The 72,089-nt window shown below is 39.6% G+C and overlaps 2 protein-coding genes across 2 annotated transcripts; both read left to right on the forward strand.

Moving 5' to 3' along the window:
• The first annotated feature begins 1,256 nt into the window (after positions 1-1,256).
• Positions 1,257-17,349, forward strand: LOC108676726 (leucine-rich repeat-containing protein 15). The gene is made up of 2 exons (XM_018164856.2): positions 1,257-1,440; positions 12,409-17,349. Exon 2 carries the CDS (start codon positions 15,070-15,072, stop codon positions 17,347-17,349), a length of 2,280 nt encoding a protein of 759 aa, XP_018020345.1. The 5' UTR covers positions 1,257-1,440; positions 12,409-15,069.
• A 30,341-nt stretch (positions 17,350-47,690) lies between these two features.
• Positions 47,691-55,458, forward strand: LOC108676732 (protein dj-1beta). The gene is made up of 6 exons (XM_018164863.2): positions 47,691-47,783; positions 48,244-48,371; positions 51,488-51,652; positions 52,612-52,681; positions 53,121-53,246; positions 54,095-55,458. Exons 1-6 carry the CDS (start codon positions 47,747-47,749, stop codon positions 54,208-54,210), a joined length of 642 nt encoding a protein of 213 aa, XP_018020352.1. The 5' UTR covers positions 47,691-47,746; the 3' UTR covers positions 54,211-55,458.
• The last annotated feature ends 16,631 nt before the right edge of the window (positions 55,459-72,089 follow it).

Below are 72,089 nucleotides of genomic sequence, written 5' to 3' on the forward strand. Positions count from 1 at the left end.
TCATGTCTAACTTCATGTCCAACATCATGTCCAACATCATGTCTACTTCATGTCCAACATAATGTCCAAAATAATGTTCAATATCATGTCCAACATCATTTCCAACATAATGTCCAACATCATGTCCAGTATCATGTCAACATCACATCACCACATCATATTTTCGACACCTCCCCCCTTCACCCCTCATATCATCACCCCACTCATCACGTCAGGATTTCTCTGCGGCTCAAGTGATTGATGAATAATCGATACCGGCGGCCTCAGTGTCATCCTGTTACTGGCGTTACTGCTGCAGTGCAGTGTTACAGTGTCATCCTGTTACTGGCGTTACTGCTGCAGTGCAGTGTTACAGTGTCATCCTGTTACTGGCGTTACTGCTGGTCTGCAGTGTTACAGCGCTGCATAACCTGCATGAAATTACATATTATGAAGCTTTGACTCGAACGAGTTGGAAAAACTATTTTCTTGGACGCCTTAGGCCTGCAATGCCTTTGGGTTGCAATGCCTGGTGCCCATTGCCCTGCTCTGCGTATATGTCGGCAAAACATGAGGCTAAGTTGGTGTAATGGAAATAAGTGCGTAAATTGAATGTTCGGGTGAACAACCGTGGACTTTAAACAGAAACTGTCAACTGTTCTCATAGTGCAAGAAATTTCAATCCAACCGAGGATTTATCACTATTATTATTAAGAAGATTCGAAGATATCTCCATGAGGTTATTTAATCCTGTTTCTTCGTGCATCGTCCAAAATCCTGGTATAACCAACATCCCTGCCGCCTTGAATTGGACTCATGAAGCTCGTCTTTTTGGACGGCGAAAGAGGCAATTTTGGAGGCGTGTTATTTGCACGGCTGTATTTCTATTCTTGACTTACGTCCTGGATCTGACGTTGCCAACGACGCGCCATTCCTATTCCCTCTGGAACGCCAACCGGCAGTAAATACAGGCCATGCCGCACGCTTCTTCCAGTGCTGCTGCGGCTGCCATGGGAGGAGGTTGAGTGTGGCACTGCTCTCTGCCTGCGCCTGATAGGCCTGCTCTCCTAACAAAGGCCTAAAATCAACAGATGAAACGAGATCGCGACGTCCCGTCTTGACTTCTGATTATCTTGGTGCAGTTCAGTGGCGGTGCTTTCAACAAAGAATTCTTGTGATATTCCTTAAAATTGTTTTGATGCAGAATTAATTGTAAAATAGGATCGATTGTGTACACCCATTTTATTTATGTCTTCTCTCCTTTTTTTGCAGAGCTTGCATAAAACCAAAGACATATTCATAAATAAAAAAAAACTTTTTTCCATATCAGGAAATGCAGCAAACGTTTCAGTTTATTTGATTGGTGAACAAATTACTTGTGTGCTACCACAACGTAACGCATTACTGATCGTTCAAGCGAACAATGTATATCAGCTTAATAAAATAGGCCCAGCATTAGAGGTGAGTAATTCGCGCAATTAATTGAATATAAATATAAATAAAAAATAAAACTTTTATACCTAACCGAGGCGAAAATTTCAAAGGTTTAAGATTCATCATTCACATGATGGTAATTTTCACTATAATGGCGAAGAGTTCAAAAATTTAAATACTTCTTAGGATAACCATTATTATCCCATTCTATTGCACAACCTTTCTTTATTTGCACCTTATTGTCATTGCTCATATCCCCATACAATAAGTAAATCTGTTCTCTAAATCATGCATTGCATACGAAAGCGAATTTTTGCAAACACACCAACAAAAATTAGCACCAGCTTCGTAGAATTATGACTTACTTTTCATCTCTATAACCCACATCTTCATAGAACGTATATTCAGACACACAGTACGTGTATATTCTAGACATATCACAAGCTATATGAATCATCCGTCTCCCCCGGTTGCAGCCTCGACTCCTACGCTGTTCTGAGGCCGTAGTTTCAAAAATAATTACGTTATTTCAAAAATAGTTACGTTAAATGCGCCGTATATAGTTACCCGATAATACAATCACTGAGGAATTCAATAATACAATCACTGAGGATAATACAATCACATCAATTCTTGACGAGGAATTGTTCACTACGTGTACTTAGGCCGCTACGTGTCTCAAGCCGCTACGTGTACATATGCCACTACGTGTACTTAGGCCGCTACGTGTCTCAAGCCGCTACGTGTACATATGCCACTACGTGTACATATGCCACTACGTGTACTTATGCCGCTACGTGTCCTTAGGCCGCTACGTGTATTTATGCCGCTACGTGTACTTAGGCCGCTACGTGTACTTAGGCCGCTACGTGTACTTACATAGGCCGCTACGTCTACTTAGGCCGCTACTTGTACTTAGGCCGCTACGTGTAATTAGGCCGCTACGTGTACTTAGGCCGCTACGTGTACTTATATAGGCCGCTACGTGTACTTATGCCGCTACGTGTCCTTATGCCGCTACGTGTCCTTAGGCCGCTACGTGTACTTATGCCGCTACGTGTACTTATGCCGCTACTTGTACTTAGGCCACTACGTGTACTTAGGCCGCTACGTGCACTTAGGCCGCTACGTGCACTTAGGCCGCTACGTGTACTACGTGTGCCTCTATTTTTCATGGTACTTCTCCCGGCCTGTTGGTAGCTATGCGGCCGGCAGACGAACATGACGTTGATTAGAACATTTCCTATACAAAATATTTTATTATTTAGTATGCCCTTATATGGATAGTGATACTATCACGAAAAATGATTTAAATCAAAGAACGGAAGTGTTGTTAACAATGAATAACAGTTCAATATAGTGTTACGTATAATAACAGGCCAGATAAAAATAGTTGAGTTTTAAAATGAAATTTATGGATGTTTTTTTCTTAGCTTCGATAGTCACATTGGGGAAGTTTTTACCGCGAACTTTCTTCAGGCGACTCCTGCCTCCCTGCACTTGACAGGCGACGTGAGGGTGAGAATACTTCCTATACAGGTGCAGCTGATGAGATCAGGTGCAGCTGATGAGATCAGGTGCAGCTTATGAGTTCAGGTGCAACTGATGAGTTCAAGCGCAGCTGATGAATTCACGTGCAGCTGATGAGTTCAGGTGCAGCTGATGAGATCAGCTGCAGCTGATGAGATCAGGTGCAGCTGATGAGTTCAGGTGCAGCTGATGAGTTCAGGTGCAGCTGATGCGCTCAGGTGCAGCTGATGAGTTCAGGTGCAGCTGATGAGATCAGGTGCAGCTGATGAGTTCAGGTGCAGCTGATGAGTTCAGGTGCAGCTAATGCGCTCAGGTGCAGCTGATGCGCTCGGGTGCACCTGATGCGCTCGGGTGCAGCTGATGCGCTCAGGTGCAGCTGATGAGTTCAGGGGCAGCTGATGAGATCAGGTGCAGCTGATGAGATCAGGTGCAGCTAATGCGCTCAGGTGCACCTGATGCGCTCGGGTGCAGCTGATGCGCTCAGGTGCAGCTGATGAGTTCAGGGGCAGCTGATGAGTTCAGGTGCAGCTGACGTGCTCAGGTGCAGCTGACGTGCTCAGTTGCAGCTGACGCGTTCTAGTACAACTGATAGACTCGGGTGCATTTGGAGGATTCAGGTGAATCTGATGGATTCATATGCATCAGATTCATTCAGACGCATCTAACGGATTCTAGCACATCTATTGCATTCAGGTGCATTAAATTCGGCAGACACATCTAATTAATTTAGACACAAATTATATGACCGGTTCTTGCATACTCTCGACACAAGGACGACGGGTAATTTTAAATTTCTTTTGCATCTACACTTGTCTTATTTTATTTCGTTTTCGTACTTAGTCTCTTTATCAGGCAATCCAACTTTGATCTCAGATAAACTCAGACTAGACCAATTGCTAAAAAAATTAAATAAGGTCCACTCATTCGGGTTCAGGTTGTAAAGTTTCAGCAACAAGCACCGCTTGAATTATCGAATATCTCTCACTTGAATATATCATCGAACATCTCCCTCAATTCACTAATAAAAGCAGAAATTAACATCCTTCATAGATTTTACTAAAGGTCCATGTCCACAAGTGTTTAGTGTCTCACTGGGACACCTTTAGTGTCTCACTGAGACACCTTTAGTGTCTCACTGAGGCACCTTTAGTGTCTCACTGAGACACCTTTAGTGTCTCACTGAGACACCTTTAGTGTCTCACTGAGGCACCTTTAGTGTCTCACTGAGACGCCTTTAGTGTCTCACTGAGGCACCTTTAGTGTCTCACTGAGACACCTTTAGTGTCTCACTGAGACACCTTTAGTACCTTTAGTGTCTCACTGAGGCACCTTTAGTGTCTCACTGAGACACCTTTAGTGTCTCAGTGAGCTCGCTCTGACACGTGCTACTCGTGCGGTTCCAGGGTCACATCTCAGGAAACTGAATGGGCTATATTGTCTAAATAATTACGCAATTCCGGCCCCTAGCACTATTAATACGCCATTTTTTCGGGCAAAACTGGGTCGGAAGGACCCACACCAGGACAAAATATGCATCACTATTTGGAAAAATGTCTTCATTTCTCTGGGTGCTGTCTCAAAAATCTTATACTTTCCCAGGTTTCGAAGTCAGGTCCGTGGGCGGCTATCGCATCAGGTGGAATAATGTTTCAAAAACACTGGCTACTAAATTTATATACGATGATTAATGGCGCTGCTTTAAGATGCTTCTTCACATGCGGGAACAGCCACCGAACAGCTCGGTTCTCTCGTAGCGTCCATAAACAAACGTACAAACGTCAGAACAAGACGAGTTCCCAGGCGTAGACTCTTTATGTGACACGTGAGCCGGCGCCGTGAAGATCATGCCGTGCTGTGAGCAGTGCAGTGAGCAGTGCAGTGAGCAGCGCAGTGAGCAGTGCAGTGAGCAGTGCAGTGAGCAGTGCAGTGAGCAGTGCAGTGAGCAGTGCAGTGAGCAGTGCAGTGAGCAGTGCAGTGAGCAGTGCAGTGAACAGTGCAGTGAGCAGTGCAGTGAGCAGTGCAGTCTTGTCACGTCTCAGGGCAACAATAGAATTGGTTAGATTTTATTTACTGAGGCCAGACTGGCGCGCATCTTTTTGTTGTCGCAGCGGCGTTCATTTCTTCGGCCGCGGTCTTCATTGCAGCGCTACAGACAACGCGCTGAAGACTGCCGGCTCGTTATGCAGGAGTAGTCTTCAGCTTGAACTGCAGACAAGTTTGTGCAGTTCAAACACTGGTCTGCACTGATCTGGGTTGAAGATCAGTTGACAGACTCTAGGAGGGTCTGCAGGCAATGCAATAAAGTAGATTTATATGTTAGTAGGCGTAAAAATTTATAGAATAATCTAATGCAGACAACACTGCCGACTCTTCGCGGGTCTGTATTTTTTGTTTCGGGTTTTTCTATTATTGTCTGCACCAACAGGCGCAACATTGGTCTGGGAAGTAAATACCCTGCATTTATTAGAAAAGAATCTGAAGATGAAGCGGACAATGCACGTCTTAAAAAATAAAGGCTAAATTAGTTGATGAAGACTAGGAAGACGAAGAGGGAAGATTGAATTTTTAATGAGGATTCAAAAAAAGAAAGAGAAAGACAGCATGTATCAAAAAAGTCTCGAAAAGAAGGTGGAAAAACTGCATTTTTTTGCAATGACTCGACAATGAAGGGAAACGACAGCATTTATTATTCAAGAAGCAGTAACTGTACTCGTCCACTAATCATACCGAATTGTTTTGCCTTATAATCAACACAGAATAAACAACCAATTAGCGATCTACCCTCCCCCCACCCCGATCTTTACCCCCACCCCTCCTCCCCTCTCAAGCCTCATTACTATAATCATGAAAAGACGAAAACTAAATGCAGCCACAGAAGCAGAAGCCATCTGACAAGAAGCAATATAATATCGGTAAACGAGATCTCTCTTCGTTCAAAGATTTGGAATCCTGGAATGCTAGCCGCGCAAATGACACATAAAAATTCCAGCCGTACCATTCCGGCTGCCGTGAACCATTCCAAGTTGGTAGGAATTGTGAGCGCTGATAGAACACCATCGAAACTGTCGAATTGTGTTAAGAGAAAAATTGTGTTCCCATTCCATCGGGAATAGTTGCCGACGCGTAACATTCCTTATCGGGAATGGTCTAGGAATCTGATTCCTATCAGTCGACTCAGGCTCTGGAGTTTGTTTCAACTCAAAAACTTGCGGGAAACCGAGTAGCTTTACGAGTCCAAAACTGTATACCGTCTCCATATGGCTCCATCTGGATACCGTCTCCACATGGCTCCATCTGGATAGCGTCTCCACGTGGCTCCATCTGGATACCGTCTCCACATGGCTCCATCTGGATACCGTCTCCATATGGCTCCATCTGGATACCGTCTCCATAATACTCCCTCTTGATACCGTCTCCATATGGCTCCATCTGGATCCCGTCTCCATATGGCTCCATCTGGATACTGTCTCCATATGGCTCCATTTGGAGACCGTCTCCATATGGCTCCATCTGTATGCCGTCTCCATATTACTCCCTCTTGATACCGTCTCCATTTGGCTCCATCTGGAGACCGTCTGCTGGTGTCGTTCTTGCTGTTCACATGTCTCCTCTATTCAAGTTCATAAATATTACTATCATTTATTTAATAATCCTCATCGCTGCATGAGCAACGCAATTCAGGAGGATATCAAAGTCAACATTAATAATGTGTTCCTTTGTTAACATTTCTCCGTAGGCAGAATGTCTTTTATATCCATCAATGTATTCACAGAATACACTGATGGAGAATTCTCACGAGTCGCAATCTTCATATATACTGTGACAATAAACATCATCATTGTAAGAATGATAGGCTATGAATGTTAGTTCTGCAAATAAAATTAATTAAGTAAATGCTTTGATGTCGAAGACATTCTAAGCCTGAGGTGGCAAACATGTTGAAATAAAAAATTCACGACTGAATATGAGGTGCTTCTGATATATACAGCGTAGACCTGCAGCGTAGACCTGCAGCGTAGACCTGCAGCGCAGACCTGCAGCGTAGACCTGCAGCGTAGACCTGCAGCGTAGACCTGCAGCGTAGACCTGCAGCGTAGACCTGCAGCGTAGACCTGCAGCGTAGACACTCAGAAAAATAAACGAGACTTTGTACAAGTAGCGATGCATTTCGTCCATGTATAGGTCATCTTGACTTGATTTAGCCCGCTATCAATAGGGTTGAATAGAGCGATAGATAATCTTGCTGACGATTATTCAAACAGATAATTATTATGATCATCATTATTATTATGATATTAACGATTATCATAATAATGATTGTTCATAATAATATTGTCCCTCGGCTTGAGATCTTATTTGCTAGAAAGACCCAAGTAGATGATGAGTTAATTGGCTGTATTTTTTTGAAACCTAAATTACGATGTACACGAAAGATTCGAGCATTTTTATTTTGACTATGCGGTTGAACCATTTGCCCTCCCTCAACTACAGGGCAACTTGCCCTCCCTCAACTTTCGTCCTGCCTCCAAGCATTTCCACTTGCATTTCTCCACGAAATTCTATTCCGTAATATTATTACACTGTTCCACGTACAGTGCCCAACAGACTTCTTCTTCTTCTCTGTACTACTTCCTACTTCAATTAATTAAGGCATCCTGTACTGTACATGCCTCTTGTCGTTTGTATTTCGTTCACAACGTTTCTCCCTCAGCTCTTCTCCCTTGCCTTTCGCTTTCTCTTACCTTCCCTCGTACATCTCTAGTCTACCTTCTTCATCTCTCCCTCACTTCCAATAGGTTCCTCAAGATCCCATCTCCCCTCTCCTCCAGTTCTCAGCTACCCCTCACTTCCTCTCCGCCCTCCCCACCCTATCACCGGCCATCAGTTGACAGATGACGCGCGCGTGGCGCACGAGTTTCAATTTGTGCCGCAGTGTTGCCGACGCCGCACAAACATGGCCGCATTTTTTCCCCCGACGGCGACACTTGCCGAGGTTTTTGAAGCGTCGTAAATCATGACGGCGGTCACCGCCAGCCGATAAATCCCACCATAATAAAGAATTTCTTAGAATTCCCACTCGCCGAGGCCTCAGCTTCATCAAAAGCTTCTGGAACTCTAGATGCCAGGGAACCGCGAGAAATTTACGTGGAATCGCAATCATTCAAGAGATTACCACTCGGATGTGCACTTAGAAATTCTTGGAAATGCAAATGGTGCTTCTTGTTTGAATATTTCACGAGGAATGTGTTGCACTTAGCCCTGAGTCGTGACATACAAATCAAACAACTGTTTATTTAGTCCTTAATTATATTTGTCTAACAAACACCGAAAGTCATTATATCGGAGGCGAATAGACAATTTTCATGGGTTTATTTTTTGCGAACTTTTGGCAGCATTTCTCCGAATAGATTCATTTTTCACGAATTTACTTTGCTTCCATCACATCATGGTTGCTCTATTTCTTCGTAACCTCGATCCTCCATCATCATATTCACGGTATTCCCTCTGCCGTTCCACTCTGACCATAAATTTATCTTTCCTTCCCTCACCACAATCACTTCATTCGCAACCCTTTCCCCTCACCTCTTTTCTCGCAGGTTTTCTGTGTCACGAAGACAAGTTTTGTGGCGTCTGCGAGTGCAGCTAATCCAATGAACTCACCAAGACTTTTCACTCCGACAATAATTGCCAACGCCGCTCGGAGTGGCACCACCACCTCCTGCGCCGCTCGGAGTGGCACCACCACCTCCTGCGTCGCTCGGAGTGGCACCACCACCTCCTGCGCCGCTCGGAGTGGTTCCACCTCCTCTTTCACCACTCGGAGTGGCTTGCTGGATGTCTCGTTGGCATCTCCCCGCAGGAGCGCATATCTTTTCGTCTGCATGCGCGACGTGGTAACAACTAATGGCCAACGTGGTAGCAACTAACGGCCGACGTGGTAACAGCTAACGGCCGCCGTGGTAACAACTAACGGCCGACGTAACAACTAATGGCCAACGTGGTAACAACTAACGGCCGCCTTGGTAACAACTAACGGCCGAGGTGGTAACAACTAACGGCCGGCGTGGTAACAACAAACGGCCGACGTGGTAACAACCAACGACCGACGTAGCTGAATGCTCCTGTAAGAAGTGTCAGCAAGAACACGAGGTCTTCACAATACAAATGATAACCCACTGTTCACGCTGCAGGTTCGAGACCCGCCTCCAGTCCTTGGTATATTTCGATAAGCCCAAGAAAATTCAGATGGACTGAATTGAAATTCACATTCTTTATTTATAAAATTTACTTCGGCATACTGGAATTCAACAAGAATTTAAAATTTCAAATAAATTCATCGTATCTTGAATGAAAATGTTTCAGAGACCAACCTCCATCATCAGGTCATAAAGTTCATACAATCAGTAGTGGAAATCAATAAATAAACGAAAGGAACAAGTACCTGGAATTAAAGAGCTGCACATTTCGTACAACTGGAACCCGATGCTAAAATTAATCCGTGAAAACAAACATCAGGGAAAACAGTGTTCGGATCCTCGTAGCGGTGTCCAGCAAATCACTCGCGGCCGACCGAAGCCAAAGTCAACAATCTGAACAAGCCTGGGCTGACTCAGCGGTACCATTCACGAGAGAGAAATGCATGACCCCTTCCCCCCGGGGGGTGGGAAGGCCACGTCTGTTTACCAAGTGGCATCATTATTACTATTATTGAAGACAAACGCAAATAATATCTGGTACGATATTGGATGGACCGGTCTATCACTGTCGTCATGAGCGCTGCTATAATACCGCGTTATTAGGTCCAAGAACTTTACATGTTAACTGCACACGATTACTATGGACCTTCCTTAAATTAACTTTCTACATTTTCTGCCTTCTACAAACATGTTAAGCCAAAGCATACTACATTTAGTTTGTATGTAGTATCTAGGGTAACCTTGATCTTCTAGATCTAGTGCTATCTAGTCGTGTTCCTACCGAACCTTCATCCTCCTTTCTTGCCTTGCTTCATTCCGTCCTCCAATATCCTGTTCACTCCACCAAACACGGACTATTCCAGCTTATCCTTCATCAGCCGATGCCTAAAACCAGCCACAATTTCTTGCTCCCTCGCAAATGCTGCCCCGAAAACCCAGACTTGTTTTTATCTACCTGAAATAAAGCGGGCAACAGCAGCTCTGTTTCTCCCGACCCACGGACGTCCATGGGCCGGCAAAATAAGGTTGCAAGACGAGCGTCAAGGCAGCTCTGGTTTTCATCAGAGCCGCTGAGGGAGATAATAAATGCCGTGATAAACGACGGTGTCTGACATTGTGCTCTTAGTGCCGCCATGATTGAAAAGATATGCTAATGCCTGCCTCCGTACAATGGCGGTGAGGGGAGCGCTGGGTGGGGGTGTGGGGAATAGGTAATCAGGAGATATTGATGCATGACATTATTTACACAAAGAGGATATGGGGTAAAAATTATTGGAAAGCAAGAGATAACTCGCAGAGAGATAGAGATTGTTTGGTGAATGTGATTGCAAGTGAATGTTTCAATAGGTAATAATTACTTCGCTGTACGAAAGACAAACGACTGATGAGTCATTAGTGCTTAGAAGAATGTCTGAAACGTACCGTAAAATAAATCCGAAGTACGAAAGGGAAGGATATTGTGGATAAAAATGTCAGGTGGACGACATTTTAAGTGCATAAAGCATTATTACCATTCACACATGACAAATCTTCATTAATACCCGAGTGCAAAGACAATAGCTTAAGGCTTAGAATTATTATCAATTCTAAACCTCGACAAATTCGTCGCATGCACTTGATCAATTGCATCTTCAAACGAAACTTTCACCGGCCCTGACGTTACCGACACGTGTCCGTTACACACGCCATGCACACGTCACTTGCACTGAAATAAAACGTATCAAGTTCCTAAACTGATAACTTGTAGGCCTAGGACCCGATTCCATTTCTGGAAGGGTTGGGAGACCGGTTGCTGGAATGAAAGTAAACACAGATCTTGGTTCTCGCGAGGGGAGAGCCGGACGACTCACACGCGCGTTTTCTATTGAAGTTCCCCTCTCTCTTTCCCTCAAAAACGATTCAGTGAACCACGGTATTATTTGAGGTCCTTTGAGTTTCCCCTCTTCCCCTCCCCCTGTACCGTGGGAATAAGGGGGAGGCCCTGGGGCTAATCTTGTAGACTTAATGGCCTTGCCAGCGCCGCGATATCCAGCGTACGGCGAGCGTGGCCTGGGGCTGCGGTTAACTCGAGTAGCGATCGGAGATCACATACGAGTGACCGTTGGGTCAAACACGAGTGGCGATTGGGTCAAACATGAGTGGAAGTTGGGTCAAACACGAGTGGACGTTATGCTCCATCAACATCGGTCATATGATCAATCACGAGTCTTAATTGTTTAAAACATGAGTGGCTGATGCTATAGACCCGTGTGATCCACGTTCTCGGTCAAAATTCTCTCTTTTTTTCTCTTTCTCTCTCTTTTTCTCGCTCTCTTTTTTTCTTGCCCTTTCTCTCTTTTTTTTCTCTCACTTTCTTCCCTTTTGGTTGAGAAAGTCTGGCTCGCTATCTCATGGCCTATCTCCAGACTTCGACATTTGTCGAAAGTTGAGAAAGCTTGTGAAGAAAGTTTGTTTCACATTAAACGTCTTGCCTAACTTAGAACACTTGCTAACTTCGCTTCTCAGCCTTTAACTCATGGATTAAAACCTGCCTTAAACTTTGCCTTGACAGCGAGGCAATGTAGAGATATACGCCTTACGCTGGACCCTTCTGGAAACTATAGCCGTGAATGTACCGGCGCACCTTGAGACGCTATAGATCGCCCTATACTTATGTGGCCGGGATGAATGATCATGCACATGCCTTTACATATCAATGTTTTTGAAATACTATATAGTAACTCATCGGTGGTTTGTCATCGGCAACCCTGTAAACGTCGGTCGGCCGTCGGCGGTTCGGCCAAGATTTTCACCAGAGAGACACTTGCAATTGACTTCATTTACTAGCCAGTTTCGGCTAGTCTTTGATTATAAAGAAGTTTATCTTCAAAGAACTTATTATCTTATTATTGATGTCCAAATTGATATTTCATAAATTTTACTCTAATGTTCAGCATGCATTTTTTTACTGTTTATCATGTTTATTTCGACTTTTCATTATGTTAATTTTATCTGTTCGTTTTATTCATCTAACTTATTCATGGCGTTCATTTCTATTGCAAATAAACTTTACGATGATTGGTAATCACGATTGTTGTGTTGCTCGCTCTTGAAGAAAAGCTTAGTTGAAACTATCGATGTTTTCTAAGCAGATCTTACCTCTAGGTTGTGCTGCTCACTACTGCAGTAGAGCTGAATCGTAACTATCGATAGTTCTAAGTAGATCTATCCTCAATATTTCACTGCTCGAACCTCACATGTCTCATCAACCTTGTCTCTCTCCCTACAGGACGGCGGCACGCCACAAGCATACAAGGCTCCGTCCAGAATGATCGGCTGTTGTTGCAGCTGAGCAGCAATAAATATGCAACTGCTGAGTATCGCAACAGCTGTAACGAGAACCAAACTACGACTATAACTGTGGGAAATCGGTACAACTGTAATTAGAGCTTCGCTAAAGCTGTAACTACAGAGCATCATAACTGCTGTAGCAACAGATAGCCACAGCTGCAACATCTTCAGAGACCCTCAACATCTGTAAAATTTAGAGCAACATAACAGCCGTAACTGGGAGCGGGAGGAGCTACCAAGGAAACAATAACAGCCAATGACTTCCTGAACGCCAAACAAATTCGATTTACAGACAGGATTACACAATAAGCCGTGATTTAGGCGAATAATAATTGATTCAGGCCTTTGAAAATATAGTGAAAAATTTCCAAATTAGATAGGCGCTCGAGTGTTCTGACAAGCTTGAACACTGAAGAACACTTGTGGGCAAGGTTGGAATAAGGGAAGGGTGAGGCAAGAGGCAGAGGGAATTTTTTCTTTGCTGAATCTGGAATAGAGCCAAGATTTTCGTTTTTATCCCGTGTTTGAAACGGTACGTGCCGCTAAAATATTGGGGATCGCTCACAAAAACAGTTCGGACAGTCGACGAAAATTGGACAAAGTGGTCAATAAAATCAGCTGCTTGGGCTGACCGAAAAAAACGGCCCAGAGTCTATTGTTTCTTGCGACTGGCGAGGGCAGTGATATTTATTTGTATTTGTTCATTGCTCGAGTGCAGAATAATAAAAACGTGATCCAAAATCAATTAAAAATTTGTGTAATACTGTACAATAGCTGAGAAAAAAAGATGATCCAAATTATATGAAACAAAGAAAATTGTCTTCGAATTCATGGAGTACAGAAGCCATAACAAGAGTGTCCATAAAAGCAAGAAATACAGTCAACAAAACTGAGGAAGTCCTTTCATAAAAGCCTTTAATGGCGACCGGAGAGCGAAGACGCCCACAATAAAACACTGTGCCGCCTAGCAGATGTGTCCTAAAGAGGAATTTCTGAGGCAGTACATCACGCCTGCAGTAAAAACCTTCATTTCAGCTACAAACTTCGCTTCTTAAAACGAAGTCATAGCAAGAACAAGTGTCCGAGGTCATGTTGAGTTTGACGACGATTTTTTATGAGGATGTTAATCGTAATTATTTTCCTTAAAAAAATTTCTTTCTCTAATTTTACTTGAATATTAACTGATGGAAGACTTGCAAAACAAATCGTACCAGAATAAATAATCTATAAACAACAAGAACACATAATTGCTAAAGTAATATCTTCAGCGTTTTATTAGATAAATTAAATTCGAATAGCCCAGCTGTGAGTGGAGTCTCAATAGTTCGTGATGCAGTGAAAGTGTTAGCGAAGAAAATAGCAGGGTAAGCTGGAGAAAAGCTCTTAATGCTAACCACACTTCACGGAAAATGCAGAGGAAATCTAGAGATAAAATGGGTCTATGGATAAAAATTCCCTAAATTGGAAATATCTACAAATACAAACAATTCAGGAATAACTGCATGAGTTTTTCGTGATACTAGAAAGAAAATTGTGCTAGTTCAAAAGCAAAAAAAAAAAAATAGAAAAGATAAAAGAAGCCTCCGAATTACCGTGTCACAGTTTATCTACAACGCCAGTGATTGCTCATCATTGCGTGATGCGTTAAAATCGAATTCAAACTCTCCAGAATTCGTACTTATGTGTAAACTTTTGCCATCTACAGGTCATTAAGATTCCTGACCCAGCCAACGTCTGCCCCATGATTCCTGACTTGAATTCTAACCCAAATGTGCAATGGGCCTTGCCGCCCAGCATCACGCAGTATCTTCCTCTAATCCCCACTTTAGATACACGGAGTTACTCAAGATTACATCGCAAGTATATATTTGGGCGGCAGTTGCACTCATATTAATATTCATACATGACGCTCGGTGCATGCAAATGCCGTCATAACGCTTGCCTTGAGCTCTACAGCCGAGCGCCAGCCATCCTGCCTGCACTTGTAGCAACTGCCTCTACGCTTACACTTCTAGATCGTAATACGTAACAGACTAACTGTGTTGCCTGATTTCATCGTACATTGTGAGCTATTTTTTAAGGAAAGTATAACAAGTTATGTGTACCTCGTTTGAGATCAGCTTGTGTTAAATATCTTTGTGTGTCAGTGCAATGGTGGGAAATTTTGTGGAAAATTTTTCGGAAATCATATCAAAATCATAAGCGGCCTCATATATGTGAGAAAAAATACTCATAAAATATATTATGGTAAAGATTTTTGATCAAGTTTTAATTATGCATAGGTTATTTGCTGACATTGCAAATGAAACCGACTCTGAAAATTTACTCTTGATGTATGATGGAGTAACATTAACCGGTTGACGTATCATGTTATCGGTTATGTTATTGTCTGCTTAAGGAGACTAACGCATGCAATCTTTTGTTAGCTTTTTTCTCCATCAAGTTTACTCTCAAGATCCCATCAACGCGTCCCGATCAAGAAGGTCTCGACTTACGCGTGACAATTTGTATTTATCCGGCATTTGGACGGACCAGATCCGGAAGGAATCCGTTGCCGAAGCCATTTAGAAGTTGTCGAAGAAATCTGTCATTTAGGAACATGGCTTTCCGACCTTTCTCAGTTCCAGGGACTCGAGAACGACTACAGAAGTCAGATTGTAACGAATCAAGAAGGTTTGAAGACGAGAATTTCTTAGAATTTAGTGAGTTTGAGGAGAATTTTGGAAAACCTCGACCGTGCTCTAACGTTGTCCGGAAGATAGATCAGGATATTTGGTCGCGCTCCCCTCAAGTTAAAACTCGACGAGTAAATAGAGTGCTTAAGAGGCTAGGACCTCTGGGTGAAGGGAACCTTTCATTTGGAGACCTGAGGAGGAATGGCGACATCGAGAGTAGTCCCCAATCTGCCAAAGCGGCCATGATCACGAAATACGCGTCCGGGTACCCTCGAGAAACTCCTTCTTTACGAGACAAAAGAATCCCGGTCCTCTTTCTTGCATCCGGAATCGTTACTACAGACGAGCAAGAGCCTCAGATGCGGACACTGAATCGATCTGGACAGAACTGCTCGATACCGTGTAGCCCGTTTAACCTCAGCGATAATTGCCAAAAAGAGATGTGTGAGCAAACTGGAAATAAGATGTGCTTGACTCGCCCCTCTGGGTTCTTATCTTCTGCTCTTTCCGTTTCGGGGAAGCAGAAAACAGGAAAGAGAGAGCGACAACTTGGGGAGAACTTTGAAGAAATGAGTGACAACGAATGTGCAGTTGAAAGAACAGAGAGTGTTTGCAATTCATCTAAGATCTCAAACAAACTTGAACTCGATCATAAACTCAATTCTTCTTGGTACCATTTAGTTAAATTAAGATCGTGCATTATATGGTATTTCGTATTATTTATGTTATGCTGTAAACCAAGTTTAGGATTTTGTCCGAGTGGTTGTATGTGTGACAACGTTCAACTCGCAGTACAATGTCTCAGTGGGCGCATGGACGTCGTGCCCATCTTGCTCAATCCAGGAACAATTCACCTGGACCTCTCACACAACAAAATCAAAACAATTCAGCCCGGGTTTGCGTTCTATCACGAACTGCAAGTGCTCAACGTTTCTTATAATGAGATCGTGGCGTTAGGTGAGAGCAGCTTTACGTCCCAGGCTGCACTGGCTGTCTTAGTAATTAAGAACAATAAAATCTCAAAATTAGATAGTAAAACATTTGTAGGTTTATCTTCACTCGAGGAGTTAGATGCTAGCAATAATTATATCGAATTAATTCATAACCATACGTTTAGAACTCTTAAAAACCTCAGTAAGATAAATCTCTCAGGTAACAAGATAAGAGATTTGAGCAACGATGTTTTTACTAACTTGACGAATTTGAGGACACTCGATTTATGCAGGAATTTTTTGAGAGAAATTCCATCAAATTTGTTCGATCCTTTGATCAATTTAAAGGAGCTCTACTTGTGCTCCAACGAGATCACAGTGTTGCGAGACTACAGCTTTGGGATGTCACGCCGACTGAAACTTTTATCTCTCCAAGGCAATAAGATCGAGAGTATAAGCGAGGCGGCGTTTGAAGGATTGGACAATTTGGTGGAGTTGACTTTGTACGGTAATATGCTCTCATATATTCCCGGCACTCAGATGAGCCTCATTCCAAGTTTAGAGAACCTAGATCTTAGTCTAAACCTAATCTCGTACATCCCGGCCAATTCCTTCACGTCTCTCGCCAGATTGAAAAGCTTATCCATTTCTCAATGCTCAACTCTGAGTCGCATTGATTTAAAAGCCTTCGATACTTTGTCAAGTTTGACGTCGCTGGAATTGAACTTCAGCCCGATGCTGGTGGATTTCCAAATTGAGATCCTTAGGCCGCTGTCGGATCTCAGAAGATTAATTTTGAGGGGCAACGGAATCAGAACTTTGTCAAAGGCTTTGCTTGACATCGGCAACTTGCACTACATTGACGTGCGTGACAATGAATTTGATTGCGAGTGTTCAATGAAATGGTTTCCAGATGCCAGGCGTAACACGAGCCTGAACATCGAAATAGAAGACGTAATTTGTGCCACGCCGGAGTCATTGAAGGGTAAGAGCATCTCCACCTTAACGGACTACGAACTTCGATGTTACGGTCACCTTATCACCATAGCCATAAGCGCCGCCATTACCCTCACTGTAATGTTGCTCCTTGTCATCGCTTTCGTAATTTACTACAAGAACTGCAGGAAGATGAAGACGTTGGTGCACGATAACTGGCCTGATAAGATCGTGACCACTTGGCGTGACACAGACTATCAGAAGCAAGTCGAGGACGACGAGTATACATTTCATTCCCTGCGTGGGGTGCACCACATCCCCGTGACGGTTATATGACAGGAGCTTGGTGGGGGAGGCCAGGCCCAGGGATGTTCTTCCCCGCCTCCCCCACCACCACTTCGCCCTGAGGAGTTCCCTGAGCAGTCCCTATACCACGACCCCCACCAGGAGCTGCTCGTTAGGCGCACAAATCACATCCAGAGAAGCGTGTCCATGATCACCCCCGACACAGCGAGTCAAGCAGTGGCAGCACAAAACAGAACAAGATCTCGGGTCGGCAATGGTTTAGGAGATCCCCTTAATGCCGAGGATTTCGAAGGGGGGCCGTACGCAAGTATTGCAGTCCCCAATGGGAATGCGTTAGGCCAATACGAGTCTCCCCGTATCCTCCGTCGTTTGTACTCGAAGTCCAACTCGATTTACTCGGACCGCAAGACCACTAAAACTTTCCAGTCGAGACCACAAAAGATGACTGGAACGTCACTCAAGATTCCGAAGGATTCCGGTTACTATTCCTGCGAGTTTCTTGACCACAGCAACAACTCAAGCCCCCAAAGCGACGGCAAAGGGTCCAGCGGGAGCAGCAAAGAAGCCAGGCCTGTAAACCATTACAGGGATCCTGAATTGCACAACTCGACCAGGAAAACTTTTAGATGCGCGCAACTGCCGCCCAGCGACTCCGGAGTCTTCACGCTGAGTCGATCCTATTCCAAGTCAGCCAAACTCGCTCACAAGGATGACGATGGAATATATGATAATGTGCTATGATTCCCGAATAGAAATTAGCAACTTTTCTCTTCTAATCCTCGAAGCTAAGTAAAATATTTTGCTCGTCCAGTAACTAAGAAAATATATTAATATTCTTCGTACAAGAGCCCAAAATATTGATTTTTTTTCTTCTTATTATCAAGCATTAGTCAAGAAATTAGCTAATTTTTTATGTTCAATGAAAACAAGCGAATTAACTTCTTTTTTTTCGTTGAAAATTTGATTATAAAATATCGTAACGGTAATTTTTGTGTGAGGTCAAATTCCCTCCAAAAATTAACCCCGCATTGAACTACAAATGAGAAAAATATGATAAAAAAATAACTTAGAAGCTCATTTCTAAAGAAGAGTCGATGAAAATCAAAACATATTATAAAAAAATCAATACATACTATAATAAAATCGGTAGTTATTATAATTAAATCACTGAAGATTTTGAGAAGAATGCAGTGAGACAAAGAGGCGCCAAACCATCTAAGTAATTACATTATCATCACGGCTTCTGCACGATGTCAATTTGAAGAGAAAAATTCTCAAGGTTCTGGTGGTGTCCTCGTTTGAATTTAAATCGAAATACAGTTCAATTCAGCTAATTATAAACTCCAATATAGAGACGACAATCACGTGCGAAAAATAATCAGTAGTCAAACATTCTCGTCTATTTAGAGATTATCTAACAGGTTCACCGTACTTTGCGTAGTTCACGACCCTCGGTTGCATGGTCCCTTGTGTTCGTCTTAAATAGTAGTTTCCGAATAGTAGTACGCTTCATGGTTGCGAATGATTTTCAGTTGGCTATTCATTGTTTTCCAATAACGTTTGCTGAAAAATTCAAGATAATCTGACAACGATTAGCAACTGTCGCCACATGCCTCCAACCTGGTTCCAACCGTTAAAATGGAACACCTATTTAATGTGGCAATTATTGACAGATTAAGTTTGTAGTCGTAAAGATTTTGACATCATAGCAACTGAAATGTAAAATCAGTTGTTGCGGTGGTACACTATGGTATGGTACTTGATGGTACGCGGTGGCTGTATTCCTGTTTCTCATGGGACTTTCAAGTGGTACTCGATCACTGGAAGTTTGGGGACCTCTGGTCCAAGCTATCAATATGCAATAAGGTGCTCGTGACTCGTCCCAAAGCGATCGATCGATGTGCGTTTAAAGTTCGCGGTGCGCTTTTCAATTTACTGCCTTTTACTGTAGAGTTTCTCTCGTAGAATTAAGCAAGTGCTGCAGTGAATGTAAATGCCGTATACTGGACGAGCGAATGATAGATTAAAGTGAAAATGAGGGGTTTTGGCGTTCAATTGAATTCATATTTCGTGGTACGATCATTTTCTCTCTCTTATGAGCTCTCGATCTTTTCAGCATTTTAATGGAAAAGTCCTTAAACGTACGGATATTTCTGCGGGTCCCATTTCTCCGTTAAACCTAAGTTTAGTCTTGATGACTATTCTGGAATATATTGATTGCCTTTTTTAATATCACCCGTTTAAATTGAACATGGAAAATGAACTAAAATATGTCGGTTAATCAGACTGTCATTACTCGCTATGACTTGTCAATTGTACAATCTTTCCTGGAACTGAAATCATATGAACTCTCATAGGATCTTCATCATCTCATGCCATCCTTAGTTTAATTAATTTTTAATAATTAGAGATGACATGAATTAGGTCATGAATAAATGCCCATATGTATGACGCTCTATATGCTAGTCCAGCTGTATAATCCTAGTCATAATTTCACTCCTAGATAATTTCATATTAATAGCATAGATAATCAACAAATATCACTTTAGGCTATTTTTATCATTGCGCTTATACTGTACATATGGATGATAATTAATAGAGACTGCGTACATATAGAAACTTTCGTTCTTTTGCTATCCTTTTCGTGGACTTTGGCGTGCGTGCTATAATTTGCAGTCCGTTATTATACCAGTCATCGATATATGTATTATAGTCCAATACTTATGTAATATACTTACTAACTCGAATCCTCATAGTTTATATTAATTTTGAAATCATCTATAGATAATAAATGCAATGCGTTTTGGGTGATGTGTTTTGATGGTCATTTCTATCACCAAATATTCAACGTTGCTGAAACGGTGACGTTCTAAGGAGAATATATGAGTACGCAATTGTTCACACTCAATATCATTCGATAAACTAAGATGACGTTACATAAGCTTTATGATTTCCAGTGTCGTAAACGTCATTTTTCTTGCGTGCATAAATTTTCATGAATTACAGGATGAAAAGGGAAAAAATATAGCGCAAAAGCAAAAAAAGCGCTGTTGAAGAGTCAATACTGTTAGTTTTTTAGGGGGGTCTGCTGATCTACAAAATATTTTTTGGAGCCAATCTTGGAAGTTTTTTTTTGGGGGGGGGGGGGGGTTCTGCTGATCTTCAAAATATTTTTTAAGGGGGAGCAGGGGTGGTAGAGAGGGGGGGCTATCTCCCTTGGCACGAGGATGGCCGGCGCTGCGAAGTCGCTTATCTAAATCGAGCGATAATCTGGTGCTCGATATCGGCGGCTGCTGAGGAGCCTGAGCCGCTGCGTAAATCCCGACTGCAGGGCATGATGCACGTGACTGATGGGACTCTAAATCCCGACTGCAGGGCATGATGCACGTGACTGATGGGACTCTAAATCCCGACTGCAGGGCATGATGCACGTGACTGATGGGACTCTAAATCCCGACTGCAGGGCATGATGCACGTGACTGATGGGACTCTAAATCCCGACTGCAGGGCATGATGCACGTGACTGATGGGACTCTAAATCCCGACTGCAGGGCATGATGCACGTGACTGATGGGACTCTAAATCCCGACTGCAGGGCATGATGCACGTGACTGATGGGACTCTAAATCCCGACTGCAGGGCATGATGCCCGTGACTGATGGGACTCTAAATCCCGACTGCAGGGCATGATGCCCGTGACTGATGGGACTCTAAATCCCGACTGCACGGCATATGATGCCCGTGACTGATGGACTCTAAATCCCGACAGCAGGGCATGATGCCCGTGACTGATGGGACTCTAAATCCCGCCTGCGAATCATGATACTCGTGACTGATGGGACTCTAAATCCCGACTGCGAATCATGATACTCGTGACTGATGGGGCTCTAAATCCCGACTGCGAATCATGATACTCGTGACTGATGGGACTCTAAATCCCGACTGCAAATCATGATACTCGTGACTGATGGGACTCTAAATCCCGACTGCAGGGCATGATGCTCGTGACTCAGTAACAGATGACAGAACGTAGAGGCACCAGAGCTTAAACAATATCTGTTAAATAAAATGGAATCCCTGCAAAATACGAAGCGTCACAACTGTTGCTGTTAGCGGTTCATAGGAATATCGTTGTCATGAAATTATTTCTCTAAATCACTGAAGGCTTCTCGTGAAGCATTAATATCTCCGGCCATGAATTATAATGAATAGCAAGCGACATTCAATATATTCATGTTGAAGTTTGACGTGACGCTATTGAAGCATTCATTTCAGTATATTGAAGTCTTCAGTTTCAGTCTTGCTATACTATTACAAGCCATTGTTAGCTATATATACAGCTGTAACTTGCTCAGATATTGCTACGAAACAGCAAGCGCCACTAGCACTAAATGCCTGTGGGATTGCGCTAAGAATCCCGACATGGATAAACTCGAATAGTATAAATGGCCACTGAAAAAATTAGTTCAACTGAAAAGGAGGCAGAAAAACGTCAAAATTTAATTAAACAAATGATATAAGTTTCATATTATTAGTGGGAAATTATTTGATAATTTTAAAGAAAATCTTCTAGCAGATGAGGCTGTAGGCAGCACTGTTTCCGTCTGTCAATCCTGCATGCAATGCTTCTCAAATTTGTAATTAACGAATATAATATTAGGGATTTATTGCATTGCTTCTCAAATTTGTAATTAACGAATATAATATTAGGGATTTATTGCCAAGACCGATTTCTTATAGTGATGCTTTTATATATACATATATATAATCATTATAATATACCATAATTTTCTTTATTATCAATAAAATATAGGAGATATTGCGTGGTAGCGTTTGATTGACCTTTCGGCTGGTAGTGCAAAGGCCCTCATCACTCAAGTATTGCTGAATTAGTCGCGTTGCCAACGCAATTTGGCAGTCACTGTTGAAAATGTATTGTACTATTGAAAATGCATTGTTCGTATTTTGGGAATTTATGGAGAGTTCACTTAGAGATTTCGGCGAAAAGTAATTAAATGTGAAAGCGTGATGCGTGGATATAATTATAATTATATAATCTAATATATTTAACCTCCTAATAATACGGCAGGTATTTAGTTATTCTTAATGATGAAAAAAATGCAAATTGTGAAACCTACAATACATTACGGCTTATGAGAAAATCAAAACATTCCTTGTATACTCCTTCAGTGTCAGACACACTTAATTGAAGTACGGCTCGAAACATATAGAAGAGGTTAGAATTGACACAGTGCTAAGCATTGTCTAAATTCTGATTTTGCATCAACTTACTCTATCAATATTGAGATACTGACATTCAAGAGTCATGAAACGAACTTGAATCTTAAACGAAACTTATATTTGTTTAGCATTAAATAGGGTTAAAGCCAAATCAACTCTAAAATTTGGTCCACGCGATGAGAAATTTTGTCAAAAAATGGGTATAAGTTCGGGAAAAAATTTCACATGCCTACTTATCCTTGTACAGCAATAAGGTGTAACATTTTACATACATTTACTGCAAGTGACTATTTTCTGTGCAATAAAAAAATAAAGAAAAAACATAGTGAGTTTCAGAATTCGATATTATTCGATTTTTGAGGTCATACTAAAGATTAGATTATGTGATCCGGATAAGAAATGAAGCGTAAAATGCCTTCAACCCTGTAGCGCTGAGGCGTTTGTATGGCTTAATTAACACATTAACTGGTCTGGGGAATTCAACGATTGCTTTAAGAGGACAGTAATCTACACGTACAACATAAAAAAGAATGTCTGGGAAACATTCAACTTTTAAACTGTCACTTGCAGAATACTGGCCGAACAGATGTAAAAGTTGGTCTCAGATGCCATCAAAGAAGGGAAACGGGGAGTTTAAGGCAGGTGTATGCGATGGCTGACTTGGCTGGGTTACGGACTTCATTGTGACAGAAACCAATTCTTCTTCGAACATGTAAGAGTTATTTAAAAATTCTAATTATTTTTATTATGTTCAAAACTCTGATGCAATTAAATCGAATACAAGACACTGATCATACAATTGAATTTCTTTCCTTTTTCAACTCCGTAGCTGCTAATTAAAATAATATATTATTAGCCAATCGATTTAGTTATCCCATATTTGCTCTTATTTGTTACTATATACTTTCAAGATTTTTAACGCTGATTGCCCTATATAAGAGCATGGAATTTGTCGGGAACAAAATTCTTGTTTTCGATCTCGTTATATCTTAAATATCATGGTACATAAAAATACTATAATTTCCCCATTATGGCTTACTGCCAGGACTCATTTAAAAAAATCGGAGCGTCAGCAGCATAAGCAGGAAATATTTCCCCTCTGATTACCCTCTTGCGGGGACATACGAGGACACGAGCCTCGCCAACGAGGGTATATCAGCTGCCGCAGTCAGCCCTCGCCGGTCAGCTTCCCTTGAATCTCATTAGGAATCACGCTCGTGTATTACAATAAAGCAGCGTAATGTTTGAGTAAGATGTTCAACACCCGAACTAAACCTTCAAGTAAACTTGAACAGTGTATATATTTACTACGAAGAATGTCTCCTAAATATTTCATTATATGTGGATTATAAAGCCGGATTAATAAATGTCTTATCTAACCAGGCGAGTTAGATAAGTCGCATCGGTCTTTCAAATATAGGAAATTATGTATACAAAACGATGAAAATTAAAAAAATACATACGCGGGCAATTGGTCACATTAGAGACTAAGTCACTGTAAAGAAAATTGTTCCGTCTTCCAGCAATAGTCACAACATGCAAAGTACTTGGGGATTAATTGCTGTATAATGCTTCGTTAAATGGATTCGAACCACTAAACAGTATCAGTGTCGGCAGGTCTCCACGTCAATCAGCATGAGAGAAATGCATGTTCAAAGTGGTAAGTCATGAAATTATTAAGATTATTGTCATTGTTTATAAGTATATTACAGCACAACTGCACAAATTGCCGACATGCGTCAGACAGGCGGCAATAATTAATTTATACATCGGCCTATTAATTAAAGTTTTAATATATTCCGAGATGTTAGCAAAAGAAACAAAAAGTTCATACCGCTTTAAAGCATCAGGGAGTCCAACATCTCAGGTGGTTGGTAACACGTCCGCTCACCACACCTGGCCCCACCCAAACAAAAACGTATACCTGGCAGTGAGTGTAACCCTGAACACTATATGCATTATTACCCTGAACACTACGCATTCTTGGGGCGATTATTGTTGAGAAGCGGCAAAGCCTTATAAGATTTACGGTCAAGTTAACAAGCTAACCAAAATCTTAAAAAATCCGTATTAAAATCTGGCCGACGAACCCGCTGGCTTAAAAGTGCACTGAAACGAGGAAAAGATTTAGATAGTAAACCAGCCGAAGTGTGCACCAAAATATATTTGTATTCCAGACAATGGCGCTAAAAATGCAAACCAAAATTTGTTCAAATTAAGTAAAAATTTTTAGATCAAGCGCCATGTGAGGGAGCTTGCGAGCAGTTATGAGCTGCTACAGGAATATTTGGACGGCTCAAAAACTCGCTTTACAGCCCGTAACTCTGGGCGCTGAGACGGCGCGTCCGCACTTTTTCTGGGTCTCGCTTGCTCTTGGCTTCTTACGTCCATTATTCTGCATGCCGTGAAGTTAGTGGGATAATATCTTATCAACGTACTCGTATGTACATAGTAACTGACATTAATGAATATATTTGATCCTCTTATTTAAAAGTTAACGTTTATGTTATGTACTCGTATGTAATAATTAACGTTTATACAGGTTCGTTGTGTACAGACGTCACGGTATAGATGTTATGTACAGACATTAACATTTATGTGTTGTATGTAGGCATGACCATGCAAAGCGTAATTGTGGCGAACATAAACATTTATATTTATGTAGTTTATGAGCATTATTTCTGTGTTATTAAATGACAATAACTGCTACAACCAATTAGGCGCATTTAATAATGATGGTATCGCAATAAATTTAGAGACAAACATGCGTCTTTTAAACTTAATCGAAATTTTGATCTCAGTAGCTTCCATAGACTTCATGTGAAAGTAAAATATGTTTATAATTACTACGTTAAATTATATCAAGGAATTTTTTAAACTACGGAAGAAACCTGATCATTTTATTGTTTATACTTGAATTTGACACTCAAGTTTGCTTCAAGTAGAAAACAAGAATAACGAAACATGAAGCAAGAAGTTATGGCAATGTGAGGCATGTTACAGAGTGGGAGGCGTGGAATGTGACATACCGCTGAGAGGCTCTTCAAGGTGAAGGTAAAGGTATGAACAAAGGGAATGTCACAGCAAGTATAAAGAGCGATGTGGTATGAAAAGGGTTGAGGGGTAGGCCGGAGGGGGGGTGGAGCGTTGACACGTCGAGATTAAATGAACGAACTTGTGCCGCCGGCGCTGTTCTTCTTCATCACTTTTATGACAAGGCTTGCAAATTTTCTGCCTAACTCGCGCCCTCGCAAAGTTAACAACCCGGCAAAAATGAGCGCGTGTGTCGCGTCATACCAGCCCGCGGTGCGCAGGCCGACACACTTGCTGGTGCGCCACATCACAGGTGTGCATATGAGCGCGTGTGTCGCGTCATACCAGCCCGCGGTGCGCAGGCCGACACACTTGCATGGTGCGCCACATCACAGGTGTGCATATGAGCGCACGTGTGTCACATCATACCAGCCCGCGGTGCGCCGGCCGACACACTTGCTGGTGCGCCACATCACAGGTGTGCATATGAGCGCTCGTCTGTATTAAGCTATCACGGATCGATTAGCTTTGATCGATGCAATCATGAGACCATTTCCCCCATTACGCAAATGTCATCATCAATTACTGGGCTGGGAAGAGGTGAGGGTCGATGCGGGCGGCCGAGCAAAATGATATTTCTTTAAATTTTCTAGGATGGAGATATAAAAAATTCGTCTCATTCCGTTTTCTTAGGGCAGCAATGCGACTATCCTGCAAGTGATTTTATCCTGAGGTTGACATGCTGAATATTGCAGGACATGAATATTGCAGGATATTCGTTCCAGTACCATATTAGCCAAAGAAAAACGAACATCATAAAAAATGTTAGCGTGGCTGTTTTTGTAGGTCTTTGCAGTATTACTCATATAATCAACAAGCAAAAACTGCTGGGACACTAGTGACGGAAAAGCGTCTCACTTGAATAAGACACAAGAAAAGATAAGAGGTTCACTCCAGCCCACAAGAGTGCCGAAAAAATGCATAAATGTGCAAAAAGATAATGCCAATTTAATAATCATGAAAAACAAACGGATTACACAGCTGATTTTAAAGCGGACTGCGAACATTAAGATGATCGATTTGGAAAATATCAAGATAATCAGGCCGAAAAAAAAGATAAAGATATTCGAATTACAATACATCACGAGAATCGGATGATAAAACATAAAAACCATCGGATTACAACATGACACGATGAATGGATTACAAGAAATCCAGATAAGCGGATTAAAAAACATCAAGAAAAATGGATTACAGAGCATCAAGACTAACTACAAAGCATCAAGAAAAGTGGATTTCAAAGCATCAAGAAAATGGATTACAAAGCATCAAGAAAAGCGGACTACAAAACATCAGGAAAAGTGGACTACAAAGCACCAAGATGCGTGGATTACAGAGCATCAAGATTATCAAATTTTAATAGATAAACCATGCAACTCGAAATGAAAATCAATCAAACAACGCAAATAAGAACGGTGAACTCGTACCTGGTATAAGCTCCGCAGCTGCAGCAGCTCAGTGTGCTTCTGAGGGACTCACGAGACGACGTATCCACGATAATACGGATAGTTCGCAGTAAATTGCATGACATCATTGCAATCATTGTGTAACCACATGTTTTATTCGTTCACGTCAAATACTAACTAGAATAGAACAAAAGATTAAACGTTACGATTTCAAGTAATAGCTGGAATTAATACCAGTATTATTTTAAAATATATCTGTCTTTATGAGGCATTTTTTAAGTAAAACGAGTTCTTAAGTGCGGATTTTGTTGCCGATCAAAATTGACGATGCAGGAAACTGAAATCACCGTCCGTTTTATAGCGGCTTTCGAGTCGATAAAATAATTTTGATCGCCCCATGATTGCCCTCTTTGAGTGCTTGCTTAAAAGTCCATCCAAAGTTGCTAAGATTTACGAGTGTGGGTTGGTTTGGCCCCACCTCCCTTCTGGTTCATATCAACTCACGGCCAAGAGGTTAGGCCAAATGGGACATCCTGCTGGCAGGTCCTACTACTGCTACTTGCAATCAGTCTCTCATGACTCATCATCCATTATTCATTACTTATAATCATAATAATGTTTAATATCACATTAAATGTTGAATATGTAGCTACATTATTGAGATGTAATTTGCAATATTTAAGAATTCATTCTAAAACTTCTTCTAAAATCAAACATCTCTTTCATTCCACGTGCTTGGTTTAACCTAATTTAATTCCAGTGATGGCCATAAGTCTCCGGACAAGTACTGTCTCCACGTTATACCCCGTTAGGAAAATGAGAGCTTCCTCGTCCGGAGCCCAGGTGAATGGATGTTACGGTCATGTTACGAGCCTAGCATTGATCATTTAACCGACCATCATTCCATGTCATCAATTGGAAAATCTATTGATCATTGCAATACCATGGTAGATCGGCATCCACTGAGGACAAATAATCGTTGCGGTAATTAGCTTCATGTCAGCCGCATGGTATGCACACAATTCCTAGTGAAATAAAAAATTCAAACATCGCCGCTGTGACTTAACCAAATGAGGTGAACGATATATACCGTCAGACGTCGTAGAAGACTTATTGATCACGGATACTGTACAACTTTTTCGTTAATATTATAACATACTGTTCGTATAGCTTTAACAGGTACCACTCTTTTTGCGCAAAGGAATATTCTTGCTCTCAAAGTTAGAGGCCAGTCCGGTTATTATTTTCCACGTGTACAGAATGACATGACGCTTCCGCCTCCTCAGCAAAAGGTACAGAACCAGGCGCTCCAGCCGCACTCAGTAGTTCAGCTTCGGCTGATTCAAGGCGTTAAGGTTCGCTGACCCACTTCCAATTACCGCACTGCACCCACCGTGTTCGGAGTCCAAAGCTAGCAGCAGTATTCAAAGAGAGGGATCACCAGGGCTATGAAAAGTGCAATCATCGGTCCTGCTTAGATTGTTCCGAACTTCCTCAAGGTCCACACCATTTGTCACCTACCTCTTCCAGTTATTGCTGCTATGTGATCACTGATCACCAAACTTGACCTGGGTTCTCATCAACACTCTGATATCGCGTACGAGTTGCGTTAATTCAATTTAAGTGATGCCAGGTGGCTGGAAGCAGTGCTCTATCCTTACTCTTTCTCTACCTTTTTATCTCACACCCTCTAACTTGGTTTCGTTGAGTTGCATATTGTCCACTTAAGTTGAGTTTAGAGCCTGTCAGCTATTGCACAACCTCGCACTTTGTCCTGTCCGTAATACTAATCAGCACCCTGGTCTCGTCCGCAAATGACGATGTCGAGGCGTGTCACACTTTCAAATCGATGTCGGCCAAATGTGAATGAGGAAGCACTGGGCTAAGCACCGTTCCTTGTGGTACTTCACTTTTCACCCCCGCCTTTTTAGCGCATTTTATCATTTATGGAAAAATTCCCTATTGTGCTCGTCATGTCCGTCTGTCTGGCCGTCCATCTGTCCGTGACTTCACGTTTTCGTCAACGAGAAAATGCGCTCACTGTCACTCACTGCATTGAGTACTGAGTTACATTTTTTCACATTCGCCATATTTCACCCTCGCCTTTTCACCCCTCCAACAACGGCAGCTTGTAGTCTGTCACTTAGCAAGTTGTAGATCCACGCCGGTAATTTTTCTCCGACCGCCAGTAGTTTAAGCTTTCTAAAAGACACCCAGGGTACATGCTGGCGCAGCTTTACCCAAATACATACTTTACTTCATATTCCTTCCCGCGGATAAGCAGATTAGAGGGCATCGCTGGCCAAGAATTCAAGTTCTTGAACCATGGCACCGTTCGTTCAGTGCCACCACCTGCCCATGCTAAATCATGCAAGGTTATCCTGCATCTGGCCCAACCTTCTCCAGCCTTCTGGCCTAACCTACTTACGCTGCCACATTTATCCATCCATAAGAAACCTGATCTGGCCTAACCTAACCTTATTAGCTACAGGAAGTTTGAGAGGCGGTGCAACTGAGCAGGTATGGATACTCATTGTCTGCAATAAAGTCATGAGTTAAGCAGCGTGAAGAGCACACATATAGTTTAAGACAAAAGAGTCTAGGCCGAAGTAGGTGAGACCGGATACAGAACTGCCCGCTTATGAAAGAAACCACCAGTAAGCTTAAGTTGCATCTGAAGACCTACATCGCTGTTAGGTAGCTTTAGCAGCAGTGATTGTGGCCAATGCTGCGCTCCCGAGCACTCCATGGAAAACATTGTCAACACCACCATCAGCAACATCACCACCACCACCATCACCAGCAACATTACCACCACCGCCACCACCACCACCACCACCGCCACCACCACCACCACCGTCGCAATGACTCAGCACTTAAGCGTGTCGTCAAAAGGCCCGGATGTGTCGTCATCAAACAGCAGCAATGGCGGCTCTTAAAAGCTAATAACTTTGATGGCTCGAAGCTCCCGAGCGTTGATGTTCGCCCTAAACCTGCGTAGCCTCCACCGTGCTGTGCACAGCCTCCACCGTGCTGTGTACAGCCTCCACCGTGCTGTGGACAGCCTCCACCGGGCTGTGTACAGCCTCCACCGTGCTGTGTACAGCCTCCACCGTGCGGTGTACAGCCTCCACCGTGCTGTGAACAGCCTCCACCGTGCTGTGTACAGCCTCCACCGTGCTGTGAACAGCCTCACCGACTGGACGACTGGACGAGAGATGACTGGACTTCAAGAGACGACTGGACGTGTTCCTGAGCACAATCCCAGATCGACCTCCCCTGCAACACTACCAGCGGCGAGAAGCAAGCAACAGCATCGTGCATCAGGTGTACCAAATGAGGGCGGATGAGCGATAATCAGAGGCGGCGATCCATCGTGGCCTGGGACTGCTACGTCCCAAACAAATACCAAGGGAACCAATATTACCAAGACGAAGTTTACTGCCAAGCTGAGTCTGTACTCAGAGTATTGAATTGGTCAAACTGTCCCAATAGAGACACTCTCTTGGCCCCGGCACAAGCAGTTAGTGGTCGGGGCACTGACGCACTTATCCCGGACCAAACTGGGTTAGGTTGACCCACGCAAGCACAAAAGGTGCATTGTCATTGAGGAGAGGATCGAGTGGCTGTGATGCAAAATAACTCGGCGATGCGCAAAAAGTGCATCGCGATTAGGACAAAGCGTCACTGATTTGTCTGAGTGGATGGTACACGAGAGGCTGCAACACAACGCGCGATGTTAACGCTGGGCGATAACCGTTAAAGTGGCCGTCTTGTGGCCACTGTTGCGTACATATGTCGTGTGCGTACAGTTTCTAGAGTGTAATTGCGTCCATGACTGTACTTTATTGCTTGCTGCTGTGCTGGAGTACAAGCTGAAGTGCCTGTACTTCGTTGTTGACTGCACTTTGATTACTGATTATATTACTGTTAGGGTACGTAATGTAATAGCGCTTTTTTACAGTTAGATATTTGGATTTTTGGTTTTAAGTCACCTCGGACGTGACCTCGTTCAGATAAGCACCGAAACTTGTTCATTGCTATATGATCCACCACGGAGGTACGAGTTACTTTATCATTTGGTCTGTTTATTTTGTGATAATTTTCTGTTGCAATTCAGTGGTGATGTTTAGATTTGTTCACGATTATGGTTATCAGTCTATAATTTATTTATCTGGCTTAAGTAATATTCTGCTTTTGTTGCTCAAATATTGCTAGTTCTAAATTTTTGCTTATTACTTAATTTCAGAAAGGCTCCGAATCTTGAGACCGAAAGTAAGAACTTGAGCAAAGGGAACACACGGTTATATTGTCTTTATTTGTATTTGTAGTTTGCTTATTATAGTTCTCATTTATCGTTTTTATTCATCCTTTTTTTTACCACTATACCCACGACATTGCAACTGTACTTTAATTACTAATTACACTTAAGGAAATGAGAAGGCTTTACTCTAATAGCAATGCACTCCTGCCTTTGTATGGGTCGTAATTTGGTCAATATAAATCATCCGTTTTTCTGAGAGAACCTTCGTTATTAATCAACCAGTTTCGCATGAGATCACTTCTTTGTTACATTGCTATAGAATAGATCATAGTTCTAAGCGCTACCATTTACCAGACTCTCTTATCATGCTGGAATAATAGGGCATCTTGGTTTTATATTTTCATTTTGAACCTTAAGAACTAGCAGCTAGTGGAAACACGAGACTGACAGTACGCCATGCGTACTGTCAGCACGCGCCATGCGTACTGTCAGCACGCGCCATTCGTACTGTCAGCACGCGCCATGCGTACTGTCAGCACGCGCCATGCGTACTGTCAGCACGCGCCATGCGTACTGTCAGCACGCGCCATGCGTACTGACCATGCGTTGTGTCAGCACGCACCATGCGTTGTGTCAGCACGCACCATGCGTTGTGTCAGCACGCGCCCCCACGGTGCATGAGAGGCCCACGCACAGCAGAAGAATGGGTCCGGAAGCGGCCGGAAACTTACCGGAAGTGCACAGGAAGCGACATCAGTGTTGTAGCAAGACATGCAGACATTTTCGCGAGGCTTCTGCGTAGTGAACCGTGAAAATGTTTGCATAGTCTCAGATTTCTAGAGATTTTTTTTCAATTCGAGACCTCTTTTAGACATGATGCATTCCTCTTGTTATAGACATGACGCGTATATCAAGACAGCCGAAGCATGCCTCTCAAGGCAATTTAATTAAAAGTTTTCAAAACTAGATATTATAAAGCAAGTAAAATAATAAATAAATTCAATAATGTATTTAAGTCTTCCATGCCCTTCTGGGGCTTCCATTTGAATATTAAATTCGATTCATAACTTTGATGCATGGCCGACAAGCCAAAATTCTTCAACATATTTGACCGCCTTTCTTGCTGTTGTGCAATACGTACTCTGAGGCTTTTGCTACGCACGAGAGATTCTCTTAAATTAATCAATTAAAATTTTTTCATTTCAACTTAGGACATTTTATTCAATTATAAATGAGATTAAATTATATAGACTCTAAATGATTAGGGAAACAATATGGCAAGATTCAGTGCAGTTGTAGATTTAGATAATGCATCGCATATGTTGACGAAACTTGTTAGTATCGTACACTGCAGCCTACCAACCGTACACCAAATTAACTACACTGTTTACAGTCGAGGTCAGTTCACACAATGATTATTGTCACCGTGCAGCAAGGTAATCTAGCGATTTTTAGCACCTTTTTGTAGCCGTCTAGACAGCGTGCCAACAAACTCTGTTTACTTACGCCTCATATTTCGCACTCGCATATTTTACATTGATGGCATTTCTGTACACAGCGTTCACTCGTTGCAATGCTACGCAAAACTGCTTTATTGCAATATTTAACAATGCTTAATTTGCGCATTTATCTCAGAATAATTTTTTTTATGGTTATTAAGTTCTGGGATAACAGAGTTAACTTTGAACTGAGTACTGTGTCGTCAATAGATATAATTTTAATGGCTTTTACGCTTCAATAAATGTAATGCATGCTTCATTTATGATATTATGAATGTAATATAAAAGGACCTGGGCAATAACATGCTAACTGAAAAATATTGCCGCTTGACCTTTGGGGACAGAGTTAATAGGATGATTCCAAATCTAATAACCAGCTTTACGTTCATGAAATCGTGCTTAATTGTTTTTATGCTGACACTCATGATTTCCTCTGTCGTGACGCTATTTTTACGAAGCTCTTTTATGAAATTCATGAGTATTAGATAGCGACGCTTAGGGTTGTCACATGCTACCTTTGACACATGAACATTATTAATTATTACTACATTATTATAAAGCCTTTAAGGCTTTATAATAATATCTTTGACAACAATAGACTTATTTGCCTCAAAAACCTAGCTCAAAGAGCGATTAAAGCACAAAATTAGGGACAATGTTAACAGTTAATTTACTTCCCCTGCTCACTAGGTTCATCGACTCTCGTTCATTTCGATGTTTTTTGTTTTGAATGATCATATACCTCATATTATGTCGCAAACCTCTGTCATCCTCTACCACCGTAATTTCAAATCAAATTCTACGTAAACTATTGCTTGTAGCAATCTGAGGACGTTTGTACGCAAAAGAGAACATTTTAAAGTTGTCGTGGGTGGCGGCAACCATCAGTGCAAGTCATTTTGCGCTTGATAGCAACGAATCCTTTTTCAAAAAGTAGGCATGTGACAATATTGCTCCGGTTACTCGTGTCAGGCGGTGGAGGGTTAACAATGATCAGTGAAGTAGAAAATTTAATCCACATTCATTCTAAAATTTAAATTTAAAACCTGAATTTCAGTACTCAACGTGAGATTGTTAAAGGCGTAGCTCTTCCTGGTTATAAGATCAAGTGTTTCTAATTTGTAGCCATAACTAAGAGACATATTGGAATGCAAATTATGCATTCGCCTACGACAACATGGCCTTGTTATTATTATTTTTTTTACTGTCTAAGTGCGGATGTCCATTTTAACTTGAATAATTATTAGTAGTTATGATTTCCAAATTTATCTCTGATGACTATAGAACCTTCCCGCTCAATTTCTATAGACGGTGCACCAGCGCGGCCGTGGACAGCGTCGTAGAGAAGATCACATATGAACACAAGTAGCGTGTGAATTAATAGGTCTTGTGTAGCTGTGTACATTCTTGTATGTGTGTGGTTAGTGACCACCCATACCCACTTATGTGTGGTTAGAGCCCACCCATACCCACTCATGTGTTAGGTGTTTCCATAGCTTGCAAGTCTCCCAGAATTTAGAGCCGGATCAGCGCCGTGCACCGGCCGTAACGCGCCTGTGATCGTAGCCAGCGTGAGGACCACTCGAGGCTGCTGGAAGCTTATCACAACCACTCCCTCGCTACCTTGGCCGCTATCTCCCCTCTCACGCGGCAAGCCACGCATTTCATTGTTTTTCCTCTTCCATGAAGTTTTTTTTATAACAACAAGTTTTGCTTTTACTAACAAGTTTTCCTTCGCATCAGATATTTTCTATCTTGCCTCTGTTTATTGATTGGATTTTTATGTCCACCTAGTGGTTTTTTTCCCTTAGTTTATTTATATTTTGCTTGGCTACAAGCAGGTTCGTCCGAATTATTCGCACGGTTAGTGTAGCTCAAAACAGACTAAATAAAAACCATCGAATTTGGGTTATTGATTTTACCAGAAGGTTGCCTATGCATCATTGACGTTGCAGTTACTTCTAATATCCTGTATACGCAGCCCAAAATATCGCTATGATTAATGTCATATCTACTTAAATCTAAAATTCTGCAGTGCTAACCTGGTTGCGTTCATAGCCCAAGTATGAAATGCACTTGTAGCTATTATTTCAAACCAATCCACCACGCGCAGAGAACACAAAATTAATTGCTGAAGCTAAATCAGAGTAACTTAAACTTAATCAAAATAATTGAGAGAAGACACGAAAAAATATCATAGAAAAATTAAAACCATAGGAAAAACAGAAATTTCGAGCCTTCAAGTACCGCAATCTTGAGTTCTGTAACGAAACCTGAAGCACAGTAACTGAAGCAATCAGCAACGAACTCCAGCTGAAACAAGTAGGTGAACTTCAGGGCGGTATTTTCACCCACTGAAACTGAATTCCGAACACATAAGTTTAAGTTGAGAATGTATACGTATCAGTGAATGTATTTTTGTGTGGATACATATATCGACACATATTTCGTGTGATGTTGAACATGCATTCTCATGATTTCCTATTCAAGTAAGGTTATTCAATTGGTATCATTCATTGGACTGACCTTCGTATCCTCATTCTTCACAATTTGATCATCGGAAGAATAAGCTGTTGATTTGCTCTCATGGTCAAAGATCCCTCAGTCACTGTGAATCCACTAACATTCGCCCAAGCCACGTTAATTAACTTCTGATGCCTCCTTGACCTTGCAAACCCCACCAACCTCCTTATTCTTCTAATTTACCTTCTGTGCATTCTGAGCATCGTTGTTTACCTTGTGAACCTTCTAGCCTTTCCCACTCAATAACCTTCTCAACCTAGTTTTTCCCTAAAGTGTGTATCTTTCGGAGCTCTTTAAAGTTTTAGGAACTTTCTTCAAGTTCGTAACTTTTTGGTGTCACCGGCCGTTCCTAGGATCCGTGTCAAGCCATTTATTTGTTCACGGCACATATATAAATAAACACATGTGTAATTTTCAATTGTAAGCATTATATTGTCGTACAGTTTCAATAAACCTTATAAAAAATGAAATTTTTTAGCAGCTCTCTAAAAATTTGCGCTTAAGCCGCAATTGGCGGAGTTGCCAGACTTCTTTAAAGAACTTGATATGCAAAATAAATTACCGATTTAAGACTTCAATTAAGCCCGTATTTCATATCCTCGTTATATAAATACACCGAATTGCAAGATATAAAAAATATATTCAAATATGATTAATATTTAAATATTATTCACAGATTTTACTGCTTCAGAAGAATCGCAAAAAAAAATCAAACTAAATACTGAGTGCAAGAGAGAAAACAATTAGCATATCAAGACTCGAGACAATTAATCTCTCTTAATTTATCGTTAAGTTAATCAAACTTCCTAATCCCTGCAATGCCGTCCTGCAGCTCTACATCAAGTTTCCACTTTTCCTCCAAAGGGCGTCGAAGAGGTCGCGGTTATCTCCTAAAGCAACATTTTCTCTCACAACAAAACTCGTCTGGAAAAATCCCCACAAGTCCTTCGAAAAGTTGCGTATTTTGACTGCAGAGGCCTTCTTGTTTACCAATGATCTCTTCTTTAAATTGAGTCTCTAACCGAAACTGCGACTTCTAAACTTCATTCCGAACTTCGAAAATCGCTGCGCCATATCTATTGGAACTTCAGTCATCCATTGCGACTTTGTTTGCAATGTATCTTTTGACCCGACTTTATATGTAGTGTGTGTCTAATGGCGCTGGATCTTTTAACGCACGACTCTTGAGACTTGGCACTTAGTTTGCCGTGCCTCCCTGATGCTCGCCTTAAGAGAACTCTCAACTTTCGGGACAAATTTACAGCCATGAGACTTGGTTTCAAGGGAAGAGAATTTTTCTCCGGCGTAGTGGAGACCATCAGAATAATTTTCCTGCTTCATCGAACACAGAAATCACTCAGGATAAAATTGTTTACCAAACATAACAAGAGCTTAAAACATCGTCATGGGTATAAGCGTCGTAATTTTCGATCACCGTCAAATACCTGTAATAAGCCTGAAAGTCTTATATGGATTCAAAATAGGTTGGCTAGAATGTAGCTTTATTCAACTAAATTATCACCTGAAAAGAAAAGACATGCAAACATTAACACCAGCATGCATGTTCCTAACACTAAACACTGAAATTTATAGATAAATTTCACATCGATATCCTATTACAATTTAATAGATAATCGATTTCATGTTTAATAAAATATCACTCGCAGCATCGCTCCCAGTCGCGATATCTAATCATGAATAAATTTTCCATCAGACCTGCCAGCTGGAAGGCAGTAGCTGATTATTATCGGTGGCCGATCGCCGACGATTTATTGACCGGCGATAAGACATCAAATATATTCAATTCAGCAGAAGACTTATTGCCTCGGCAGGGAGTCGGATAACTCGGTATAAAACAAGTCAGGGTCATTCAGCAATGGCCGATACATTGAGTGGCTTTTAAAACTCGCTTAATTTGGCTGTCAGTCTCATACCGGCAAGATATTACCGGGAGCAGACTTCTCATTATTAGCCGCAAATCTTGTTTGTCTGCATGCCTGCCCATGACATCAATATTTTGCCTCCTCATAAGGTGGATTATGAAGAGGTAACTTATGAGTATTGCGGCTCCTCATAAGGTGGATAATGAAGAAGTAACTTATGAGTATTGCGGCTCCTCATAAGGTGGATTATGAAGAGGTAACTTATCAGCTTTGGGGCTTCTCATGAGGTGGATCATGATGGGGTAACTTGTCAATATCTTTGCACACATTTAGGTGGATCATGAATCGGTAATTTAAATGTGGATAATTCAGGAGCAACTTAGCAATTGTATAGAAGTGTTGTTATTCAACGACAGCTCCGTTGGTAATAGCAAGTGTCCGACACACGGTGGTCATTTGCACTCAAACTCAACTCGCGCAATGTTGAAATCGTACACGGCGAAAAAATTGTTATCTCTGTAGCATGATGACTACTGACAAGTGGGTGAATGACAGGAAATAATTTCCTGCCCCTAGTTTTATATTAAAGTAAATACAAGCTTTACACAAATGTGATTCGCAAACGAATGCATGCAAAATGTTAATTCAGCTTCGTAATAAAGTAAAGGCTGTTAGAGCACATTTCTGCAGCGCACGCCTCTCCCCCCGGCACATGAGCATCCCGTGACTTGAGGGCAGACTAAAGGATCAGAGGGTGAAGTTAGGGCGAGGTTAGACAGCTTGTGTCATCAGTAAGTTATAATTAGCAATAGAGGAAGCCATAAGGCTGACGTAAAGCGGCACTGAGAGTCTAAAGCGAGGCAGGAAGATTAACCTGGGTACAGCGGTTCCACAAACATAAATCAATGGTGGTGGTGCAGCCTTCGTATAAAAGTAGATAATTCTAATACACTTTTTAATTTCATTTGAGTGGAACGCGAGACCCTCGTTCGCTTAATATTGTAGAAGCAATAAGCGGTCTACGTGGGCCGCAATTTCAAATCGTTTTTTAAGGAACCGTTGCCTATATGTTTGTTGCATGCATCGTTCAATGCCGAGACACGGAGGATAACGCTTGATTTTTGCAGTGATAGATTTGTACGTTATTGTATTGGAATGATTGATCTTTTGATATTGATCTGTTGACGTTGATATGCTTGTTTTAAACAATTAGCGTTGATTTGTTGGCGTTAATCTCTTAGTGTTTATCTGCTAGTGTTGATTTTTGGACTATGATCTGTTGGTGTTGATCTATATGTGATCTGTAAATGTTGATCTGTAAGTGTTGAATCTCTCATATCGTTATTTTACGTCGCGAATCGCTATGGCATGACTCATTTTAAATCCATCAGCCTAGTCACGTTCCATAATATCAGAAAAACCACTTTTTAAACTGCCGAGGAGAAATTCTTTCTGGAAGAAACTAAATCCTGGAAATTTTTTTCTTCATTTCATATTTTTTCTGTGAGACTTTCCTTGTTTCGTTGTCCAGTTCGTTCTGTGAAAATAATCTCACGATGTTTAGGTTCAATTACAAAGTGGTAAATATAAGGAATAATGAATCAGGAGTAATATTTGAAACGCATCGGTAACTTTACTTGTTCAGTTAGGAAAACAATGGTTATTTAAGATGATTTTATAATTATTTATTATTTAATATATAATATATATTGTTTATTTTAAGTTATTTAAGCTAATATTAATAATTTTATCACTAAAAATGGTTTTCACTGTATGATTGTTTTTCTGTCTGTCGTAATTCAGGTCTCCTACCTTCGTTAAGCATGAATAAGTCACGCGATGACGCCAACTTTTACTACGTGACATGCGATTAAAAAGAGAAGAATGGCTACTCAAGCATCACGTGTTAATAACATAATATTTTGAGATCACGAGCCGAGGCTTTTAATGATATGACTCCATTACCTGGACTCGTGACGTCCACGGGAGTCATTAACGCGGTGCTACCGCGCCGTAATATCAATATGAGGACAATGAGCGGCGGCGCTGAAAGCCGTCAGAAGTTTGGTACACGCAAGATTGCCTTAACATAAATTACGTGGATTAATGAAACGATAAAAGTGTGCATTAATCCATGTAGTCTTGAATAATCAGCAATCACGATATTGATGTTAAATTTTTCGTTTGCTGGTAGGTGATCATGTAGACTAGAGGGTCAGAGCTTAGTAAACGATAAAACGATACCTGATGTGTTTCGTGTGGACCAATGCTGTAGGCATCAGGGTTTGGCGCACCGGAACAAAAGGCGCTGACAACACAAGTTGTGCGCGCAAGTTTCGTCCAGCAGCCCAAACTTCTGATGAGTCGAGTGTTTGTGCATCACTGGGTGCACTGCACCGTCTCATGCATCTACATGTGCACTGCACACGTACATCAAAAAGTGCATCGTAGTGCAACAGCGCTCGTATCCCGGTAAACGCGCCGATTCCGCCGTACCGGTCATTCACCGCCGCTGGTGTTCCGGTAAACGTGCCAGTTCCGCCGTACCGGTCATTCACCGCCGGTGGTCTTCCGGTAAACGTGCCAGTTCCGCCGTACCGGTCATTCACCGCCGCTGGTGTTCCGGTAAACGTGCCGGTTCCGCCGTACCGGTCATTCACCGCCGCTGGTGTCCCGGTAAACGTGCCGGTTCCGCTGTACCGGTCATTCACCGCCGCTGGTGTCCCGGTAAACGTGCCAATTCCGCCGTACCGGTCATTCACCGCCGCTGTTGTCCCGGTAAACGTGCCGAGTCCGCGGTACCGGACACATAAGAAGCGCTTCGATGTCTCCGGCAAGGAAGGATCCACCGGACGAGCTTTGTGCTCGAAGTCAAGTTCCCCGGTCAAGTTTAATACGAACTTCGGGTAGAAGTTCAAGTCGCATCACCTTCCTCCTTTAGCCATTGTTGCAGCTGAAGGCTGTCTCTATTGGAAATATTCCGAGGATTATTGGAGGCCAGGAATAGTCCATGGTTGGCCGTGGATAGTTCAACCTTAATTTTTTAAAGGGGCATAGCGCTCTGTTGTCGTCATCTCATTATTTACGAAAATGAGCTCAAATTATGTTGAGATTTGTAATTAAAACTAAAAAAATGAAATTTCAGTTATTTTTCTTCATTATCGCTTACATCAACTGACAAGGTTCGACAACATGAGACTGCATATAATGATTTTATTTAAGTTTCTTCAACAAACAATCCGGACAGCCTTGGAGAAAGTCTTGCATATAGCACGATTTTTATGTATTCATTATTCAATTTTCACATCACATATCTGAAATTTAACACAAAAATGCTTAATTTTAAAGGTAGAAATATTTTCATCTCATTTTGAAATTTCTCCAAGACTTCCTGTAACAACAAACATCTCCCTACAATCTCCCTGCCCACTTAGTATAAAACCGTGGTCTACCTGCTTTCCTATATTCTCTCATCATGATCAGTTCTTTCATGTTCCTACTCAAGTCAACGCATTATAGAACCATTTTTCAATGTTATCAATACCTCTACTTTTTTATAACCGATACCCACGTTCTTTCCTGGGCCCACTCTTTATAAAACCGTTCCTTTTTGAGTTTCCTTTATTATTGAAAGTTTCACCAAATTCTTCAAAGGTCCACTCTTAATGAAACCGCCCCTATGCATATTCTTTTGTGGGTTCACTCACTATTAAAAGTTTCATAAAGTTGTTCCAAAAGTCCACTCATTATAAAACAGGGTACTGTTCTTCTGTTTGCCCACTCATATAACAAATTTTACTCGTTGTTCCTCTGTAAGCCGAGTCCTGGAAAGAAAGGAATTGCCCTGACCTGCGAGCTAACGAGTATGCCGAGCTCTTCACGCAGGCACAGGAGATTGCCAGCCAACCTAGAGGCCGTCTCTGTTGTTTATAACGCTCGGCCCACGGACGGCCGACCGTCGCCCGTCCTGCCGCCACCGACAACGTTTATCCGCATTTTAGAGACGGTATGAGGGTATTTTATAGACTGTTTTCTTGAAGCTAAACAGACAGGACAGAGAAACTATGTGCTAAGACAGTTAAAAGCCATGGCAAGTAAAGAAGCGAGGACGAAATTGAAAGTTGGAAATATGAGTAACACCTTGTAAAATGAAGATAGCGGATTGAGTAGATGGGAAAAGGCAGAAGAAAAAAGGATACAATAGAAGATGCACAATGCAAATTGATATTAGATCGTGGTATATGAATGTGCCGAATGAAAAAATGTGGATCTGAGTAAAGAAATACCCAAGGTTTGATGACCGCATCGCATTCAGAAGTGCAGCTTCTTGAGTGTGTTTCCAAGTGAATCCCAGTCTACCTTTTTCTGTCCAGAGGGCAGGACAGGATGGCATGATTTTACAAAGAATCAAGGCGGTCGTCTCTTTCTGGTACAGACATCTCACTAACAACAGGTTCGTTTCCTGTGCATCTTTTATATTTGAACAATTTGTAAGCTTATAAATGTCCGACATCTTGTATGCTTTCCTTTCTTCACATTCTACGAGTATTAAGAACAACAAAAATTTCACATTTTGGAACTAACTAAACATATATTGAAACTAACCGATTAGGAACTAAACTTCAAAAAGTTTACATCTTTTGTATTACATCTCTTCAAGACCAAAAATGGCAGGTGCAAATTTTACAATCAAAGGATATTTTTATTTTTCAAGTTGCAATCTCACATACTCGCACACAACCTATGACCAAGCAATCGAGGATAAAAATGCAGGGGTCTATTCAATATCCCAACTAACATATAAAGATCACGATCATCTTAATGTGTTTAACGATCCCAAGCCTTGTCTGCGTTCTTTCTATAACTTTTCTAAGTTTTCTGCTTTATTTCAACGCACATTTAGAGCTTAAATGAGTTCAACATCTGTGAACGGGACGGCATTTGAACTAAATAGGCAGGCCTAAAGGTCTTCGCAAAAATTAGGCGCAAAGCTAGGCTTCTGCAGCTGTATAGGCCTAAGGAATTCATTAGCACGAGGCCTGATGAAGTGATTTGCCTATTGTAAAAATGGTGCGGCAATTTGCCGGCCCATTTCCTGCCTTGACGGCCATGCAAATGCCAGTATAAAGGGCTTCGGTTGGCCGTATTGTCTGGAGGCGCTCCAAGTTCTTGAGAACTCAAGACTATCCTTAGAATAGTCAAGAATATTTATCTGAGAACATGGATCGGTGAAATTATTGGTTAAAAAAGCTTACCGTAGTAGACATTTTTCTTACATGTATTTATTTTTTGAGGCTTGATTATTTCATAAAAACTACTAAATTTATCAATTAAATATCTCTGTTTATCTGCGAAAAAATTTTCTTATAAATTAAAAATTAAACATTCCTGTTTATCTACGAACAAAGAATTTGTTTTCAAATTTCGATGCGAATTGTATGACATTCAAAAAATCATCCAATAAAATCAACCTTGAATTTACGAGTAAATAAAAGCTGTACAATTCAAGCACACAATCATAAAGAGCTTCTACAAAGTCAGTTTGCAAATCCCGATCTGATCGAAGGACTCGTATCAAAGGACCTGCCCAGCTACGGCGCATCAAACAGAAGTGCCGTCAGGAGCAATCCGTATCCTCTGCTTCTCGATTGAAAGTGTTTGCTGAAGGTAAAACTTCACCAGTAAACTAATAGAAATAAATCCTTGCATTGTTAATTTATTGCTCACACGGACATAATAGCACAATATTATGAAGCCAGTTCCGTTTGTTTAACATTAAGAATATAGTTTAATGCAGTGAAATATTAAGGAAATAAATTCATATATTAGCAAATAAAGGAATTTTTTGTATTTAGTATAATATCAAGTAAATAACTGCATTCAGTAGAAAAATAAAAAATAGTTTCGTGCATTACAATAATAAATAAAAGAAATACGTGTAATATGATCTCCAGCCAATAAAATATTTCAAGACAAGTAGTAGAATATCGAAGGAATAATATCATGTCGAATATATGAAATAAATAATTTCGTGTGGAATAGTATTAAGAAAATAATTTTGTGTCTAAAAATAGGAAGGAAACATTTCTTTATAGTAGAATATTAGGGAAATAGCTGCGTGTAGGCAACTACAAAGAACTAGTTTCATACAGCACATGATCAAGGAAAAAATGTCAATTATGTGAAGATTTAAAAAATAATCTCAAATAGTTGGATATTTAAGAAATAGTTTCAAGGAGAATATCAATGAAGCAAATGAAGCTAGTCGTATTTGCTATAAATTAGAACTGGCAATTATATAAAGCCGAACGATAAGAATAAAGGGGAACAATTTACTAAAATATGTGCTAGAGGTAGAGGGTAAACGGAGGTAAATCAAACACTCAAAGAAATGAGCGACACCTCGTCTAAAAAACGATGCAGTGATGCCATCCTGAGCCAGTTCGGCCTGGCATCATAACGTATCAGTGCTACATCAACACTTTGCTCGTTCTGTGGGTATGAAAGTGAGTCACTATCTGGAGAATATCACCAATGCATTTTTCCGTGCAAAGGTCGGATCCGCGGCAGACACACGACGTGCCAAGCAGACGTTATTGGGGCGGCGCCCCCACAGCTCCCCGGATGTCGTTCTCACACTCTTCTATATATCTTTATATCCTCATGCTCATGATTTTTGGTATTTATATCTTTAATCTAACGACCTTTCGTCTCAATCATGACTACTTTCATGACTACTACTTTCAGTTAATATTATTATCTCTGTCTCTTTCTCTCTACAGTTTTATTTATTTGTTACTAGCTGGTCAGCCCGACGTTGCTCAGGCTCGAAAATTCCTGAAATTTTGAAATCCTGTTATTTCACCGACCCCATGAATCCCGGAATTCCCAATCTATTCAAATAATAAGGCTTATATATGTATTCGATTAGATAAAAAGTTCTTCATAATAAATTTCCCATAAAAGATCAGACATCGATCATACCCTCATTTAATAGTACGAAACTAAAAGCATCCCTGGTTTTTCCGATTTGCGAATTTTAGAACCTCCGTATATTTCAAAAATTGTATTGGAATGCCACCTTTAGTTCATATCAACTTCAAATTGTTAATTGATAAGTTTGGCCGATTTTTAACTTACTCTTTTATACTTCAGTTTAGGTTTTAACGTTTCTGAATTTTATTGTGCAAACTGATTGCATGTCTGTTTTACAATTTCCGAACTGACGATGAAGTTTGAAGCCCAAACGTTCTGCAGTTTGATAAGCTGAATTCTTCGCTGTCGAATTTCTACTTGAACTGAAATATACTATAAACGCTGACGTCAAATGTTGGCATCTTAAACACAATTGAATAGAAAGTATCCTGCAACATCTAAAAATTCTTAACTCACTATATTCCTCACTCAGAACACAGAGGTTTTTTTCACTAGAATTTTCCCGTCTATATAAAAGTGTGGTGAGTTTAGCGCAGGGGAGACTGATATGCCTAATATGAAATTGGTATATTAAGAGTCCAAGCACCCTGAATATTTTTTACTACAAAAAAATAAATTCCCATTCCCTTTGACCTGAAATATTATAGTTATATAGGATACAATTCAGATGGGAATATCATCGTAAACGAGAGAAGAATTCCTTTTGATGGCCAAACGTTACTGATCTCTCGAAATTTATTCAATTTATTATGCAACGCAACGTAAAATAATTGAACTTTCATGTCAACTTCCGGAAGTAAATTCTTAACTTTATATTTTGTACATTAGCAGAATTGCCAGACATGTTAGCCTCTCAGTTTCAATTTCACGTCGAATAATAATAATAACTCGGCACGCATGATCGCAACATGTCCAATATGAGCAAAAAACTGATGCCCAGGAGGCACCTGACATCAAACGTTTAAATGTATTTATTTATGCATTCTTTTTATTTATCCGACTACCAGCCGATCAGTCCTCATACGCACATGTAAAGGCAGTTGGATATGCGCTCTGCAGGTAATTAATATCAATATTCAACCGTCAGTTAATTACCGTCATTGATCGTTGGAAATATTACCTCTATATCTCAGTTACAGCAGAAGGAACTTAAACAAAAGACCTTTACGAGAAGTATTTTCCTGCAAGCAACACGCTTACGTTATTGGAGGAAAAGTCGCATGAAAAGCAATGCGGTTCCAAATCAAACGAGAATCTCGTCTATAATTCCAGGGCCCAATTATTGTCGCGAAATTCGAATCTGCGGCTGCGTTCCGGACGAGCGCTCGTGGCTTTCAAGAGGTTAGGAAACAAATGATTCTCCGGTTAGGGAATGAGGAATATTCCAGAGCACTCTGGAGCTGCTGGGAATGATTTAAATGCAGTGAATGAATGATTGTTGGTTTCCTAGCATTATGCAGCACCAGCCATAAATGACTGCATTGAGGCGCCTTATGGTCATAAGAAGCACCAGCTTGGAATAATCTCCCAGCTTGGACGAATCTCCCAGCCATAAATGACGTCATAGAGGCGCCTCATTGCCATAAGAAGCACCAGCTTGGGACCATCTCCCAGCAGCAAATGAATGCACGGAAGCAGTTCCTCTAGGCCGCATCTCTGCATCGGTTTTCGATAGCAGGCCTAGGCGGCACATACAGTATAGGCCTCCCTCCCTCACGCTGGGCTTTGATAACCACCACTCCTGATAAAACCAAACTCAAGGCTCAAGTAATTGTTTTCATTTATCCAATAATTGAGCGTGATTAAAATGCTCCAATTTTGAAGAGGAGTTTGAAGTATTGTCTTTCATTTAGTCCTTTAACTCGGGCGTTCGTGCACTAATTTCAGTAAGACGCTGTCTTGCAATAAATCTTTGTTCGCTTTCACGTTTCTGCGTACTAATTTAAATTGATGAATGTTATACGTAGAGAGCGTATGAAATATTTGCTTTGAGCGGCATAATAGGGAGTAATTGGTTCCATAATAATAATAATTAATAACGCATAATAATAATAATAATTGCAGCCGCAGATTATGTCGAGTCATGTTCAGTACAAATTACTGAAAATTTTCCTTTGTAGAATTAGGCAAGTTCTAGCCATAGAAATTTGTATCACAGTTAGCGGGTTGCGACTGGTGCGACAGCACGGTGCCCTCACTGTTTTGGTAAGGAGCTATTTATTTTTGGATACTTGTTACGTATATTATTACTACTTTCATTCTAGAGTACTTCTGTTGGAATGATGAGTTATTCATGATTATATCAATATTCTATTATAATTTACGCTTGTTCATTTGTGTGTTAATTTGTTTGCAGAAACCGTTTGCGGTATGTTAAATAAAAATGAAGAACCTAGCACAAGTTAATGACATCCTGCAACGAGTTATTTCAGCAGCATGGGAATTTAATACGAAAGACGACGAAGAAAGTGGCTGCTAATGTAGAAGTCGTCTTTAATTATTTTTATTATTATTATTATTTTTGTTATATTATTATAAAAAATTTTTGAATGGAATGCAAATAACTTTAAAATGTATATAATAATGTAGTAATTTCATTTTAATTGTTTGTCTACCATTCTCAGCGACCTGATCACCTTACTGATTTTGACTCTAATTTTCACTAGTTGCGGGTTTCGAACTCCCTACTCGATCTCTGCTCCAATTTATGATCTCAACTACTGGACCACCCGGAGTCTCAAACGTATTGAGCAAAAGTTGGGTTTGACGAGAAACTTGGAATACATTCATACATACATACATTCGCATAATTTAATATTTTTTGCGTTTTAATTTTGAAAATCGGAATTGTATTCTTCACAATGCCTGTGATTTGAAGACGAGAAAATACGAGTAAAGAATAGAATCACATCACTATGATACTAACCTGATATTAGAGGCTTTTATATATTAGTTGCCTTTCAGAGGTATCAGTCTATCCCATCAAAGCTTTCTCTTGCTTGCCTACCTAGCCGATGACCCAACGTTATAATACTACACAAGTCGATTGCATTGAGTGAGTTATTTACGTAACAACACTATGACATCGGTCTCATTATCCATAGGATTGACACAAGAATGCTGCAATTACTGAGTATTATTGTCAGGAGGAACTTTACTGGTATTCGTCCGAGAGCGTTCGGTGGGAGAAGTTAGTTATTGCGACGAGGGTATTTGCAATTCCGATTTTATTTTTTCGTAGAAATATCACGGTTCATCAAGTTTAATATATATTAGAAGCTCGTCGTTTGCAATATTTACAATTCGAATAAAGTAAATTGATTAAGGCTAGTTTGACGATGATATGATAAACATTTCACGTTTAATAGCTAAGCTACCAAAAAAAATTCTGTTCCATCATGATGGAATAAAAAAAGCAGAAAATACTACCACAAATAAGACCACTGTTAGGTTTACTTCACTACACACATCTGCGGAATGACGTAGGTATCATGAGTGCAGCTGGCATGCTCAATGCACAAATGGCCTAGCAAGCAGTTCGGTAAGCAGAACAGTCATCTTCGAACTTTGGCGTGTGCTGGTATGAATTTCCTGCACATACGCTCGTTGATCTTGTGCTGTAAGTGTCATTGGTTATCTGGCAAAATTTATCTAACTTTTAAGACAATAAAGATATGTACATATAAATGATTTCACTCTCCTTTTTAGTTGCTGCCTTAAATTCGTCTACCGTAGTTCAATGAGTACGAATTGGTTTCTTTTCTACAAATTTATTCAGTATTGACATCACTTGCGCGTTATCGGACTCGTTAATTTTGAATGCATTTGTTGTCACCTTCAACTTAAGTAGGACTTACAAGTTTAATACAAAAAGATCATATCAATTAAAGTCTGATTTTGTGTGATACAAGGCCAAACTATTTTTGAAGGAGATCCTGTTATTTGTGTAGCCAAAAGTTTCAGGCCGGTCTATTTCCGGACCCGGAAGATGGCAGATGAGATTTGACTATGGTGGATACTGTGTAGCATTACTCGTCTATCGCAGGATCAAGATCAAACTTTATTAACATTTATTGCAGATTTGCTCGTATTGAGTGTCTCGAGTGGTAATAAAATGGCTGAGGGAAAGACTGCCTTAGTGCTCATTGCTGATGGCTCTGAAGAAATGGAAGCTGTCATCTCAATTGATGTTCTTCGACGAGCTGGGGTATGTTGACTGTTGACATGAATAATCCAATGAAATCTTATAGGTACAGTAGGTACTGCAGCCAGGAAACAGGTTTTACCAAAAAGTTCATTTAATTTTTTTTTCATCATTTTCTAAAAAAATTACAAATTTTAGTTAGGTAGGCTACCTAGCAAGTTATCAGATTGAACTGAAAAACTTGAGATTATTACACTTACCTAATTTAATTGGAAACTGTGAAATGTTGGCGAGTTGCCACTTGCCAGTATTTGATACCAAAACCAATTATTAGTGAACTACCAACTGAGTTCTAACAATCAGTACTCAGATAAATTGAATCTACCTAACTGCAAAGTGCAAAGGCCTTCATTTATATTTTCTTAATATGGCCTTTTTGGCTTTTCCCAATTTGTTCAGCTAAATTGAGAAATACTCCTTATTTCCAGCTGCAATTTGCAAAAGTTGCCTGAGAAATGATCATATTTACAATTTAGTGGTAGTCTTAGGAAAGTTTTGCCCAATATTCCACAGAGGGTCAGGCAGGGACATGCATGCAGGTGCTCAGCTAAGGCATAGTCTCATAGAGTGTGTCCTGACTCCTGAGTGGAAAATTGGGAGAAGTCACCCAAGAATTAGACAAAAATGCCCAAGAACCATATTAAAATACAATACAGCAATCCCTTGATTAGCACGGTTTTGAATACCGCGGAAAAAAAATTTGCGACCTACCCTGGTATTATTGCAGATTAACTACATCCAAAAAAGGGTGTTTTTTTTTTAATTATATGTTTTTTGGGGTGTACATTACGAATCTGAAATCCATTTTTGGCGGTCGGCATCGGAAAACCGATTTTTTTCCGACCCAAAAATCGCGCTAAAAATGCCTAAAATCTGCGAAATTATAAGTTACGTAACCCCCATGTTAGTAAGTCGCGAAAAAAATCGGTTTTCCGATGCCGACCGCCAAAAATGGATTTCAGATTCGTAATCTACACCCCAAAAAACATATAATTCAAAAAAAAAACACCCTTTTTTTTGGATGTAGTTAATCTGCAATAATACCCTACACCCCAAAAAACATATAATTCAAAAAAAAAACACCCTTTTTTTTGGATGTAGTTAATCTGCAATAATACCCCTACCCTTAATCTACGCGGTGCCAGTTTTGATTAGCGCGACTTTTTTTTCACAACGCATCATTTTCCCACCTCTAGCCAGAGGTGTTACGTTCGTAACAAAAGTGTTACTTTTGCTTATTAGATCCTATGTTGTTCATTTTGTTACGACTTTTGGAAAAATTTGCCAAATGTTGTTACTTTATGAATTTTAGCCAATAATTCTTTAAATTAAGGTCCCGTTCCGTAGGCACTCGTACTGACTAGAGTCGGTTTAACCGCGCCTTGTCTTGTTCATAACTTGAATGATCGAGTTCGGCAACGTTCGCCGGTAAGTGCGCCATCATTGCCGCCATGCTGGTGCTCTAGCCCTTTAAGCCCTGGTGTGACGAATTCGTCACACAGAAAATAAAAGCTTCTACCAAGAGTAATTACATTTTTGGAGTCTAGCCGCAAGTGTGACGGTAGCGTCACATGTTGTGAACTCGTTCAAACGACGTTCAATGGAGTAGGTGCGCCGCTAGGTACTGCCAGTACAACACAAAGACTGCGCGTGATCTGAAATGTAATTCAGATTGTTTTTTCACTTTCAAAACATAATTCAGCGCGTAAAGGGCTAGTTACTCATTAGCCTTCAACTGGTCAAGATCACTGCCATATCTACTGCTCACTTTTATCAAACTACATAATTTTCCTCTCCTTTGCTATTTTTGAGGATTCATTATAATTATTCCCATATATTCTTAAGTTTGATTAGCGCGGTTTTGCTTAACACGGTAAAACTCGGGGATTTATTAACCGCGTTAATCAAGGGATTGCTGTATTCTTAAGTTTGATTAGCGCGGTTTTGCTTAACACGGTAAAACTCGGGGATTTATTAACCGCGTTAATCAAGGGATTGCTGTACCTGCCAATTTCCTAATTCCAATGCCTCTTTTGAATTTATTCAGTATAAAATTAGATAGGCTAAAGTCTAAACAGCCTGTTTTCACCTGCAATTTTCAAAAAATAACCTGTGAAATGATAATTTTTAATCCCAAGTTAAGAAAACTTCTGCCTGATATTCCTAATTTGGAATTTACAATGCCAAACTAGCATTGTGCAGCCAGTCAGCCACCCATGGAAGGAATGAGAAAAAAATGTCCATGCTCAATGCCAGATTTACCCAATTTTTATTTATGGCTCTCACAAAATTCATTTGCCAGCCCAGGAGGAGAAATAGCATATTTTGCCTGTATTTTATGAAAATTGCCTGTGAAATAAGTTTCTACCTGATGTTTTATAAATTTTTAATTAATAACACATTCATTAGCATGCTTAGTTTTATCAATTATTAAATAATTAATTAACTTAATTTATTAGAGTAGACCCCTGAGGCATCAACTATGCCAATATAGGGGTAGAAAAGCTTCGCTGTGGTAACTGCCAACTGGTATGAAGGGCAATGGGCATGGGTAGTTACCATAATTACATATTTTGTCTTATCTTCTGGCAATAGTGGAAAAAATCCTATCTATTGAAATTTTGTTGCCCCAAAGTCACAGATTTGAATGCTTGCAGCCTACTTTGGCAGTTGTAGTATGAATTAGATAGTGGGTACCAGTATATGTATAGGTAGTAATCAGTGTGGCAGGAATCAAGAGGCTCACTAAATTGCAGCAATCATATTTGTTCATATTGTTGCACTGTGGAGAGTAAAAATTGTTACTCTATTCTGTTACTTGCAGGTATAGTTACATAATTAATTTGATCTTTTTTTTTACCTGGAATTAATCATTTTTTAACATGATTTACTAAATTCATTCATGTATGTGTATATAACTGATTCTTCATATTCATAAATATATGTAGTGTAGCCAGACATTAAAAAAACTGGTTCATTGTTTATTGATACTTGCTGTAGGTTCTTGCCAGTAGCTTCTGTTGTATTGCATTTTCTATTGTACTGTAGGAAAATGTTTTTAGTTCTAAAATAATAACTTGCTGCCTTGAGAGACTGATCTATGTCTTCCTTGCCATCAGCTGCATGTGACAGTGGGACTGGTGAGTGGCACTGCTGGCATTGCCACCTGTGGCAAGGGAGTCAAGTTGGCCGGTGACGTGTCATTTGCTGAGGCCGAGTCCCTTGGGCCGTATGATGTCGTGGTGGTCCCTGGGGGCATGGGTGGCTCCAACATTATGGCTGCAGTAAGTTTAAAAATATTCTGACTTGTATATGTACTATTTCTTAATAGTAAATATTCATTCCTCTTTTTCATATTTATTTTGTAATTTGTGTAACAAGTACCTAGCTCTGACATTGTTTGATGGTAGAATGTAAAACTAAACAAACTGAATTACAAAAGACATGATGCCATAGTTGGTATATCCATAGTTAATGCTGATACTTTGGTATTTTGTATTGCCAATTTTAGTACCATTCTAAAGATTAGCATTGCATGCAAAATAGACACTAGGTAGTACTATTCCCCATTAGAATCTTTCCATCTGTATAAACTTATGCCTTCATTAAATTTTCTTTAACTGGAAATTCTCAAATGTATTGAAATTATTATTCCTATCTTCATTGATATGAATTTTAAAATTATTGTTTTAATTCTATAATAGTACACTTATTATAATATAATAAATGGCTAAAACATTGGAAAAATAAAAAATTTTAGTTGTTAAATTGAAGACACTTTTTCTTAATCATGTTAATTTCTTATGTACAAGGATAATAATAGATTCTAGATTTTATAATAGACTGGTACCTATATAATAATAATTTTATTACAAATTCTGTTTATGTATGCCGTAAACTGGGGTAACTTAGACCACTTTTTTTCTTATAAATGATGCCATTTTCTTACTAGCTAAATTAAACTTGAATTGAAACATGCAAAATACAGGTCTATACTCTAGCTTCACTCACCATAAATTGCTGGCTCCTGCCTCTCATAGTCTTTATGTAATTTCAAAAAAAGTGACATTGACAAAATTTTTCTATGTCAAATAGTTTTTGAGTTGTGGGGGTTTTTGTAAAAAAAACGAAAAGTGGTCTAAGTTACCCCATTTTACGGTACCTATTTTTGTGTGATTCTTGAGGAATGTGTATAACCTTTGCTCGCACACAAATTTATGTCATGATTTCCTTCTTTTGCCAGGACTCAGGAGTGAAGAAATTGCTGTCAGAGCAATATGCTTCTGGCAGGAAGGTGGCTGCTATCTGTGCTGGTGAGACTAGCTAACTATATTGTCTTCTGTCCATATTTAGTCTGCTCCACGACTACCTACCGTATAGTTTGGTGCAATTTTCTTCTATGAATGATTACTACTGTTGTTAGTCAAAATAAACTGGTGTGTTGGACACCTTGCTACTTACGACCTCAGTGCTATTTTGTTGCTTCAGGATATGAGTTAAATGTATATGCTCTTCTGCTTCAATATACATAAAATTTAACATTATTAATTCAAATATCAGACACATATACCTACTATGTAATCTGTACACATCAACATAATTTTTTTGGAAAATTAATTACTGCCAACATTTGGTATACTATGCATACTAATTGCTTACTACTCTATTTAACCATGTATATGCAACCCTCATGATTTTTCACCTTATACAAAGATGTTACTAATACATTCCATGGACTTTACAAACTTGCAGCCCCCGCCCTGGTGCTGACGGCTGCGGGTGTGGGTGAAGGTAAGCGGGTTACCTGCTACCCGTCCATGGAGTCCCACTTTGGCGACAAGTACACTTATGTGGCCGGCGAGAAAGTTGTTGTCGATGGTAAGCCTTGTTATAGGTTTTGCAATAATATTGAAGTTGTTGCTTTATAATGTGATTCATATAATGCATTGTCACTTTGTGAAGTAGTGCATTTTTAAGGTTATCGAGTCCTTAGTTTCAGTTTCTAGAGATAATTTTAAATATAGTTATTTAACACTACTTGTGTTACATTGGCTGAAATTGAAAGCTATAGCGTGTTCTATTTAGCTAATTTAGGTAGAAACTGGAAATTTTTGTGCAGTCTTGAGTCAATTACATGCAAAGTATAACTATTAATGGCAATATAATGGGATTATATGGTGGATCCTTTCACCATAATCCTCACCTGATCGATGCCGCACTTCCCGTACTCAATTCTCCCATGACGAATAATATGTAATTTAAATTAGGGGGAAAACATCTATGTTCAACGACTTTTCTTTAATTAAACCCGCACAACAAGGACAATTCATACTTTTTGAACTTCTATCCGTAACCCTGTTGCTGCCTAAATTATCGTTAGTTTATTCATAGGTCGGAAAATCGGCCACCGTTCTCGTTTTTTCCTGGAGATTTGGATAGTTTAATTTTTTCTTGTAGAATTGAAAATGTTTGCGATTTACTGCTCCTCAAACACTATAGCCTGCCAATTTCAATCGCAGTATATGTAAATCACAAGTTTTTTACATTTCTTGAGTCGATTCAAAGTATATGGTCGGTTATTTCACTCTATATGACTTTACTTGTAAATCTAGTCCGAACTGGTTGTAAAGCAATTGTTTGTACGTGAAACGAAATCTAATTGTCTATTACTCAGGTAAAATTCGTACATACGTGTCATATGTGTGATAAACTTAAATACATTACAGGTAACTTGATCACGTCGCAAGGCCCCGGCACGGCTTTCGACTTTGCCCTAAAGGTCGCCGAGGAAATTGTCGGTGCCGAAAAGTCCAAGGCTGTGGCAAAGGCCATGCTCTTGTGAGATTTTTCTTTGACTTTTTCTTGCCTAGTGTTAACCCTATTGGAGCCCCGGCAGATAAATCAATTAATGAAGTCTTATTATGAGGCGCGCGAAGACGTGATCTGCTGCAACGTTTCCACGAGAGATTTCCCACTCAACTCTAATCTTGCCAAATATAAACTGAAAAGCTTTTGTTGGTTACTACGATTTTGCGAGCTAATTGTATTCCTATAATTAATAAATTAATGTTCACTCCGTAAATCTGGCGCATCAGCTGTAGTATTGTTTTTGAATTTGTTGTTTTCTCTTGAGCTCTGCATAATTATCGGGCTCGGAAATTGGTTTGGCGCTAATTATGTAACGCTTGATATATTACGGTTTGTGATATCAGGATTAACTTTATTAAGATGTAATTAGTATTACTGGAGCGCGGAAAAAGCGAGCTGACGGTAGAAAAAGAAGTCGAAAGTAACTCGTGTGTTGCCCCATGCTTGATGGGCTTACCTGCATTATCGGTAGAATTTATTTCGTATTTTATTCGTTAACGAATTTATTCATCTTAACTTTCGTGTAGTGATATTCCTTATTGTCGTTATAGTTCAAAATAAATCGGCGCCATTCGTTTCCGAATTTTTCATCATTGAACCCATTTGGGTTTGTGTTGACCATCTTGGTTGTCGGGAATAAGTTGGTAATTGAATATATTTAAATTTAACTTATATTCACAAATTTTCTATGCTAGTCAGTTTCATAAATGGAGATCCAACACCACAGCGTGTTTGTTTATTCGAGGTTGGAGACTTCAAAATGTCAGAACAATCGGAGCCGAAATACTCCCTGAAGTTTTTTTTTCAATTTCGTTGTGAAAAAAAGCAGATTTTTCAATGTCATGTGAAAGAATGAATAGATTGAACTACTTAACTACTGCTTTGGGCCGATTATTTTTTCTACGCTAAGCTCATTTTTTCCGTTCTTTTTATAAATTGATTTATAGCTTATTCGATATTACGGACCAGTTGTCGAAACTTGAATCTGGTGGCCGTACACCTGCTTCAGCGAGCACTCCGTTCAATAGTAACCGGGTTCATGGACGTAAATAATATACCGTAATCCTGATAGCGTATTTAAATTTAAATAGAATAAAATCGTCTTATGTTTCATAATCTTTGTAACCTTTGTTTCTTTGAGAAGAATTGACTCTGTGTGCACCTGTTGGCGCTTAGCGTTTGGCTGCTTAGTTCTTCAAAATAAACTGTTTTCTGAAAGCAATGATTGTTTATTTTCTACCTTACCTCATTGTATGCTTACAGCCTCTCGCGTAGGGTGCGACATGACCGCGCTGTGTTGCAGGCAGAGCTGGGCAGCGCTACTTTGAACTGTAGCGGCCGCTCCGCTACATGCTCTGAATGTAGCCGGCGCTACCGCTACTATTGCTTAAATGTAGCGCCGCTACCGCTACTGAAAATGAAGCGGCCTATACATGTATCGCGCTACTGCCCACCTCTGGTTGCAGGTCACCGTAACCTGTATCCCTCGCATGATTTGTATCAACACTTATCATCGATGTTTATTTCATAAACAATTCTACGATGAACTCCAAGCCACAAGTATTTAGGTTATTATAGATTAGCAGTTTCTACACCAAATAACTAATTTTTTTAATAGAGATTTTAATTTAGGAACTTAACCTACGTTCTGATGCAATAGGAGTGCGAAATTATTCGCACTTCTCGTGATATGATTGTTGGGAACATTTTTCTGACCTTCGGGCAATCATGTCACCGCAATGCGATCAAAGATCATTCATCCTCCTCTGCCAGTGAAGATCACTCGACCTCAACCGCCAGTAAAGATCTTTTTCTTGCACACGTGTAATATCGTTCATATTCTACCCTCGTAAAGATCGTACACCCCCTAGGCTATTCTCAGAAAAACTCTCGTCATTCGTCATTGCCAACAACGGAACACGATTTCGCTGGCTGAAGTTTCAGTGTCTAGCGAAAAACGAGCTGTCGATGATAAAGTTGTGAGAGCGAAGTATAGTATCACGGAGCCTTATATTTCCCAGGAATTAATCAGGCGGCAAGTTTATTGTTCGCGGACACAAGGCAAAGCTCGGTGGTCGGTGACTGCAACTGCCCTGCAAGTAGCTTGACTTGGGGGTAATTTAAAGAGGCTTCAGGGTAAGTTACGTAATCCCTGGATAATTTAGTGCTGGCTCAGGGTAAGTTACATTACTTTGGGGTAATTTAATGCAGCCTCGACGTAACTTACGAGCGCTTTATTTCATCGCAAGTTGGGTCAGCTGTTGCCTGGTGTCCAGGAGACCTTGCGAAATTTCTTCAGCCTACAGAACAAAAGTTTGAGGCAGGAATTCGATGCAGGCCTGCTATGTGACGGAGGAACTATCAGGGATAAAGTCTATTTCATAATAAACTTTTAGGAAAATGGATACGATTACAATAACTAAACCGTGTTTATACACCATTTCTGTAAACAATTATTATAACATTACTGTATTTTGTGATGTCCTTGATCCTGAAATGACCATTGGTGAGACCTGGTATATCAAGTTTAATTTTGCCAATTATGAAAATAGACACAAAACATCAGAATAATTTAAACTTTATTATAAAATGCATTTTCTTAGATATATTAGCTCGTTGATAATTTTTTTGAAACTAAAATGAGCAGAAATTAGAAAGTAGTAGAAACGAGTAGAAAGAATATTTTATTCATTAAATAAATTAATCTTTAGTTTAATTCTTTAAATAAATTATTTTTATTATCACAAAAGTCTTTTTATCACAAAGAAAACATCCATCTATCCCGGTATGTATTGAAAATCTATGCTACTCACAAATTTTCATTGAATTTCAAATATCAAGATTTAGATTTAACATTCCAATTAATTTCTGGTCTGACCTGCAGACAGCCGTATTAGCTCCTGGTCCTTGAATTTTGCCTTCATCTGGGCTGGAAAATTGGTGACCAAGCAAACCTGCATTCGAATCCTCTTGCAAATCATTCTACGGAATAATCTTTATTCTTAGAACCTCACAGAGCTGCACCACACAGAACTCCACCACACAGAACTCCGCCACACAGAACTCCACCACACAGAACTCCACCACACAGAACTCTGCCACACAGAACTCCACTCCGCCACACAGAACTCCACCACACAGAACTCCACCATACAGAACTCCACCATACAGAACTCCGCCACACAGAACTCCACCACACAGAACTCCAACACACAGAAATCCACCACACAGAACTCCGCCTCATTAAATACCACACCACACACAGCCACACCACCAGTAATGTTAAGGCCTCGTTCGGCGCTGACGTATCTTGTATATTGGAAGATTATACGAGTATTATTACTCGACTACACCATTGTCTGAGTTAAAAAACTACTAAAAAACTAAAATTCATGGGTTTCAAAATTAGAATAGCGTGTCCAGAAAAGCACAAAGATTTGTTCCGATTTTCAACGTAATTTTTATTGTAGTGTCTGAAGATATTTGTTTACGTTCCGATGGTTACTTTCAACCGATGTACGACGGTATCCAAAATGTATACTATTAGGCTGTCTTATTTTGGCTAACATGGAAAGCAATATGACTTGATCTCGCACACTTCCCTGTCATGTACCGAAGGTTCTGTTGTAACTTATTGTATTCATGTCAGACGTGTTGATTTATGATGCCCCATTAGATCAGTTCCCCTCCATGGACGCATTTTCATTCCGTTTTTTCCAAGCGCAAGAATACTAAGAGGGAGGACGGTCAGCGGGGTGGGGGGGAGGGGGCGCCTGATGTCACTCAGGACGCCAGATTCCAGCCACGACTACAAGACTGGTCAGGGGCCCTGTTTATTGCTTTCATTATTTCGAGCTGCTAATGTCACGTTTCTTTTTACTATTTGTTTCTGTTGCCGTTTCATTACCACCGTGTGCAGCACTTATTTCCACTGGCGTTGATCTACTTGTAAATGTGTCAAGCGTTTTTATGTTCACCAATTATTGAATGATGCGCTTCTCTTCAGTTATTGTGTGGTATTCTTCTGTTCAGTCATTGTATGTTGCGGTTCCTTTTCTTGCAATCATTTTATGGTGTGCTTCTCTTCCACGAGAACAGATTTTTCTTACATATCTATTTTTTTTATTTCTCTCGTATAAATAAATACTTTCCCTGGAGATATTATTGAAGCTCTCAACAATGATGAATTTAGTTACATAATATATTGCAATCATTTGCTTGATAACCAAGTTTTGTTAAGAACGGTAGCCGCGCTATATATGCTCACTTGAAGACGCCTGTGGTATTTTTTACTCCAAAGGCCCGTTTGTGTTTCCTTGCGTGTAGGGAGCGCATTGTGTTGGTGTCAGTTTCTCTGTCAACTTCGATTTTAGCTCTTCGGTTCATCGAGGAAAATGAGATTGGCAGCCTCACATGCCTGGCGAATCTCTTCCCGTTCACGTAAGACGCTAAAAATGTAAGTTAAGGTAGTAAACTAAACTCGGTATACTTAACTTTGAACCTCGTTTATTGTTTTAGTAGAAATTAGTAATTTTATTTCATTTATATGGAAAATTATAGTCAATTTTCGATTTTCTCTTGTTCTTATTGCCATTGTTTGAATATATACTCTTCTGACCTCTTGATCTCACTGTTTTTGAGGCCTCATTGCAGCCTTTGTTATATATTTGTCAGTAAACACTTCTTATTCGGTCGTTAATTTTGTTAAAGATTTGCGTACCCACCCAACTTGAATTTTCAAAATCAAATAGTCTACAGTTTTTGCCAATCGCTTATCATCCTTCTGTGTGTGTCAGTGCAATTCCCAGTCACGAATTCCCATTCCTGTTCGTGCATTCCAGTTGGCAGCGAATATTCGCAGGGCTGCGAGCGTCGGCCTGCCTCGCTCTCATGAATAAAATTTCCTTAGAAATCTTGATGCTGGCGTAAGAAATACGAAGATGATTCGACTGCCGCTTCGGCCCTCTCAGGTGGCTCATTCTGTTGAATTTTTTCTTCTGGAAAATTTTTTTGCTTCTACTATTTTTCTTTCTACCTCTAATTTCTTTTTGCTCGGTCCGTGTTTTTTTTATGTCGGTGTCTAATTAATGATTTTTTGCACGGTATTTTATCAATTATTTTTTCAGTCTACCCTCGTTTTTTTGATAATTTGTTATTTTGTGTTGCAAATTTTTTGTGTAATTTTTTTTTCATTTTTTATGTTATTTTGTGTCGTTATGTATGGCTCTAAAGTTGACGTCACTGCTGCTGATTATGACATTGGGAAGGTTCAATACAAGAGTCAAAACCTTGAGTGTCTCTGACAATATCTACCGAATGTCGAACTATGGAAACGATCTTAAACAAATTCCTAAAGTAGCCCCGGTATTTTTTATCCATTTGCCGCCCGACCTCTGCATTGTTATAAGCTTCTAAAGATGTCCCGATGCTGCTGTCGTAGAGCAGCTCAAGTAATTGCGTCATCTGTACAAGTGTCGCCGCGACGATTTTATTGCGGCGCATGTCGATGGCCGACAAACCGGCGAGGCTGAAAACATGGATGACATCGCGGGTGCATTCCTTGGCTGGTGCCGTGTTGGCATCGTGTGTGTCCGTGCGATAACTATGGAGCTGTCTACATAGTTCACTTTTGGTATAGTTATTGCAAGGTAAAATTTTGATAAAGTTCATCGATTTGAAAACGTGCGGACCCTTTCTTATTTCTTTCATGTTTTGATCTATCGAGCTAAGCTCGTTTGTATTCGAATTGTTGTTCGTTTTTATCTACGCAAGACGTAACTTCAGTCTCTTCTGAGAGGTAAATTTGGAGTTAGTTGCTGTCATCATTGTTGATTCGTTTGTAAAGCTGAAAATTTTCTGGAAAGTTTTCATATCGAAAGTCAACCGGGTGTAATTCTTACTAATTAGCTTTTTCATGATTTATACACAAATTTACAATGCAATTCCAAAGATTTATCAATTTCCTCATGTCTGACAAAAAGGCAGGGCACAGCGCCAACGATTTAATGGCAATGAGTACCGGTACGCAAGGGAGTAAGACGGGCGACTAATCGGCGCAGCTTGGCTAAGTGTCCACTTTCATCGCCGAAACTACGCCCTCGAACACACAGCTACCACATGTTGGGATAAGGACTACGAGTAACCGATGATGTTTGGGTGATGTTCAGGCACAACTCATGCCGGACACGCTTGTAATGCATGCTCATTCGACTTTCACGCTCGCGTGAGAAGTTTAGAGAATTTTTTTTATCAAATCACTAGTTTACTAAACAAATAAAATACTAAAAATTGCAGAGTAACTATAAATTGACAACTGAAAATAAGCAGAAGTGATGGTTGAATGTCGGAACAGTCAAGAAAAAGAAGGTTTCTGTTGAGGACCAAATCATACATTTTTGTTTCGTTTCAATTTGACCATGCTGACAGTTGATATTAGTGAATGATGGAGTCGATTTCCATTTATCGTATTGTCACACACGATGCCAACACGGCACCAGCCACGGAATGCACCCGCGATGTCATCCATGTTTTCAGCCTCGCCGGTTTGTCGGCTATCGACGAGCGCCGCAATAAAATCGTCGCGGCGACACTTGTACAGATGACGCAATTACTTGCGCTGCTCTACGACAGCAGCATCGGGACATCTTTAGAAGCTTACAACAATGCAGAGGCCGGGTGATAAATAAATAAAAAATTCCAGGGCTGCCCAAGAAATTTGTTCAAAGTCGTTTGCATAATTATTGGACAAGCCGCGAACACTGTCAAAGACGCACAGGAATTTGACTTTTGTTTTAAACCACGTATGTAGATGTCAGAAGTAGCCCCGAAGTCAACCAGAAAATAAAGATCGTTCGAACTGGAAATATTATCAACTTCAGCTCAAAATACGTCGTTTACTACATGAAAACAGTGTCAACATAAGCACAAAAGATATCGCGAACACTGACAACTCTGTCAACGTTGGCTCATAGTAATTCATTAACACTGACAATACTGCAAACATTGGCTCAAGAGATATCGTTTAAATTGAAAACACTATTAATATCAGCTCTAAACGGTGCATTAGCAGCTACGTAAGAAAATTTTGAAATATAATCTCTAGCGGGACAAGAAAATAGTTCGCATGAAGATATGAACATAGTATCCATCAACTCACTACTTAACTATTTTCATTCTATTAGTTCAGATTCTTCTTACTCAGAATTTAAGAAAGTTTTACTACTTATTTAACCAGCAATACACTTCGAATCGTCAACATTTAATTTTTTAAAGCCATGACTTTTAAACGCAAGTGTAATTACTCCAAACCGTTTTCTAAGTTACCAACACAATATCCGGTTGCCTTGCCTTTTTAGAACAAAAATCTACAGGAAGTGTAAGCCGCAAGGTCGTCTCTATCATTTGAACAACTAAATGCTCGCATTTCACTGTCACATTACTTAATACTGCATTATCCTACGTAATACATCATCTACTTCACGAAAAAATTACTCGCCTTGATATGAATTCTGCTGCTGGGTTGCAAGAAAGTGCAGTGCCTGTTCAATCGAGGCAACTCGAAGTCAGATTTAATAACGACATCAAATTTTTTTGGCGTCATAAATTGTTCAATGATGGCAAATCGTAGTCGGATTTTAGTGCAAAATTATCGTTATTTACCACTATTAAGCGCTACCGTCATTCTTGACACTTTTCCCGAACTTTACGGAAGATGGAGGCTCCTTTTAAGAGCAGCCTGTAAAGTTTTGAGCTGGAATAAAAGTTCCAGAGAAGACAGTAATAGTGCAGTTCTAAATGCTATCGGGCGAGTTATATTCTGGCAACGCCGTGAGGGGAGCCGTGCGATATAATGAGACTAGCATCGATCGATCTCTCTCAGGATTTGTGTGGGTAATTAATATGATTATATTTGTGAACCATTTGACGCTAGTGAATATGGACACTTTTAAGTTCACAATTAGTCGTGACAATTCATTTGTACTGCACCCGATGTCATCCACGATTCCCAATATTCATATACAGTGGCATGCTGCACCAGTTCCCCGTAACTTGCTCTGTAGTGGGATGCTGTACCAGCTCCCCGTAACTTGTTCTGCAGTGGAATGCTGTACCAGCTCCCCGTAACTTGTTCTGCAGTGGAATGCTGCACCAGCTCCCCGTAACTTGTTCTGCAGTGGAATGCTGCACCAGCTCCCCGTAACCTGTAGTCACACAGGCTTGGCCACGTCGCGGCGTAGACTCGTAATATCCGGCACGTGATGAGCGTCTCGTTATTGAATCTGAGGCGTCATCAAGACGGCGTATGGCGATGCTAACACAACATAGGTGACATATATTGTCAAATATTTAGTTATGACTAAGACATAAATATTTGTCCATGGGGTCAAGTAATATATAGTCAAAACAGAGACATGTATGTTATCATGTCATGGCATTCATAGTCATGGCATTCATATAGTTTTTTTTGCTTTTTGCTTCATCGCAGAGAAGAAAGACGAAAGGAAAAGAAAATTTCTTACATGCACGGAGTGATGGTTAATTATGGAGTTATGGCAGAAACTAGGGCTAGGCTCCTTGCTAATTTTTCATTCCCTAATTCACTCAGTCCCTTCAATTGCTCAAAGATACAGTATAAGTTTATGAATAAGATACAGTACAGTTTCAGGAGAAAGATACAGAATATGTTGACGAGAAAGATACAGTACAGGTTCAAGGGAAAGATACGGAATATGTTCAAGATGAAGATGCGGTACTGGTTCAAGAGAAAGAGACAGTACATGTTCAATAGTAAGATATGGTACAGGCTGAAAAAAATATACAGTACATGTTCAAGAGTAAGATATGTATGGTACAGGCTGAAAAGAAAGATACACTACATGTTCAAAAGGAAGATATAGTACAGATTCAAGAGAAAGATACAGACAGGTTAATGAGAAAGATGCAGTGTGGGTGCAAGATATAGATACATTACATTTTCAAGAGGAAGATGCTGAACAGCTTCAATCGAAACATACAGGACATGTTAAAGAGGAAGATACGTTTCCGACAATCATGGAAAATATGTTGTGGAGTTTGAGCATTAACTGTTTCATCTCTTTTTTCCCATTAGACATTTCAGACATGAAGAGACGTAAGGCAGCATTGTTAGGGAATAGTATACATTTATTCATATTTCAAAGTAAAAATTTTTCCATTTTCATTTAGAGCTTTCCATACTTTAGGTTATGCAAATATCCGGTATTGATTCTTTCATGTTTTAGTTACGCGCTGGCAAGGACTACCACCTGGCACAACGCAAATGCACATACGTGTTTTACTGAATATAGTGTGAACTCGTGTTTTGTCTGAACTGAACCTTTTCACGGCCGTAACAAGATACAATGATAAGAGGTAGTCCCCAGCAGCGTAAATTTTGCTTGCTGTAAGTGCCTATTTTTATTGACTTATTCAAATAATTAACATAAAAATAAGGTAACGCAAAGGTTACGTTCATCCCATTTTTGAAAATGGTCATCTTTCCAACGTAAATACATGAAACCAAATTTGTTAATTCTAATTCGCCGTCAAAATTAATTTGCTAATTACTTCGACAGCGAAGCGATGTGGTCGAGGGTTTATAATCACCAAGATTGGACAGTGAGTGCGAGTTGGGGGGTTCGAAACCAGCAATACAAAGTGACAATTATCGTTGAAATGACATGGTGGCCTGTTGGTCATGAATTGGCCTTAACATTCAGCCGCCATTTAAGACACTATTCAAATTTCTGAAATTTCCAAAATTTGGGGAATTTTTCGTAATTATCATCAAATCTTCTGTACATGATGATTATTAATTTTATAATATTACACATTATTTTCAGTGGGTTTGCGTTTGACGTCAATTTGCTTAGCAGAAGAAGCATTAGTTAGACTAAATCTGTTCATTTAATAAATTTAATAATTACTTAATTATGTTTAAGTCTTACAAGGCGTATCAATTAGAGACAAATTAGGTGAACTTTCTCTCTCGCTGAAATCTTTCTTGCTCATATGCAGTAATCGCTTGAGATCATAGTTTTTATTATAAGTTAACTATCAGAATGCTTATTCGCTATCATGAATAAATCAGCTGAACTGCTATTAGCGATTACGCATTAATCAGTTGAACCCTTAATCGTTCATATCTTTGCTTTATTGAACTCTTGCTTGCCCATACCATTTATATAGTCTGTTTTATGGAGGCCCCGACAAATAAACAATTTACCAATATATGTAATTATGAACAATTAACATTTGATGTAAGAAAAATTACTTCAGAATCTCAACAATTCTCTCGTTCAAACCTCCCCCAATCAAGCCAAGAACAAATGCTCGCTAAATATCACCCGGCCTAGCCCCTAACAGCCCATCACATCTCAGAGATCGCTTGCAAGCCAACAGTAGAGAAAGCTTTCTTCATCCACTTTTCTCTCGGTGCAGATATTTTATCCATCTTCTCATATTCGTTTTTGTGAGTAGCCTTGCACTGCTGTTCGCAGCAGCAATAACTCTCTACAGCAGCAACACATTCGCGATTTACTGCATGGATATAATGGATAGCGCAGCTGCAGCAGCTACAGCAGCTGCCTCAGATGCGACGGTGAGGCAGCTGCTTCTATGTCACATAAAAACTAACCCGTTTTACCACTCGCCTTGCCGACAACATTTCTTATTAATTTTGTTCTTTGGTTTTTTTTATTCTTTTTTTCATTATATGTGGCGTCAGTTGTTAGCGCATTTTCTCAGTTGTGGAAAAAATGCACTACTGTGCTCGCCATGTCCGTCCGTCTGTCTGTCCGTCCGTGACTTCACGTTTTCGTCGACGAGAAAATGCGCTCTCTGACACTCACTGCAGTGAGTACTGAGTTACATTTTTTTCAGTTGTGCCGTCAGTTATTTCTTTTTCTTATTTACTTTTCCATTAACTTTTCACTTTCTGGGAAGAGAAAGAAAGATTCGACATATATTTTTGCATCATTATATTATATTTGCCTTATCGATTGTTTTTGGTGAGACGTTATAAATTGTAGGATATTTTCTGTTGATATTTAGGTCACCTCATTCCGTTCCGGGCAAATATGCTTTTCTTCTCCATAAAAATTTTTTGAAAGCGCCGCGGCAATTACGATAATATCGAAAATAGCATTAGTTTCCTAGTTTGGTCTGAAATAAAAAGCTCTGAAATTGTTTGCTCTGAAAAAAGCCAGCACAAAAAGGTCGTTCGTTTCATTTACCACTGGTTTTCTATGTGACACAAGTGATGGAAAAAGTATTTTCTTGAATGCAGCCACATCAGTTCTATCGAAATGCAATAAAAAGTAACAGCATTCTGATAAAAAACGTTGCTAGGATAAATTGTGTAACTGAAAAAGTTGTCCTAGAAAATCGAATTTTCCCGGCTGTTTTTATAGCGATTGAAGTTGAATTGAAATGAAAAGAAAGTTTATGTTTCAATCAAAAGTTTATTTGTTATGTGTTTCTTGTTTGGACGCCATATTCAAGGAGGAAATAATCTCGTTTGCAGATCTTATTTACGATTATGTCTCGAAAATTTCTAAACAATCATCATTTATTCTAGGTTTTACACGAGGAAATTTTATATAGTGTTGTATTTGCAGGCGTCATTTTTAGTTTAATTTAAAACAAAAAACGTTTTGGGTGTTTCAAAATAACTTAATTTTTCCTTCACTGTATTTACCCATTCGGTTACTTGTTATGTGAATTATTCATTAATTGGTGCAATTAGTAAATCATTTCAAATGACGCCATGAATCAAGAGAAAGGTACATTACAAGTTCAAAAGAAAGATGCATTACATGTTCAAGAGAAAGATACAGTACATGTTCATGAAAAAGATAAAGTTCGTGTTTAAGAGAAAGATCCGGTGCAGGTTCAAGAGAAAGATACAGTAGAGGTTCTAAAGAAAGATACGGTAGAGATTCAGAAGAAAGAGACGGTACAGGTTCAAGATAAAGATGCAGTACAGGTTAATATAGTAAAATTTCAATAGAAAGATACAGGACAGGTTAAAGAGATGAAACGGATGAAAGGATCTGAGTCGAAGCATTAATAAATATTTCATCAAATAAAGGCATTTATAAAACGAGACCTCTAACGAGCTGCTCTCATATTGTGTAGGCCTATCACAAACATCTCAGCAAATAGCGACCTGCATTTATCAGCAAGTCTTTCATGTAAGTCTTCTTCACGGTAAAAATGCTTGACTTTTTGTGAAAAAATTAGTTGCCATGACAGCAGCACTCCTCGCGAGGCATTTACCCGCGCGAGAAATAAATTGCGACTTTGCAATTCAATGGTGTAATTCATTTTTCTTTTGCATCATAAATTTTTCGAGAAGCTGTGTATAGTGAAAAAATTCACGGCTACGTAAGAAATTATGTGATTTGATTCTCTAGGTGTAATTTTTGGAAAAGGAAAACCGCATGCAAAAAGCACTCTATTTTATAATATGTAAGTTTTCCAGGATTTTTTTTCAGAATTGATAGCAACTATATGAAAATTATCAGTTTTGAGTTTGTCACCTACTAGTCATCGAATCATTTATATCATTAATTTTTTTGGATGTGTTCTATATCCTGCGTGTAGTGCATGTCTCATGTAGAACTCTCACAAATCACCTCTCCACACGTTCGTTGCGAGTAGTGTCTTGTAGCTCTAATTAAGCTGTGTTATATTGAAGAATCTATTTACTGTTACGTTGTAGTTACACCTCAATTCGTGACCATTGCGGGATCTCTACACGTATCATATCATAGCTACACCACAACCCTTATTCAAACTACACACCAGAGCTACACAGCACGTACACGCTCATAAAAATACGCCAGACTTCGGCAAATATCGATGCGATTTTTGGCTTGTTTGTGGGTCATCCTGACCTAGTTTGGCCCGACAATGAGGCGTATCTGTTTTACGTCTACTTTTGCTCCTACTGTAGTTCAAAAAGAGTGTCACTATTTAGACAATACGACCAATTCAATTAATGAGTGCACGTATACCGCACCTCAGCCAGAGCCCCCCCCCCCCCTTCCGCCACACCACATCTCCTGTGATGAAATCTCTGCGCCATGTGGTCAAATGGCCGCATTATGCAGCCCATCAATGGTATCCGTTACACTAACTTACATCTCTCGGTACATTACATTACTTATTATGCGTCAGGCTAGTTATATCCTTCTCTTCATTACTATGCGATATGTTTATTGCACTAAACCTGTATCAAAACATATGAAACTTAGTTGATGTTTAACAACATGGCACGTGACAGAGTTCGGTTTAAACAGTAAACTCGGAGATTCATTTTTTATTTTAAAATAGTGGAGATAATAATTTGAATTCTTTAAAAAAACACTTGTCAGTAAGAACATCGTTGAAAATTTTAGCTTGGTTTGAAATGGTGCTCACCAATTAAATATTTCAAGATCTTCGGACCTTTTACAAAAATTAATTATATATTATGCACCGAATTTGTTATTTTTTTAGCAGTCAAAACTCTCACATCTGTGAACCTCCGACTCCATATAATGAATTACGAATGAACCAAAAAATTGTAGAAAATTTTTGGTGTTACGAACCTGTAAGGAAGAATTAAATTAAATGAATAGGGTCGAAATGCAAGCGTCGTAAATTTTGCTCAAAAATGCCTAATTAAACAGTGCTTAAATTAGACTGTTGTATGCGCATGATTTTGAGAATGGATTATTAAAGGAAGATTATTTGAACAGGCTTAATAGTTCTCTTAATTGGGTAATAAAAATGGTTTAATATAAATAAACAATTTCAGTGTAAAAATAAACAATCCGTTTCAGTGTTTCTACCGCAATGTTTTCAAATAGATTCTATTGCATTAAACCATCCGCTTGCTTAAACTTCGTACACTTTCAATAGACAATTTCTCAGCGAATTTAGATTTTATCATAAATATTACAATAATTATTAAGGATGTTGCTATATTATATTGTATTATAATATATTATATTATATTATTTTATATTATATTATATTATATTATATTATATTATATTATATTATATTATATTATATTATCTTATATTTTATAGCATATTATATTGTATATTCCAATAGAAAATTTAATTTAAGTATATTCAATGCTCTTTGCATTTTTAAAGTGTTGACATTAATCATCCGAAACTGCAGTATTAAACTCTCATGGTCTGCTTGCTGCAATGAAGTTCACCTCCTTCTGTTACACACGCCATCATACAGCAAAATTCATTGTATCATCAGAGACGGCCGTGCTTCGAGGCCGTTAACTGTAAATAAAATCCTGGTTTTGAACTCCGTAGATTCTCATGCTCTTGCGGCTGTTTCCGGCCATGCGGTTGAATCTCAATGGAGCTTTTAGCTGCGCCACCTCGTGCCATTGTGGCTTTAGACTCTCGGCATCACATGCCACCGGAAGCCATTTTCTAAATCGGCGCCACAATGCCGTGGCTCTGAATGAAGATGTAAACTACACGAATTCCTGTCGTGGAAAATCGTGTGGAAAAAGCTGCGGCTGAGCAAAGAGTTCAGTGTTTTGTTTTGAAGTAAAGCGGTGGCGGGTAAGTTGGGTAATAGCATAACAGAAGAAATGAAGGAAATGATCAGGCAATCTTAATCGCTTAATAAATGGTTCCTTGTTAGCCATTTGGAAAGTATGCGTTCTATTTGTAAAGGTGCACGTAGGGATCAGTGCAATGTACATTTAATACATATTGAAATTTAATTAATTTTCATGTGTGACTATTAAACAAAATTTCGTTTCTCGCCAGTTGGTTTAAAACTCTCTTTCAATAATATGTACTGGGAATAATAGTAAATAGATTACGACTAGACCACAAAACACTATTGTTGAAATCCCAACCATTTCATTAATTAGTTCTAGAAACTAAATTGAAGATTCTTCTTAAAAATTCTACTTTATTCTTCTAATATTTTCACACCTACCCATATTTCGGACATAGATTTAAAATGATCATCACTTTATTATGCTAGTAACAGCAAGTCTGAAAAATTGGACGAGAAATTTTCGTATTAACTGTTTATATGTGAATATTTAAAACCTAAAAATTAATTGAGAACTTTACTACAATCAAATATTATTTTCTAGATATTTCATTAACATAAAAATTTTATATTCCAATATGTTGAGAAAATTTTAGACGTTGGGTAACATGGGGCAGCGAGCCCACTGCGGGTCATGGGCCCATAGCGGGTTTCTCGCTAAGTATGGCAGATATTGATCCGTGTTCTCTACCGCCGGTCGACAGTTTCACTGGGATGAAGTGTACGGATTTACGTTTTGCTAAGTGTTTGCGTTATTAAGTTATTTGTGAATAACTGTTTTAGCCCAGATAAAAATTTTTTTGCTGCTAAATAAAACTGTTTTCGATTACTGTAGATAAAGCTTTTGAAATTACTGTGAATAATATTTTGAAAGTAATGTTTATAGGGATAATTTTAAGATCAAGTTTAGACTATTAGCTTTCAAAATAAAATGTTGACAAGATATAAATTGAAATGATAACTAGTGGGGCAACGGGCCCACGCGTGTCACGGGGCAAAGCGCCCATGGTGAAGTCTTATGTTATACATCATTAGATTTGCCTCAATGACCTTTTCATACTATGACTAGCTTTTTGAATTACAAATTACACTACCTATAGCATGATTTTTTTATTTGCCGCCTCAAGGCAGCAGGTTTAGTTTCTAGTTATGTGTATTTATGACCCCCTTATCGAGTTATTGACTCTTGCCTTGCCAAAAGTTGATTTCAGTCAACACCAATGAGCCAAAGGTTGATTAGTTTTTATGGTGTTGGCTGAAATCACGATTAGGTACGAATTCTCTGCACATAATATCTGGATTACCGACGAAACAGGATCGAAGTTTTTTTCTGATCAACTAAATATATTTTTTCTAGTCAAGGATATATTTTTCAAGTCAAGGATATATATTTTCATGTCAATGAAATATTTTTCTTCACGTCAGTGATAGATTTTTTAAGTCAAGAGTATATTTTTAAAGTTAAGAATACGATTTTTTGAGTTGTTAATAAATGAATGAATGTCATATTTTTATTACATTTTTCTTATTTTTAACTTTAAAGTGTTGTTTCATCATTTTTAAACAAAAAATATGCAATTGTGGTAAAGGGACCAAGGGTGGGCGCCTTGCCTCAAGCCCATGGGCCCATTGCCCCAGGGATGGGGCAATGGGCCAATTTGGACACTTTTGACAAATAGTGTTTCATTAAAAATTGAATAAATCTATAGGCGTCTAATTCACATCATACATTTCTCATTAGTTGTACCTTTAAACAAAACAAAGAACCACCTCGTAACAATTAAAACTCCATCAAAAATCTAGTTTAAAAAAAGGGGAGGGCCCGCTGCCTCATTTTGCCCTATGTATTGTATTATATTATCAAAACAATTATTTCTGAGATGTTTCTACGTTAATGGTTTCAAAAAGCAGGCAATCACACAATTTCATCCGCAGGTACATTATTTCAAAGTTTTTTCTTGTGTTATCGATAGTTGCAGTAGATTTAAACTCGGCAAAGAATTGATTTTTGATGGCATAGCTCGGCCACCGCGGCCTGAGGCACAACTAAGACAAGCTCCTGGAAATTTAGTGAAGATCCTATTTACCTTCAGTAGAATTTGAAAATGTTTTATAAACTGTAGAAAAGGAAACGAAGACGAGATAGAAGCAAGATGATAAATAGTGTCAGGAAAATTCACCAAATTTTGGCTATAATTTTGGAAAAGATTGCTGCGCGAGCAATGACGACAAGATCATAAAATATTTTTCATGCAATGAGATGTTTGATCATTGCATTGCATTCGTTTAGTAGGAATTAAGACGACAATTTGTGCTTAAAATTCCCACTAATGTAAGAATTGTGCTTCAAAAATATATATATTGAATAATAACAAAAAATTTAGACATTATACAATCGTATTACAAATTTTGCAAAAGTTAAGACGGTTTTTTTTGCGTTGCGTTACCGTATTTTTCGTACTACAGTAGAACACGAATGTATTCTCCACGCCACGTTCAAACGATTGTAAATTTGTGATGTGGATACCCCAAACAAGTCTAGTCCTAAGTTTACTTACTTTTTTCATAATTAATGAACAAAGTCTAAAAATTTTTCTCATATCTATGAGACTTGTACGATTTTAATGTGAAATTTATTTTCGTTGTTACGATAAAAGTTAGGTAAAAAGTTTTCTTTTTGATAAAAAGTTTACTGCCAAATTTTATTAAAAGACAGAAGGCTTATAATAGTTCTTGTCAATTGCCGGGCCGGGCAAGATAAGGCGGACCTCGGGCCGTCGTAAAGCTCACTGCCAAATTTTGATGCCCGTCAGCAATTGCTTTCTTTTGTGCGCCGGCAATAAAACGGCGGCGAGGACAGCGCGTGAGTCGGCCTAAAAAACGTTCATCTATAAATTGAATTAAAGCATAAGAGAAATATGTAATGTTCATTTGTAATTTAAAACTATTGATTGAAGGATTTTCATCAAAATATCAAACCGTATGTGACGTATCAAACCGTAATTCTCCTAAATATGGCATACGATGGCAGCGAAAGTCTTTGTTCATTAATTTGCATTATAGGAAACATTGTTTTATACGAGTATAGAAACTGAATCATATGTTTAGTAAGTTAATTGTGAAATAATATAATAACATATTATATATTAATATAAAATAAATAATAATCACGTGTTTTAGAATGTCTGAATCACTCAAAAAAATATTTTGACTTTGGAGAGCATTGCATCACATAAACCACTACTG

Source organism: Hyalella azteca, unplaced genomic scaffold (assembly GCF_000764305.2).
Source record: "Hyalella azteca isolate HAZT.00-mixed unplaced genomic scaffold, Hazt_2.0.2 contig6568, whole genome shotgun sequence".
Lineage (NCBI taxonomy): Eukaryota > Metazoa > Arthropoda > Malacostraca > Amphipoda > Hyalellidae > Hyalella > Hyalella azteca.

Bases quoted from the DNA above. Each gene is read 5' to 3' on its own strand.
- LOC108676726 (XM_018164856.2), top strand. From the start codon at position 15,070: ATGGCTTTCCGACCTTTCTCAGTTCCAGGGACTCGAGAACGACTACAG.
- LOC108676732 (XM_018164863.2), top strand. From the start codon at position 47,747: ATGAATTTCCTGCACATACGCTCGTTGATCTTGTGCT. The intron at 48,372-51,487 runs GTATGTTGACTG...CCTTGCCATCAG, and splicing joins ATGTTCTTCGACGAGCTGGG to CTGCATGTGACAGTGGGACT. The intron at 53,247-54,094 runs GTAAGCCTTGTT...AATACATTACAG, and splicing joins CGAGAAAGTTGTTGTCGATG to GTAACTTGATCACGTCGCAA.